The 72,089-nt window shown below is 42.7% G+C and overlaps 1 protein-coding gene and 1 pseudogene across 1 annotated transcript; one reads left to right on the top strand and one right to left on the bottom strand.

The window, feature by feature from the left end:
• Nucleotides 1-38,422: 38,422 nt before the first annotated feature.
• On the top strand, nucleotides 38,423-55,656 carry LOC119543301 (phytanoyl-CoA dioxygenase, peroxisomal-like). The gene is made up of 9 exons (XM_037848075.1): nucleotides 38,423-38,561; nucleotides 41,036-41,094; nucleotides 45,095-45,205; nucleotides 45,823-45,991; nucleotides 48,917-48,998; nucleotides 49,822-50,003; nucleotides 51,455-51,604; nucleotides 53,396-53,530; nucleotides 55,331-55,656. Exons 1-9 carry the CDS (start codon nucleotides 38,487-38,489, stop codon nucleotides 55,382-55,384), a joined length of 1,017 nt encoding a protein of 338 aa, XP_037704003.1. The 5' UTR covers nucleotides 38,423-38,486; the 3' UTR covers nucleotides 55,385-55,656.
• Nucleotides 55,657-65,129: 9,473 nt separating this feature from the next.
• On the bottom strand, nucleotides 65,130-65,934 carry LOC119542957 (annotated as a pseudogene).
• Between the last annotated feature and the right edge of the window lie 6,155 nt (nucleotides 65,935-72,089).

The raw sequence follows: 72,089 nt of genomic DNA, 5'->3' as shown, positions 1-72,089 counted from the left end.
TGCAGAATGCAAAACACCAGAGATGGATTGGCTTTTATAAAAAGGGCGTTTATTTGGCTACACAGTTATAGTCTTAAGGCCATAAAGTGTCCAAGGTAACACATCAGTAATTGGGTACCTTCACTGGAGGATGGTCAATGGCATTTGGAAAACCTCTGTTAGCTGGGAAGGCATGTGGTTGGTGTCTGCTCCAAAGTTCTGGTTGCAAAATGGCTTTCTCCCAGGACATTCCTCCCTAGCAAGCTTGCTCCTCTTCAAAACGTCACTCACAGCTGCACTGAGTCCCTTCTCTTTGAGTCAGCTCATTTATATGGCTCCACTGATCAAGGCCCACCCTGAATGGGTGGGGCCATGCCTCCACGGGAATATCTCTCATCAGAGTCATCACCCACAGCTGGGTGGGGCACATTCCAAGCAAATCAAATCAGCACCAAAACGTCTGCCCCACACAAGATTACATCAAAGATAATGGCATTTGGGGGGACATAATACATTCGAACTGACACAATTTGCAAGTATTGTGTTGAGAATTTTAGCATCTATATTAATTATGGAGTTTGGCCTGTAGTTTTCCTTTTTTGTGGCATCTTTGCCTGGTTTTGGTATTAGATTGATGTTAGCTTCATAAAATGTAGGTAGTGTTCCATTTTCTTTAATGTTTTGAAAGAGTTTAAGTAAGATTGGTGTCAGTTCTTTTTGGAAAGTTTAGTAGAATTCCCCTGTGAAGCCATTTGGCCCTGGGCATTTATTTGTGGGAATTTTTTGGATGGCCAATTGGATCTGTTTGCTTGTGATTGGTTGATTGAGGTCTTCTATTTCATCTCTGGACAGTCTAGGTTATTCATAGGTTTCCAGGATATTGCCCATTTCCTCTAAATTATCCAGTTTGTTGGCATACAGTTGTTCATAGTATCCTCTTATAATTTTAAAAATTTCTTCAGGATCCACAGTAGTGTCACCTTTCTCATTCATTATTTTGTTTATATGGATCTTCTCTGTTTTTGATTTTGTCAGTCTAGCTAGGGGCTTGTCAATCTTGTTGATCTTCTCAAAGAACCATCTTTTGGTATTATTTATTCTTTCTATTGTTTTTTTTTTTTTTGTTCTCTATGTCATTTATTTCTGCTTGAATCCATGTTCTTTCTTTTCTTCTACTTGGTTTAATATTAGTTTGCTGTTCATTTTCTAGATTTTTCAGTTGCTCCATGAGTTCTTTGATTTTAGTTCTTTCTTTCTTTTTGGTATATGCATTTAGTGCTATAAATTTTCCCCTCAGTACCACTTCTGCTGCATCCCATAGGTTTTGATATGTTGTGTTCTCATTTTCATTTGTCTATATATTTAGCAATTTCTCTTGCTATTTCTTGTTTAACCCACTGATTGTTTAGGAGTGTGTTGTTTAACCTCCAGTTATTTGTGAATTTTCTAAGTCTCTGATGGTTATTGACTTCTAATTGTATTCCATTGTGGTCAGAGAATGTGCTTTGAGTAATTTCAATCTTTTTAAATTTATTGAGCCTTGTTTTATGTCCCAGTATATGATCTATTCTGGAGAAAGTTCCGTGAGCACTAGAGAAGAATGTGTATCCTGGTGATTTGGGATGTAATGTTCTATATATGTCTGTTAAATCTAATTCATTTATCAGATTGTTTAGGTTTTCAATTTCCTTATTGGTCTTCTGTCTGGTTGATCTATCTAGGACAGAGTGATGTGTTAAAGTCTCCCACAATTACTGTGGAGACATCAGTTGCTTCCTTTAGTTTTGCCAGTGTTTCTCTCATGTATTTTGTGGCACCTTGATTGGGTGCATAGACATTTATGATTATTATTTCTTCTCATTGAATTGCCCCTTTTATTAGTATGTAGTGGCCTTCTTTGTCTCTCAAAACATCCCTGCATTTAACGTCTATTTTATTTGAGATTAATATTGCTACTCCTGCTCTCTCTTGGCTGTAGCTTACATGAAATATTTTTTTCCATCCATTCACTTTCAATTTCTTTTGTCCCTGTGTCTAAGATGAATCTCTTGTATGCAACATACTGATGGTTCATATTTTTTGATCCATTCTGCCAATCTATACCTTTTAATTGGGGAATTTAATCCATTCACATTCAATGTTAGTACTGTGAAGGCATTTCTTGAATCAGCCATCGTATCCTTTGGTTTATGTTTGTCAGATATATTTTTTCCCTCTCTCTCTTAATGTCCTTTAATGTACCCACACTGAATCTCTTTAGTACTGAAACTTTCTCCATGTCTCTCTCTCTCTTCTTTGTTTCTCTGGCAGTAGGTCTCTCTTTAGTATCTCAAATAGGGCAGGTCTCTTGTTAGCAAATTCTCTCATTTGCTTGTCTGTGAAAAATTTAAGCTCTCCCTCAAATTTGAAGGAATGCTTTGCTGGATAAAGAATTCTTGATTGGCAATTTTTCTCTCTCAGAATTTTAAATATATCATGCCACTGCCTTCTCGCCTCCATGGTGGCTGCTGAGTAGTCACTACTTAGTCTTATGATGTTTCTCTTGTATGTGGTGAATTGCTTTTCTCTTGCTACTTTCAGAACTTGCTCTTCTCTTCAGTATTTGACAGTCTGATCAGAATATGTCTTGGAGTGGATTTATTTGGATTTATTCTATTTGGAGTTTGCTGGACATTTATGCTTTGTGTATTTATATTGTGTAGAAGATTTGGGAAGTTTTCCCCAACAATTTATTTGAATACTCTTCTGAGACCTTTACCCTTCTCTTCCCCTTCTGGAGCACCAATGACTCATATTTGGGCATTTTATATCATCTATCATATCCCTGAGGTCAATTTCAATTTTTTTTATTCTTTCCCCATTCTTTGTTTCATTCTTTCATTTCTGTTTTGTCATCTTCAAGGTCACTGATTCACTGTTCAGCTTACTCTAGTCTTGTACTATGAGTATCCAGAATCTTTTTAATTTGGTTGACAGTTTCTTTTATTTCCATAAGATCATCTATTTTTTTATTTACTCTTGCAATTTCTACTCATGCTCTTCTAGGGTCTTCATGTCCTTTATATCCTGTGCCATGCCCTCATTGATTGTCTTTAGTTCTTTGATTAATTGCTCCAAGTAGTGTGTCTCCTCTGATCTTTTCATTTAGGGGTTTGGGTTTGGGTTATCTGTACTGTCTGGTTTCTTCATATGACTTAAATTTTTCTGTTATTTTTTGCCTCTTGGCATTTATTTAACTTGATAGTGTTTGTTTAGAATATGTAGACTTATTCAAACATTTATCTCTAATTTGTCAGATCTACAGCTCAGTGGTTGTGGGGAACTGAGTCTTCCATGTTGCCTGAGGCATATCTGGGGTGGTGGCTTAGAATGCTGAGCTGCAGGCCTGCATAGAATGCCATGCAGGCCCGCCCTGTAAAGATGTGTGTCTTGTGACTACCATTGTCTTAAACCTAGATTGTATGCACCTGATGTAAATACACCTGATGTAAACATATGTGTCTGGTGGGCTCTCCCCCACCTGAGCACCTTTAGCATATACACCTGATCTTCTGAAATAAATAGCTGGAGCAAGGCTGCATTGTCGTCCACTTAGCATGAGATGCAAGTGGGCCCCCTGCTCCCTTAATTCTTAGCTTTGTATCTGTGTCTCATTCCTGCATTGCCCTGTCAGCAATAAGTGGTGTTCACTTTCTCTAACTAACCAGCATGTGGCATCTGTGTGCCACCTATTCCCCTCAAGCCAGTTCTCCCCAACTTTGTCTTTATGGTGAGTGGGGGTCTGAATCTTGTGGGAGTCTAATTGGTGTACCAAGTTTGTGTGTGTAGTTGGTGCTGCCCACCCTGATTGTGGGGCATGTGTCTGAGGGGTTAGGGAGGGAAGGCAGCTTTAATAATCCATCCTCCCAGGTGTTCCTGGAGATTTAAAGCTGTTTCAAGAGTCTAAGCCTTCAGTTCAGTCTTGCCATGGTTTGTCTCTGCTGCTGATCCACAAGTCCTTGGTATTGACATATGGTCCCTGGGACTTCCAAGTGGGTCCCTCTTCCAAGCTGTGCCCTCCCAGGGCCTCTGCTGAGGGAAGACTGCGATGTCACAAGTGAGTGCAGTCCTGCAAGGGAACTTCAGGGCTACAGGGCCATGTATGGGCATTCCCAGCCTGCTGAAAGGATGGCTGTATGGGGCGTGTTAATTTCCCCTTTTTTCATACCCCTCCACCTTCCTAGCTTCAGGACAATTAGTTGCAGGTGTGCAAAAGGCTATCATCCCTGTCAGATATTGGGGTGTGTGTGTGTGTGTGTGTGTGTGTGTGTGTGTTGCTGGAAACACTTCCCTTTTCACTGGGTTGTTTGGCACAACTCTGGGCTGTGGTGCCAGCATGGGCAGGATCATTTCCAGTCCTCTGGGAAGATGGCTGTAGGGGGCATGGTTATTTTCCCCTTTTGGCTAACCTCTGCCTTACCAGCTCTGAGACAGTTACCAATGGGTACATAAAAGGCTATCATCCATGCCAGATATTGAGGCATGCCCACAGCTTGTGGAGACACAGCTGCACTTCACTGTGTGGTTCTTGCTGCCATATCTGCAGCTGCTTTTGGATTTTTTAAGCTAGTCCAACACCAAACACCAACCCACAGTTTCCCCAGACTGCAGCGTGGCTGCTGGTCATTCAGCAGGCTCACTCACTCATTTCAGAAAGAAGACTCCTGGTTTCACCAGATGCATGGTCCCTGTGGATTTAGCAGACCTTGTCCAGCTGGTGCATTGCTGGAACTGGAGTTCTGGGTCACTTTCTGTGGTTTATCTAGTGTTTTTCACAGAGATGTTTTTTTGCCCCATCTCTCCTAACTGCCATCTTCTGGAAGCCCTCAGTACTAATTCTTTCTTGAATGCTTAGTAGAATTCACATATGGAGACTGGGCTTTTCTTTGGGGGGAGCTTTTTGGTGACTGACTCAATCTCTTTACTTGTGACTGGTTTGTTGAGGTCATCTATTTCTTCTCAAGCCAATATTGGTTGTTTATGCTTTTCTAGGAAGTTGTCCATTTCATCTAATTTGTCTAGTTTATTAGCATATAGTTGCTTATAGTATTTTCTCATTATCTCCTTCCCATTTCTGATTGTATTTATTTGCATCCTCCCTCTCTCTCTCTCTCTCTCTCTCTCTCTCTCTGTCTCTTTGTTAGCCTAGCTAGGGGTTCATCAATTTTATTGATTTTATCAAAGAACCAACTTATGGTTTTGTTAAGTCTATTGTTTTCCTGCTCTCAATTTCATTTATTTCTGCTCTAATCTTTGTTATTTCTTTCCTTCTGTTTGCTTTGGGGTTGGTTTGCTGTTCTTTGTATAGTTCCTCAAGGTGAACAGTTAATTCCTCAATTTTTGCTCTCTCTTCTCTTTTAACATAGGTGTTTATGAAAATAAATTTCCCTCTCAGCACTGCCTTTGCTGCATCCCATAAGTTTTGATATGTTGTGTTTTCATTTTCATTTGCCTTAAGGTATTTACTAATTTCTCTTGTAATTTCTTCCTTTACCCACTGGTTTTCTAAGAGTGTGTTGTTTAGTTTCCATATATTTGTGAATTTTATGACCTTCTGCTTGTTATTTATTTCCAACTTCATTCCATTATGATCAGAGAAAGTGTTTTGTATGCTATCAGTATTTTTAAATTTGTTGAGACTTGCTTTGTGACTCCCCCCCCCCATGTGGTCTATCCTAGAGAATGTTCCATGAGCACTTGAGAAAAATGTGTATCTTGCTGTTGTGGGGTGTACTGTTCTATAGATGTCTGTCAAGTTTAGTTCATTCATCAACACCTCCGTTTCCATATGGATACTCTGTCTAGATGATTTATCCATTGATGGCAGCAGTGTATTGAAATCTCCAAGTGTTATTGTAGAGGTATCTACTTCTCTTTTCAGTGTTCTCATGAATTTTGGGGCACTATGGCTTGATGCATAAATATTTATGATTGTTTTGTTTTCTTGATGAATTGGCCCTTTTATTAGTATATAGTGTCCTTCTTTGTCTCTTCGAATTGTTTTACTTCTGAAGTCTAATTTGTCTGATATTAATATAGCTCCTCCTGCTTTTTTCTGGTTGCTGTTTGCATGAAATATCTTTTTCCAACCTTTCACTTTCAGCCTGTTTGTCCTTGTGTCTAAAGTGAGTTTCTTCTTGACAGCATATAGATGGGTCTTGTTTTTTTAATCCATTAGATTTCTTAGGGTTTTCCAAATATAATATCATATCTGCAAATAATGACAATTTCACTTTTTCCTTTCCAATTTGGATGCCTTTTATTTCTTTGTCTTGCTGGATTGCTCTGGCTAACACTTCTAGCACAATGTTGAATAACAGTGGTGACAGCGGGCATCCTTGTCTCATTCCTGATCTTAGAGGGAAGTCTTTCACTCTCTTGCCATTGAGTACTGTGCTGGCTGTAGGTTTTTCATATATGCCCTTTATCATATTGAGGAAGTTTCCTTGAATTCCTACCATTTGAATTGCTTTTATCAAAAAAGGATGTTGGGTTTTGTCAAATGCTTTTTCAGCATCTATTGAGAAGATCACTTGATTTTTCCCTTTTGGTTTGTTAATGTGTTGTATTACATTGATTGATTTTCTTATGTTGAACCATCCTTGCATGCCTGGAATGAGCCCCACTTGGTCATGGTGTATGATTTTTTAATGTTTCTTTGGATAAGATTTGCAAGTATTTTGTTGACAATTTTGGCATCTATATTCATTATGGAGATAGGCCTGTAGTTTTCCTTTCTTTTAGCATCTTTGCCTTGTTTTGGTATTAGAGTGATGTTAGCTTCATAAAAATGTGTTAGGTAGTGTTCCATTTTCTTCAGTGTTCTGAAAGAGTTTAAGTAAGATTGGTGTCAGTTCTTTTTTGGAAAGTTTGGTAGAATTCCCCTGTGAAGCCGTCTGACCCTGGGCATTTATTTATGGGAAGCTTTTTGATGACTGATTGGATTTCTTTGCTTGTGATGGGTTGGTTGAGGTCTTCTATTTCTTCTCTGGTCAGTCTAGGTTATTCATGTTTTTCCAGGAAATTGTCCATTTCCTCTACATTATCTAGTTTGCTGGCATACAGTTGATCACAGTATCCTCTTATAATTTTTTTTAAATGTCTTCGGGATCCACGGTAATGTTGCCTCTTTCATTCATTATTTTGTTTTTTTTTTTTGGGTCTTATCGCTTTTTTATTTTGTCAGTCTAGCTAGGGGTTTGTCAATCTTGTTGATCTTCTTAAAGAACCAATTTTTGGTGTTATTTATTCTCTCTATGGTTTTTTGCTCTCTATGTCACTTATTTCCATTTTAATCCTTGTTATTTCTTTTCTTCTGCATGGTTTAGGATTAGTTTGCTGTTCATTTTCTAGATTCTTCAGTTGCTCCATTAGTTCTTTGATTTTAGCTCTTTCTTCCTTTATGATGTATGCATTTAGAGCAAATTTCCATTCATCCCACAGCTCCGCTCACTGGCTGCTTTGCAAAGTTCCAGTCTCCCATCAGATGATGTCAGTACTTGGCTGGACAGTCACGGCCATCCAGATGGCATGTTGCCCAAGTGCCAATCCGTCAGTATACCATGCTCCCTTGTCCATCAACAGTGGGCATGGGAGGAGCCACCTCGGGAGGATCAACAGGAGGGAGGGCATGCTGCTCTTCCACATGGGAGACCAGTCCTAAAATTTCATGCATCTCTGCACTCACAGGTATATTGTTAAAAATTAAGCATTGTAGGAGGTAGGCTTTCCATTTTGTCAGTATGCTTAGCTGAGCACTCCCCGAATGGGGCTTATTTATAGTCCACCCCTGTAAGAGTGTGGCCCCTGGGCATGTTTGACTTAAACCTTCCTCTTGTAACAGAGCATTATAAGCTGCACACAATTGTTTTCCAATGGGCTATATCTGAGTTCTGTGCCCTTCCAAAGTTGGGACCAGAATCTAATGGTTACACATTTAGCCTGTTGCCTTTGCCACAAACCCCACCCAAAGCCCATATTGGCACTGGCCACATCCAGTTCACAGGATATACTGGAGTCCACCCCCCTTAAAGCCTGTAGTTGTACTTTTTTTAAATTCATTTTATTGAGATATATTCACATACCATGCATTCATACAAAACAAAGTGTACATTCAGTTGCTCACAGTACCACCACATAGTTGTGCATTCATCACCAAAATCAATCCCTGACACCTTCATTACCACACCCACAAAAATAACAAGAATAAAAATTAAAGTGAAAAAGAGCAATTAAATTAAAAAAGAACACTGGGTTCCTTTTTTTGTTGTTTTTGTTTTTTGGGTTTTTTGTTTGTTTGTTTGTTTCCTTCCCCCATTTTTCAACTCATCCATCCATAAACTAGACAAAGGGGAGTGTGGTCCATACGGCTTTCCCAATCACATTGTCACCCCTCATAAGCTACATTTTTATACAGTTGTCTTCAAGATTCATGGGTTCTGGGTTGTAGTTTGATAGTTTCAGGTATTTACTGCTGGCTACTCCAATTCACTAGAACCTAAAAAGGGTTGTCTATATTGTGCATAAGAGTGCCCACCAGAGTGATCTCTCGGCTCGTTTTGGAATCTCTCTGCCACTGAAGCTTATTTCATTTCCTTTCACATCCTCCTTTTGGTCAAGAAGATGTTCTCCATCCCATGATGCCAGGTCTAGATTCCTCCCCAGGAGTCATATTCCACGTTGCCAGGGAGATTCACTCCCCTGGGTGTCTGATCCCATGTAGGGGGGAGGGCAGTGATAAGATGGCTGTACAGGGCATGGTAAATTCCCCCTTTCAGTGGACCTCTGCCTTCTTAGCTCCAGGACAATTAGCTACAGATGTGCCAAAGGCTACTGTCCATGCCAGATACTGAGGTGGGTGCCCGGGCTGTGGAAGGCACCCCCCGCCATGTTCATTGTGTGGTGTAGCTCTAGGCCATGGCACCATGCATGCGCATTCCCAGCCCACTGAAAAGCTGGCTGTTTGGGGTGTGGTAATATCCCCATTTTGCTAATCTCCACCTTTCTAGCTCTGGGATAGTTATCTCTGGGTGTGAAAGACTATCGTCCATGCCAAATACTGAGGCAGGTGCCCAGGGCATAGAAGGCACTTTCCACCGCACTCAACTGTGTGGCTCTCACTGCTGGGTCTGCAGCCACTTTTGGGGTCTTTAAACTAATCCATCTCCAAATGCCAACCCCTGGTTTCTCCTGACCACAGCGTGGCTGCCGGTTCCCCAGCAGCCTCACTCACTCATTTCTGAACGCAGACTCTCAGTTTCACCAAGTGCACAGTCCCTGTGGATTTAGCAGACCTTGTCCAGCCAGTGCAACACTGGAACTGGTATTCTGGAGCACTTTCTGTCTTTTATCTAGCATTTTTCATGGAGACATTTTTTTGCCCTGTCTCTCCTAATCCACCATCTTTTCCCTGGTTGGGTTGAATTTTAACAATGGGAGTTTATTAGCTTTCAAGCTTACAGTTTTGAGGCTATTAAAAATGTCCAAATCTAGGCATCTATGTCTTTTTATTGGGGAGTTTAATCCATTAACCTTTACTGTTGTTACTGTAAGGGCAGTACTTTCTTTTACCATATTTGTCTTTTGGAATTTATATGTCATATCTTATTTTTTCTCTTTCCTTTTACCCTTCCTGATAGTCTTCATTTCTACACTCTTCTCCAAACCTCTCTCTCTTGTCTTTTCCTTTCAGCCTGTAGCACTCCCTTTAGTATTTCTTGTAGTGCCAGTCTCTTATTCACAAACTCTCTGTGTCTGTCTGAAAATATTTTAATCTCTCCCTCATTTTTGAAGGACAGTTTTTCTGGATATAGAATTCTTGGTTGACAGTTTTTCTCTTTCCGTATTTAAAATATATCATACCACTGTCTTCTCGCCTCCATGGTCTCTGCAGAGAAATGTGTACATAGTCTTATCGAGCTTCCCTTGTATGTGATTGATTGCTTTTCTCTTGCTGCTTTCAGAACTCTCTTTGTCTTTGACATTGGATAGTCTGATCAGTAAGTGTCTTGGAGTAGGTCTATTGGGATATATTCTGTTTGGGGTATGCTCTACTTCTTGAATCTGTAATTTTTTGTCTTTCATAAGAGTTGGGAAATTTTCAGTGATTATTTCTTCTATTATTCTTTCTGCCTCTTTTCCCTCCCTCTCTTCTCCCTCTGGGACACCCATAACACATATATTCCTGCATTTCATGTTGTCATCCAGTTCCCTAAGACCCTGCTCATATTTCTCCATTCTTTTTCCTATCTGTTCTTTTGTGTTTATGAATTCAAAAGTCTTGTCTTCCAGTGCATGGATTCTTTCTTCTGCCTGTTAAAATCTTACTGTTGTATCCCTCCATTGTGTTTTTCATCTCTTCTATTGTACTTTTCATTCCCATAAGTTCTACCACTTGTTTTTTCAAGCTTACGAATTCTTCTTTTTGGTCATCCATTGTCTTCTTTATATCCTTCATCTCTTTTGCCATATCTTACCACAGTTCATTGAATTAATTTTTGCATTGATTCAGGAGATTTGTTTGATCATCTTTAATTAGTTGTCTCAACGCCTGTATCTCAGTTTCCTTTGGCTGGTCCATATTTTCATGTTTCCTAGTATGGCTCTTTATCAAGCTGTCTAGGCTTCTGATTTTCTAGATTAATTTATTCTGCAGCTCATTTTCACTCTTTTACCTAGGTTTTCCTTGTTGGTTGGCTTTGTTCTCTATCCTTTGATGTTCAGTTCAACTTATTCTAGACCTTTCACTTAGCTTCTATTTAGTTGGTCAGGTTTTTTCACCTGTTGCTTTCTGTTTCTTGCTCTGACTGTATGTAACCTTTTTGTGAGGGTGTCTCCTCAGATATGGTCAACCCCAATCAGGTTTTCCCAGTCCAGAGAGGCCCAGGTCTCAAGAGAAGAATATGGAGTTTCCCTGAGAATGAGACCCTCCTGTGAGGTTCTAGACTTGGTGCTTTTCCTATCCTGTCCAGCAGGTGGTGCTTGTGAGCCTGCAGCCCCCCCCCCCCCCGCCCCCAGTGTAAAGAGGCATGGTGCCTTTAGTTTTCCTGCTGATTCTGTTTCTATTGGGGGCCTTGCTGACTGCAGCTGGTTTCTGTTTTCCAGCCCTGGGGTCTGAGTTCCTTGGAGGAGGGCTGCCACTTGTGCTGAAACACACCCCCCTTTTCTTGGGGAAGTTAGGGCCTTTAAGGAATTGTCTCCTCCACTAGGTTCATTGCTTTGTCTGTCAGACCTATCTCAGTTCTCTGTTGCCTGGGTCCAGAGGCCAGTTGCAAATATCTGAGGCTTTCTGTAAAGAGCTACTTATAATGGTTATTTTAAAAAGAAAAAGAAAAGGAAAAAAAGAAATCCCCTTTTTTAAAAAACTTCAGTTTTCTTGAGATATATTCATATACCATACAGTCATCCATGGTGTACAATCAACTGTTCACAGTACCATCTTATAGTTGTGCATTCATCACCCCAATCTATTTTTGAATATTTTCCTTACATGAGAAAGAATCAGAATCAGAATTTAAAAAATAAAATAAAAAAAGAACACCCAAATCATCTCCCCATTCCAGTTTGCTAATGCTGCCAGAATGCAAAACACCAGAAATGGGTTGGCTTTTATAAAGAGGGTTTATTTGGCTACAAAGTTACAGTCTTAAGGCCATAAAGTGTCCAAGGTAATGCATCAACAATCGGGTACTTTCACTGGAGGATGGCCAATGGTGTCTGGAAAACCTCTGTTAGCTGGGAAGGCACGTGGCTGGCGTCTGCTCCAAAGTTCTGGTTTCAAAATGGCTTTCTCCCAGGACGTTCCTCTCTAGGCTGCAGCTCCTCACAAATGTCACTCAGTTGCTCTTGGGGCATTCATCCTCTTAGCTTCTCCGGAGCAAAAGTCTGCTTTCAATGGCCATCTTCTAACTGTCTCTCATCTGCAGCTACTCTGTCTTCTCAGCTCCTATGCATTCTTCAAAGTGTCCCTCTTGGCTGTAGCTCCTCTTCAAAATGTCACTCTCAGCTGCACGGGGTTCCTTCTGTTTGTCAGCTCATTTATATGGCTCCAGTGATTTAATTTAGACCAACCATGAATCGGTGGAGTAACATCTCCATGGAAATTATCCAATCAGAGTCATCACCCACAGTTGGATGCGGCACATCTCCACAGAAACACTGAAAGAATTACAATCTAATCAACACTGATACATCTGCCCACACAAGATTACATCAAAGACAATGGCATTTTGGGTGACACCCCCCCATCCCACCCTATTTTTCATTTAGGTTTTGTCCCCATTTTTCTATTCATTCATCCATACACTGGATAAAGGGAGTGTGATCCACAGGGTTTTCACAATCACACCATCACCCCTTGTAATCTACATTGTTATACAATTGTCTTCAAGAGTCAAGGCTACTGGGTTGGAGTTTGGTAGTTTCAGGTATTTACTTCTAGCTATTCTAATTTATTAAAACCTAAAAAGTATTATCTGTATAGTGTGTAAGAATGTCCACCAGAGTGACTTCTCAACTCCATTTGAAATCTCTCAGTCACTGGAGCTTTAAGAAATCCCCTTTTAAGCCTTTCTGCAGCCACCAAGTTTTGTCAGTCTCAGTATAGAGTATTTAAAGATATGTGCTTTAGGCTATTAATTCTTTCATCTGGATAGTTGCTCTCCAACACCTTTAATTCCACCCTTGCCAGGAAGGCATTTCACTGCAATCTCAACTGTTCCACCCATTCCAGATTAGTATACAATGTGTTACTGGTCACTGGGGACCCTGAAAATGCTGTTTTATACAGTTCCTGGCAAATTACCAGCTGCCCTAGAGGAGTAACTAAATTCCACCCCTCACCACAACACCATCTTGCCCTGCCCCCTCCAGTGGTTCATTAGCCTTTCAGGAGCCTAAAAATTCTGATGAAAGATGTGGCTTTCTTTCCAGAAGATTCATTTACACTGCAGTTCATGTACAATTTCAAGGAAGGGACAGCCCCAGCCTAGATGGATGAGCTTGGGGATGTGGTTTACATTCTGTTCCTGCACTCCCCATCTACAGGGCAGCTCACACCTCAGCAGCCATTTAGAGCAAACAAGAGAAGCAGCCAGCTTGGGGGCTGCATGTCCTGGTTTGCCTGGGACATTCCCCCTTTGTGCCTGTGTCCCAGAGGTCAACCCTGGTGCTTCTTTCACTCTCCAAAGTGTCTCTTATGAAGCAGAGAGAACATGGGCTCTGCAAGCAGACAGACCTGTTATCTCAATCCTTGTCTTTCTGACTTTGGTCACTTGAGCAAGTAATTTCACCTCTGAGCTCATTTGCTCATTTGCAAAATGGAGATAATAATGTTTTCTTCATTCTGCTGTGAGGATTAGTGCTGAAGGCTTTAAGGGCTTGGATGGTGCCTGGACATTTCAAGCAAAATAAAAATGAGACAAAAAAAATAGTGGAGGAACCACCAATTTCTCTATGAAAAAAATGTTCCTCTAAACTGGGTACTAGGGGTAGGCACGTTTTGCCTTCCTCTTGCCTTCCCCCTTTCCCAAAATAGGGAGGGTCATTGGCCTTCCTAGCTCACTCCTTGGTGTAAGCCCAGGCCTGTGCCAGCAGCTCTCTGCCCCTGCACAGCCTCCCAGCCTCCTTCCTGCCTTTGCTCAGAGTCTGAGACTCACCACTGGGAGAGGAGTAGATGCCAGGACTTCCCAACTGAGCTTTGTGAGAACCCACTCACCTCTGCGTCCACCTCTCTAGTGGCAGGAACTGTGCAAACAGAGCTGGCAAGATCTGCTGCTGGAGCTGGCCTGAAGGTCCCGGTCCCTTCTGCTCCAGCGAGCCCACCTTCTGGCCCAAGGCGATTTACCTGGAGCAGCTGCTGCCTCTCAGCTCTGCAGGAAGTCAGCTGGCCCCAGGCCACCTTCCTTCTGATCACCCACAGCTGTGCTCTTCTTGGCTTCTCTTGCTTTGTCCGGCTTCATTTCTTTTTCTTCTCCTTCTATTCCTCCTCCTCCTCCTCCTGCTCCTTCTTCTTTTTTTCCAATTATACATTGCAATTGCAAAACAATTTTGAAAATAAAGGTATAGAAAAGCAAGACCCTATTCAATATTTTGGTTTATATTTTTCCAGAGTCGTCTTCTAAGTGTGTGTGTATCATTTATCTTATTACAGAAATGAAGTCACACTATATATATACTGCTTCATAACCTGCTCTTGTCACTGAATCATTATGGACAATTTTCCATGTTGATGAAGGGCTGCATCATACTGTTAGTAAACGCAGAGGGCTCCATTTTACAGATGTGCAATACTTTTCATAATGCATCGATTGGTATTTTCCTTATTTTATAAAATATTTCCATAAACATCCTTATACATACACGTATGCACAGTTCTCCAAATCTCCTATGATAAATTTCTATTTGAGGAACATCTGTGTCCAAAAGCACATTTTAAGGCTCTGGGTAGATATTGCCAAACTGCCTCCACTACTATGCCAGCCAGCATACAAGGCTGCTCCTTCTCACACACTCTCTCCAATGATCCTTCCATTCCTTCTCCAGGCAGATTGTTATTTCTTGCCTGTCTGTGATACTTTCTGTCACTGAATGGGCTCTGAAAACCAGACTTGCTTCCCACCATGGTGGACATGTGTACAGAAACATGACCCTCAGATCTATGGCCGACTGATCTTTGATAAGGCCCCCAAAGTCACTGAACTGAGTCATAATGGTCTTTTCAACAAATGGGGCTGGGAGAGTTGGATATCCATATCCAAAAGAATGAAAGAGGACCCCTACCTCACACCCTACACAAAAATTAACTCAAAATGGACCAAAGTCTTCACCTGCTGCCCTCCTACTTGATGGATAAAGGTATTGAGTCAAAAGTGAAGCATCTGTATTTCGTGTCAAAACTGAACATGGAATCCAGGCTTCTTTAGAGGAAGCCTCAGCAACAATCGCAAGGTGATTTTCATTCAGCAAACTTTGTTGGAAGTTGGAAGAAGCCCGCTAGGTAGGAAGGAAGCTGGAAATCTAGGTCGGGGTCTGATTTTGAAATGGTTTAGAGCCAAAACAGGAAGTACCTGCAGGGCTGTCTGCTCAGCTCCCCTGTTCTGGGTCTGGCATCTCCCCATGCCCACTTACACCCCAAAAAGAAAAGCGGGCCAAGGACACTGTGGAAGCTCATTGGAACTCGGAGCTACACCCTCCCCCCTCAGCCCTCCCTGGGCTGGAGAACAGACCCCCAGAGGGTTTGGATGGATGGAAGGAGGAGAAGTTGCTCTTCTCTGGTGACAGCAGATGGCAGGTGGGCTGTCTTGACTGGTCGGTCCACCCAAGAACCTTCCAGTTCATTGCTAAAGGCGCCAGCTTCCCTGCTATCCCTGTACAGGCAGATTTGTAAACACATCCCTCCTGGCCTTTGCTTCCTCTGCATTTCAACAACCGTGCAGGACTCTGAGTCCCTGGGTAAACCTCTTCCTGCTCTAACTACCTAGAGGGACTTACGTTCTCCTGACCAAGCCCAGACAGATAAAATATTTGGTGTTGGCCTTGGCGGTCTTCTGTAACCCCAAAAACCTCAACTAAAAGAGGTGGGGAAGCTGTCTAGCTCAGTAAGGCTTTGAGTAAGTAGGGTTTCGGTTCTAAAGAGACACTCAAGTTGAGACCACTTGGCCCATTAGCAGCTTGCAGCAAGACCACGGCTCTGAAATGTTCCACCCATGCTGCAAGTTTGCTCTTCTTCATGGAAAGACACTGCAGTTGCTCTGATTTCGCCATCGAAGGCTTCCGGCTTGGCTGATTCCTTGGCCTAAAGCATGTGTTCCTGTGAGATCGACCTGTTATCCTTTCTATTCAGGTAAAAGGACAGAGTATCTGCTTTCTTTAAACCGCTTCTTTCCCAATTGCCTCACCCTGTTCCCTGAATGATGTTTTATCCTTCGGAAAGAACAGCTGTGATATAGCAACTATTGTCTGTGTCGCTCATGTGTCTGTTCTTGTCACAAATGTATTTGGGGACATTGGATGCATTCATTTTCTGTAATAAAGTTAATCCATTTTCCCTAAAAGTAAAAACAACAACAACAACAAAAAACAAAAAACAACAACAAAAAAACCACAACCACAAAATAACTTGGCAGTGGCTTTCCAGTTGCACAATGGGTAACAAGGAAAAAGAGCAAATCAGAGTCCTGGCAGCATGGCCCAGAGAAAGCATTTGCTAAAGTGTAAACCACCGCCTGCTATAAATGGACAGAAAGGGGTGCGTTTGCTCCCATAGCTGCATTCGACAGGGCACTGTGAGAACCAGCCAGGAGAGACTGTGCCAGCTTATACGTGGAAATGAGAGAGAGCAGAGAGAGAATAGAAATGTGGGACCATGAAGGGTTAGAAAAGTCAAGGGCTTCCAAACTCAATTGGTTAGTGGTGAGATTAAAAGAGGCTTTGAGAGATAGAAGGTTGGGACAACTTGGCAGTTGAATAAAATACCTCACAGCCAAGATGGGTTCCAGGATCTGGCATCCCCCCTTCATATTGCCTCAAGATACCCACATTCAGTCTAAAAGAAGGAGTCATGGGGATGAGGAAACTGTCCGTTCAAGGAAGAGCTTGGGTGTGGTTGCTGGCAGGCTGGATCTAGTGGAACAAATAGAACAGATGCCTACTGAGTTTCTGAGGGACTTGCATTGCTCCAGCAGCCACAAGCATGGACTAAAAATTCTTTGTTCAAGCCATAAAAGAAACCTGGCACCCCAATTTCCCATGCCTTGGACTTCAAAGACTAGACGGCCCCAAGGAGGGGATGCTCAACAACATCCTTTTTTTTTTTAAATTCATTTTTATTGAGCTATATTCCCACACCATGCAGTCATACAAAGCGTGCATTCAATTGTTCACAGTACCATTACACAGTTGTGTGTTCATCACCAAAATTAATTTTTGAACGTTTTCATTGATGTGGTCCAGGAGGAGATGGAGAAGGATGAATCTTCCACAGTGTGGGTTAGAGACCCTGCAGGACAATGGATAGGAAGTTCCCTCTCACAAGGGCAAACTTGCTCAGGGAGTGCTTAGGGTGGTTCTGTTCCTCATTGTGCATTGTAGGGGACAGGTGGGCAGGAGGGTGGGTGGCTATAAGTTGTCTTTTGGTTCATAGACATGACATCCAGAGCTGAGAGAGAAGACTACACATCCCCCAGAGCTCCTGGGGGAGCTAGACGCAGGGCCTGGTTGTGTATATGACAACTATATACGATAGACAATGAATACACTGATTTTTTAATGCAGTTTTACTGAGATATATTCACATGCCTTACAACCCATCCAAGGTGTACAATCACTGGCTCACAGTATCATCACATAGTTGGGCATACATCCCATGATCAATTTTAGAACATTTTCATCACTCCAGAAAAGAAATAAAACTAAAAAAGAAAACCCAAATTCTCCCCTACTCCTTATCCACCACTATTATTGACACTTAGAATTGGTGTGGTACATTTGTTACTCTTGATGAAAGAATATTTTAATATTACTGTTAAACTATAGTCCATAGTTTGCAATGGGTACATTTTTCCCCATATACCCCCCTACTACGAACTGCTTGTAATAATGTTGTACTTTTGTTCTGGTTCATGAAAGAATGTTTTTATATTCAACAGTTAATCACGGATATTTTCCACCACCAGATTCACTGTGTTACACATTCCTGGGTTTTAACCTCAAACTTTCCTTCTGGTGACATATATGACTTTAAACTTCCCCTTTCCACCATACTCACTGTCTGCTTTGTTAATTACACTTACAATATTGTGCTACCAACACACAGCATTGTGCTATTCATTTCTAAACCTTTACAATGAACCTTACTGAACACTCTGTACTCCTTAAGAATGAATTGCCCAATCTCTGTCTACTTTATCTCCTGGTAATACATGTTCTTGAATGCAATTCTCAGAGTTTGCTCACTATAGTTTGTTGATATTAGCAAGACCAATATTTGTCCTTTTGTTTATGGCTTATTTTGCTCAACATAATGTCCTCAAGGTTCATTCACCTCATTGCATGCCTCATGACTTCATTCATTTCTGCAGCCACACAATATTCCATGAATGATACACCACAGCTCACCCTTCCACTCATCAGTGGACGTACACTTGGGTCACTGCCATCCATTGGCAAGTGTGAATAATGCCACCATAAACATTGGTGTGCAAATGTCTGTTCGGGTCCCTGCTTTCAGTTCCTCTGAGTGTATACCTAGCAACAGGATTACGGGATCATATGGCAACCCTATGCTTAGCTCCCTGAATATACTGAATATTAACAGTGGTTTGCTCAGGGCAGGGGGCAGAAGCAGGAGTGAATTTGGTGTTTTAAAATTCCTTTACCCAAAGGGCCATGGAAAGCACAGGACTTTTTTTTATTATTATTAAATTCAGTTTTATTGAGATATATTCACATACCATACAGTCATCCATGTTCACAGCACCATCATATAGTTGTGCATTCATCACCCCAATGTATTTTTGAATATTTTCCTTACACCAGAAAGAATAAGAATAAAACTTAAAAGTAAAAAGAACACCCAAATCATCCCCCCATCCCACCCTATTTTTCATTTAATTTTTGTCCCATTTTTCTACTCATCCATCCATACACTGGATAAAGGGAGTGTGATCCACAAGATTTTCACAATCACACTGTCACCCCTTGTAATCTACATTGTTATACAATCTTCTTCAAGAGTCAAGGCTACTGGGTTTCAATTTGATAGTTTCAGGTATTTACTTCTAGCTATTCCAATACATTAAAACCTAAAAGGTGTTATCTATATAGTGCATAAGAATGTCCACCAGAGTGACTTCTTGACTCCGTTTGAAATCTCTCAGCCACTGAAACTCTTTTTTGTTTCATTTCACGTCACCCTTTTGATCAAGATGTGAACATGGATGACTGTATGGTATGTGAATATATCAAGAAGATGTTCTCAATCCCACGATGCTGGGTCCAGATTCATCCCCAGGAGTCATATCCTGCATTTACACCCCTGGGAGTTGGGTCCCACATAGCGGGGAGGTCAGTGAGTTCACCTGCCAAGGTGGCTCAGTTAGAGAGAGAGAGGGCCACATCTGAGCAACAAAGAGGCACTCAGGGGGAGACTCTTAGGCACAATTACAAGCAGGTTTAGTCTCACCTTAAAGCACAGGACTTTTTACAGCTAGCACTCACAGGTACCTCTCTTTTCATCCTCAGCAATTCAGAATTACAACAGAACCTGCCCAAGGTCCCCAGGGAGCCTCAGTGATTCCAGTCTCCCCTTTCTCCCCATCCCTCACACACTCCCCCATTCAAATACCCCTCTAACATACTGCAATGCCTTGTCATTGACCAACTCCCTCCCCAAGTAGATTGCAAGGCTTTGCAACAGGGTCATTTCTGGTGCCCTGTTTGCCCTGTACTATGTAGGTGGCTCTGTACACACTAGGCACTCAATAAGTGTGCAAAGTTTCATTGGTTGATTTAGCTTCATTTCATGCTACATAATTTACCCTCTTCCTCTTATTGCTTTCAATCCCAACAATTTTATTCTTTCATCTTTTCCCAGATTCATATATATATTAGCTTCAACTTTATGCTGAAAGATTAGAAATCTCTGCCCCCTTATGTTGCCTCATTTCTTCAGCCTCATTTGAATTATGGCCGACATTGGAAACCAGTTTGGAGAAAATGAGCTTGCATCTCTTTGTCTGAATTTGACTTATGTGAACTTTGTCTCATAACTACAACATACAGCTTAATTATATCTATGCCCTAAGAAATATCTTTGTACTGTTTTCCTTAAATTATTATTATAAGAGAGGAACATGATCTTTATGGGACAGATTCTGAAATCATAATGCAAATCTAAAGGAATGGAAATGAGTGGGAAGTCTGCATGTATGCACGATTTTTTTTCTTATCTCTTCCACCTTGCTCCCCTTTCTCATAAAAATACCACATAGCAGAGATTCTCAATCAGAATGGGAATAATGGTGTATCGAAGTCATCTGGAGAGATTTTTCATACTGTATTGGACCCCCAGCCCCAGCCCCTCCACAAGAGGTGCCCAGTCTGGGTTGGGCCTGGGGGTCTGCCAGAATCTCCAGGTTTAAAAGTGCACCCCAGGCGGACTATTTCCACATTGTGCTCTGAACTGGCCACCATTCAGAGCAGCTCCTGAATCCATCTAGAGAAGCTCCTGATTTCAGAGCAATGTGACTCAACTTCCCCACCCTGTAGGTAAGCCCTATAATAAAAGCTCATATCTCGGGGGGGGGGGGGAGTGCAACCCACATGTTGCTGAAAGCAGCCCTGTCTATACCACATAAATTTTAACTGTCACCAATAACTTCCTAGACCAGAAACTAAGATAATTATCATAAGCACAATGGTTTTCTTATTGTTTTAAACAAGGTTTTCTTTTTAATCCAGACATGCATCATTTTAGGCATCGAGAGGTCGAATTATTGTTCAGGCATGTATCGTGTTATAACTAATACCTCTTGAAAGCCCCTGCTCTTTTGGGCCGAGGAAACAGAACCAGGTCTGCAGAAGGAGGAAGGCACTGGCCCCATCCACTCTTTGGTTAAGGCTGAGGTGATGTAGGATGCTGGCCTTGGGTCCCAGCAGCTCCCACTGGGCCCGAGGGACTGGTGCTGGTTGACCAGGTCAGCGGGAGTCTTTGCATTGACTGAACTTCTACTATGGAGTTTGCTTTGTCGGAAGAATGTGATGGCTTTTGTCGAAATGTAGTATTATCATTAACAGTATCACACTATTCCTAATCCCGAAGGTCAACTCATGGTCTTAAACAACATGACGCCAGGTGTATTTTGCAGTTGGGCCATCATCTGCAATGACACTGGGGCAGGGCTATGCTTTCCAGTCACTGGGACACCAGGTGCAAACTAGACTGGAAACTAGGCCCACTGTACCCCAAGGCTCCCATCTGGCAGCTAAGAGCTACTTAAAAGGAATCCCAGCTCCTTCTTGCATTTCTTAACTCCCAGCTACTCTCCTCAGAAGCCCTTTTCCCCACCCCACTGCTGCTCCAGGGCTTCCCAAACTGCAACCATTTATTCCCTGCCACCTCCTCCTGCTTCTCTCTCCAGGCCATCAAATACAGAGCTCCCTTTTGGGGTGGGGAGGATGTGGTAATGGGTAAGGGGAGGGGTAAACTGACACAACACTTACTTTAGTTGGGGGAGGAGTTGAGGGGCAGCTGGGGCATGCTGATCCATTATTACCTCTTGTCCCTGTCCTGGACGGACTCACAGAGAAGCAAAAACTCCTGGGAGCCCAGGTCTCTGGGGATGAGGATTTTGATGACATGTGTCAGTCACTGTGTCCTCCATCAGGATCTCGTCAGCCTGGAGCCCACTAAGCAGACTAAACTGGCGGCAGTGCAGGGTGGGTACGATGCGGGGTGGGCACCACCAAGGGGGCCTCTGAGTTGCCACCTCACCCTCCACATCTGATCCACTGGGCCCACTGGGTGGCGCTGGGACCTGAGGCCAGTGTCCTGTGTCACGTTAGCCTTAACTGAAGGGTGGGTGGGGCCAGTACCTTCCCCCTTCTGTAGTTCAGATCAGCAGGGTCTTTGGAGAGTTACTGATAATGTCATACGGCATTATACTAAGACTATTATTTCTTCTTGAGCATAGTATTAACTACAATTATGAAGCATTTTCCACTCAAGCTGTTCATAAGCTGCAGCTCTCTTTTCCTTTTTTACTGGCTAAGTGGATCCAATAAAAAGAATATCTGCAACATGCTGGGTAGTGTCTAAGTTACAGGCCCTTTGCAATCATTACGGCTAATATTTCTAGCATCACCGAGAAGATGGAATTGTTTCTTCCCTTTTGCAAATGAAGACAGGCAGCTGGGTAAGTTAATATGCCCAAGACTGGGCCTTGCAAGTATGGAGTGTGTGTGCACATTTGAGCATGCATACGTGCACGTTTGTGCTTCTGTGTTCATGTGTGTGTGTTCATATGTGCGTGCACGTGTGTGTGCATGCAGTGTGTGTGTATGTACGCACATGCACACTGAGAGTGGAGATGTGTGGGGGAGGGCAGAGATGAATGATATGTTCTCTGTGACATCACATCTTTCCAGAAGGGACCAAACTGTTATAAATGTCAAAAATGTGATAGATCTGAGAAAAGTACATAAAATCTGCTACACACATTGTGAAATAAGGGTACATTTCTGTTTATTCTCAGACAGTCTAAAAACAGCTATTTTCCCATTGAGATTTTCTCAAAAACATCAAACACTGTTACCACAGCCCAGCACCCCCAACCCCTCAGTCACTCCTGCCTAAACTTAGGTCAGGGGTCTCCATTTCTCAGGCTCCCTCCCCCAATTCACCCTGCCCACTACCAAATCTTCCATTCATCTCAGCTCCCTCGATTGCCACTTGGGCTTCTTTGCTGCCCCCAGAACCCAGCAGGTGCCTGGCAAGTTTTGGGGAGCAGCAAAGAGGCCAGTGTGTGAAATCGAGTGAGTCAGGTGGGGTAAGAAACAAGCCAGAGACGTCATGGGATGGGTGGATTGCGATGACCTTGGCTTTGCATTTTAACGGGGTCATCAGGGCTGCATGGCTGAGATCAGACTGAAAGGGGGCAGAGCTGGAAGACAGACCCTGGAAAGGAGGATATGACTGAGCAGGGAGGGAGCCATGGCCGTGGTGAGAAGATCCTGGATCTATCTGAAGGAGGGCCAATGGGATTTCCTGAAGGGCTGGTTGCATGCGGAGTGTGTGAAGGAAAGGCAGGGGGAGCAAGGACGGCTCCGAGGACATGGAGTTGGGTGAGGCAGGGGTTTGGAAGGCACAGTTGGGAGTTCTGTTTGGAGATGTCAGTCAGAAAGCCTAGTGAAGCTGAGTGGTGATGTTGACTGGATAGTTGCATATCTAGAGTCTGGAGTTCAGCGAAGACCCCGGCTGGAGATATATGAATTCAATCTCAAGTCATGAGACTGGATGAGACTCTTGAGGAAATTAGCCTTTACACAAAAGACATGTCAGAAACAGATTGCATGGAGGGCCAGGGGAACGAGGAAGAAGAAGCAGAGGAGGCTGGGAAGGAGCCAGGAGGAAGACATTTCACTGTGTCCCAGGCTGTGCGTGGGTGACTTGAGGATGCTCAACATGCTGGTTCCTGGTGGCCTCAAGGAGAGCAGTTTCGGTGACGTGATGAGGGCAAAAGATCAGTTGGGTTCCCAAAAAAAAATGGCGGGAGAGGGACAGGAGACAGTGAGTTTATACCATTCTTTCAAGTTTTCCTGCAAAAGGAAGGAGGAAACTGCGAGTGATAACTGGAAGGGAAAGTGGGATCAACAGAGGGCTTTTATAAGTAATAGGGTGTTCGATGTGGGTGGGAAAGAAGATCCAGTGAAGACAGAGAAGGAGGGGAGAATTTCTGGAATGCGGTTCTAGAACAGACAAGGGGGGTGGGAGTCAGTGCCCAAGGGGGGAGCTGGCTTTTGCTAGGAGCACCCAACAGTCGTTCTATTGTACCAGACCGTGCCGAGGACAGGTATAGTGGCCAGGGGATGCCACGTGAGCTTGCTTCTGTTTGGCGCCTGAATGAATTAAATTGACTTTAAACTTGTCCTCAGTTGCTCTTCGCCACAGTCTTCTCAGAAGGGAATGGACATTTTTTTAATCTGGACTTGATCACCTGCAATTTCCCATTCATATAATGAAATTTTAAGTTTGCACAACTCTCAAAAGATTTAATCCAGGATTGTTTTAATAAATTTAAGGGGACACAAGTTTTTCCTAGCTGTTCAAATAGGGCGATTATAAAGAAATTTTGTTTAACTTCTTATAAACTTGGGGCAAATATTCCTTTGATGATTTTGGAAATTGTGTTTCTAAAAATTTGTCTTCAGGGTGACTTTCAAAATTTGGGTCAACCAAGCACGTTGCTTGAGGAGAACAAAAAAGCTATTTTTGAAGTAATCTTCAAAAATTCATCTTTATGTGGCTCTTTTTCTCTAACTAAGCCACCTTGGCAGGTGAGCTCACTGCCCTCCCCACTACGTGGGACCTGACTCCCAGAGGTGTAAATCTCCCTGGCAATGCAGGATATGACTCCCTGGGATGAATTTGGACCCAGCATCATGAGATTGAGAACATCTTCTTGACCAAAAGGATGATGTGAAATGAAACGAAATAAAGCTTCAGTGGCTGAGAGATTTCAAATGGAGTTGAGAGGTCACTCTGGTGTACGTTCTTATGCACTATATAGATAACACTTTTTAGGTTTTAATGCACTGGAATAGCTAGAAGTAAATACCTGAAACTACCAAACTCCAACCCAGTAGCCTTGACTCTTGAAGACGATTGTATAATAATGTAGCTTACAAGGGGTGACAGTGTGATTGTGAAAACCTTGTGGATCACACTCCTTTTATCCAGTGTATGGATGGATGAGTAGAAAAATGGGGACAAAACCTAAATGGAAAGTGGGGTGGGATGGGGGGGGCTGTGATTTGGGTGTTCTTTTTTTTATTTTTATTTTTTATTCTTATTCTGATTCTTTCTGGTGTAAGGAAAATGTTCAAAAATAGATTGGAGGAGGCGGGGCAAGATGGCGGACTGGTGAGCTGTATGTTTTAGTTACTCCTCCAGGAAAGTAGGTAGAAAGCCAGGAACTGCGTGGACTGGACACCACAGAGCAATCTGACTTTGGGCATACTTCATACAACACTCATGAAAACGTGGAACTGCTGAGATCAGCGAAATCTGTAAGTTTTTGCGGCCAGGGGACCCGCGCCCCTCCCTGCCGGGCTCAGTCCCGTGGGAGGAGGGGCTGTCAGCTTCAGGAAGGAGAAGGGAGAACTGCAGTGGCAGCCCTTATCGGAAACTCATTCTATGGATCCAAACTCCAACCATAGATAGACTGAGACCAGACACCAGAGAATCTGAGAGCAGCCAGCCCAGCAGAGAGGAGACAGGTATAGAAAAAAACAACAAAAAAAACTCCAAAATAAAAGCGGAGGATTTTTGGAGTTCTGGTGAACATAGAAGGGGGAAAGGCAGAGCTCAGGCCCTGAGGCGCGTATGCAAATCCCGAAGAAAAGCTGATCTCTCTGCCCTGTGGACCTTTCCTTAATGGCCCTGGTTGCTTTGTCTCTTAGCATTTCAATAACCCATTAGATCTCTGAGGAGGGCCCCCCCCCTTTTTTTTTAATCCTTTTTTCTTTTTCTAAAACAATTACTCTAAGAAGCCCAATACAGAAAGCTTCAAAGACTTGCAATTTGGGCAGGTCAAGTCAAGAGCAGAACTAAGAGAGCTCTGAGACAAAAGGCAATAATCCAGTGGCTAAGAAAATTCACTAAACACCACAACTTCCCAAGAAAAGGGGGGTGTCCGCTCACAGCCATCATCCTGGTGGACAGGAAACACTCCTGCCCATCGCCAGCCCCATAGCCCAGAGCTGCCCCAGACAACCCAGTGTGACGGAAGTGCTTCAAATAACAGGCACACACCACAAAACTGGGCATGGACATTAGCCTTCCCTGCAACCTCAGCTGATTGTCCCAGAGTTGGGAAGGTAGAGCAGTGTGAATTAACAAAGCCCCATTCAGCCATCATTTCAGCAGACTGGGAGCCTCCCTACACAGCCCAGCAGCCCAGAACTGCCCTGGGGGGATGGCACTCACCTGTGACATAGCACAGTCATCCCTCAACAGAGGACCCGGGGTGCACAGCCTGGAAGAGGGGCCCACTTGCAAGTCTCAGGAGCCATACGCCAATACCAAGGACTTGTGGGTCAGTGGCAGAGACAAACTGTGGCAGGACTGAAATGAAGGATTAGACTATTGCAGCAGCTTTAAAACTCTAGGATCACCAGGGAGATTTGATTGTTAGGGCCACCCCCCCTCCCTGACTGTCCAGAAACATGCCCCATATACAGGGCGGGCAACACCAACTACACACGCAAGCTTGGTACACCAATTGGACCCCACAAGACTCACTCCCGCACTCACCAGAAAGGCTAAGCAGGGGAGAACTGGCTTGTGGAGAACAGGTGGCTCGTGGACGCCACCTGCTGGTTAGTTAGAGAAAGTGTACCCCACGAAGCTGTAGATATGATAAATTAGAGATAAGGACTTCAATTGGTCTACAAACCCTAAAAGAACCCTATCAAGTTCAGCAAATGCCATGAGGCCAAAAACAACAGAAAATTATAAAGCATATGAAAAACCCAGACGATATGGATAACCCAAGCCCAAGCACCCAAATCAAAAGACCAGAAGAGACACAGCACCTAGAGCAGCTACTCAAAGAACTAAAGATGAACCATGAGACCATAGTACGGGATACAAAGGAAATCAAGAAGACCCTAGAAGAGCATAAAGAAGACATTGCAAGACTAAATAAAAAAATGGATGATCTTATGGAAATTAAAGAAACTGTTGACCAAATTAAAAAGATCCTGGACACTCATAGTACAAGACTAGAGGAAGTTGAACAACGAATCAGTGACCTGGAAGATGACAGAATGGAAAATGAAAGTATAAAAGAAAGAATGGGGAAAAAAATTGAAAAAATCGAAATGGACCTCAGGGATATGATAGATAATATGAAACGTCCGAATATAAGACTCATTGGTGTCCCAGAAGGGGAAGAAAAGGGTAAAGGTCTAGGAAGAGTATTCAAAGAAATTGTTGGGGAAAACTTCCCAAATCTTCTAAACAACATAAATACACAAATCATAAATGCTCAGCGAACTCCAAATAGAATAAATCCAAATAAACCCACTCCGAGATATATACTGATCACGCTGTCAAACACAGAAGAGAAGGAGCAAGTTCTGAAAGCTGCAAGAGAAAAGCAATTCACCACATACAAAGGAAACAGCATAAGACTAAGTAGTGACTACTCAGCAGCCACCATGGAGGCAAGAAGGCAGTGGCACGATATATTTAAAATTCTGAGTGAGAAAAATTTCCAGCCAAGAATACTTTATCCAGCAAAGCTCTCCTTCAAATTTGAGGGAGAGCTTAAAATTTTCACAGACAAACAAATGCTGAGAGAATTTGCTAACAAGAGACCTGCCCTACTGGAGATACTAAAGAAGCCCTACAGACAGAGAAAGAAAGAAAGGACAGAGAGACTTGGAGAAACGTTCAGTACTAAAGAGATTCGGTATGGATACAATAAAGGATATTAATAGACAGAGGGGAAAAATATGACAAACATAAACCAAAGGATAAGATGGCTGATTCAAGAAATGCCTTCACTGTTATAATGTTGAATGTAAATGGATTAAACTCCCCAATTAAAAGATACAGATTCGCAGAATGGATCAAAAAAAATGAACCATCAGTATGTTGCATACAAGAGACTCATCTTAGACACAGGGACACAAAGAAACTGAAAGTGAAAGGATGGAAAAAAATATTTCATGCAAGCTACAGCCAAAAGAAAGCAGGTGTAGCAATATTAATCTCAGATAAAATAGACTTCAAATGCAGGGATGTTTTGAGAGACAAAGAAGGCCACTACATACTAATAAAAGGGGCAATTCAGCAAGAAGAAATAACAATCGTAAATGTCTATGCACCCAATCAAGGTGCCACAAAATACATGAGAGAAACACTGGCAAAACTAAAGGAAGCAATTGATGTTTCCACAATAATTGTGGGAGACTTCAACACATCACTCTCTCCTATAGATAGATCAACTAGACAGAAGACCAATAAGGAAATTGAAAACCTAAACAATCTGATAAATGAATTAGATTTAACAGACATATACAGGACATTACATCCCAAATCACCAGGATACACATACTTTTCTAGTGCTCACGGAACTTTCTCCAGAATAGATCATATGCTGGGACATAAAACAAGCCTCAATAAATTTAAAAAGATTGAAATTATTCAAAGCACATTCTCTGACCACAATGGAATACAATTAGAAGTCAATAACCATCAGAGACTTAGAAAATTCACAAATACCTGGAGGTTAAACAACACACTCCTAAACAATCAGTGGGTTAAAGAAGAAATAGCAAGAGAAATTGCTAAATATATAGAGACGAATGAAAATGAGAACACAACATACCAAAAACTATGGGATGCAGCAAAAGCAGTGCTAAGGGGGAAATTTATAGCACTAAACGCATATATTAAAAAGGAAGAAAGAGCCAAAATCAAAGAACTAATGGATCAACTGAAGAAGCTAGAAAATGAACAGCAAACCAATCCTAAACCAAGTAGAAGAAAAGAAATAACAAGGATTAAAGCAGAAATAAATGACATAGAGAACAAAAAAACAATAGAGAGGATAAATATCACCAAAAGTTGGTTCTTTGAGAAGATCAACAAGATTGACAAGCCCCTAGTTAGACTGACAAAATCAAAAAGAGAGAAGACCCATATAAACAAAATAATGAATGAAAAAGGTGACATAACTGCAGATCCTGAAGAAATTAAAAAAATTATAAGAGGATATTATGAACAACTGTATGGCAACAAACTGGATAACGTAGAAGAAATGGACAATTTCCTGGAAACATATGAACAACCTAGACTGACCAGAGAAGAAATAGAAGACCTCAACCAACCCATCACAAGCAAAGAGATCCAATCAGTCATCAAAAATCTACCCACAAATAAATGCCCAGGGCCAGATGGCTTCACAGGGGAATTCTACCTAACTTTCCAGAAAGAACTGACACCAATCTTACTCAAACTCTTTCAAAACATTGAAGAAAATGGAACACTACCTAACTCATTTTATGAAGCTAACATCAATCTAATAACAAAACCAGGCAAAGATGCTACAAAAAAGGAAAACTACTGGCCAATCTCCCTAATGAATATAGATGCAAAAATCCTCAACAAAATACTTACAAATCGAATCCAAAGACACATTAAAAAAATCATACACCATGACCAAGTGGGGTTCATTCCAGGCATGCAAGGATGGTTCAACATAAGAAAAACAATCAATGTATTACAACACATTAACAAGTCAAAAGGGAAAAATCAATTGATCATCTCAATAGATGCTGAAAAAGCATTTGACAAAACCCAACATCTGTTTTTGATAAAAACACTTCAAAAGGTAGGAATTGAAGGAAACTTCCTCAACATGATAAAGAGCATATATGAAAAACCCACAGCCAGCATAATACTCAATGGTGAGAGACTGAAAGCCTTCCCTCTAAGATCAGGAACAAGACAAGGATGCCCGCTGTCACCACTGTTATTCAACATTGTGCTGGAAGTGCTAGCCAGGGCAATCCGGCAAGACAAAGAAATAAAAGGCATCCAAATTGGAAAAGAAGAAGTAAAACTGTCATTGTTTGCAGATGATATGATCTTATATCTAAAAACCCTGAGAAATCGACGATACAGCTACTAGAGCTAATAAACAAATTTAGCAAAGTAGCGGGATACAAGATTAATGCACATAAGTCAGTAATGTTTCTATATGCTAGAAATGAACAAACTGAAGAGACACTCAAGAAAAAGATACCATTTTCAATAGCAACTAAAAAAATCAAGTACCTAGGAATCAACTTAACCAAAGATGTAAAAGACCTGTACAAAGAAAACTACATAACTCTACTAAAAGAAATAGAAGGGGACCTTAAAAGATGGAAAAATATTCCATGTTCATGGATAGGAAGGCTAAATGTCATGAAGATGTCAATTCTACCCAAACTCATCTACAGATTCAATGCAATCCCAATCAAAATTCCAACAACCTACTTTGCAGACTTGGAAAAGCTAGTTATCAAATTTATTTGGAAAGGGAAGATGCCTCAAATTGCTAAAGACACTCTAAAAAAGAAAAACGAAGTGGGAGGACTTACACTCCCTGACTTTGAAGCTTATTATAAAGCCACAGTTGCCAAAACAGCATGGTACTGGCACAAAGATAGACATATAGATCAATGGAATCGAATTGAGAATTCAGAGATAGACCCTCAGATCCATGGCTGACTGATCTTTGATAAGGCCCCCAAAGTCACTGAACTGAGTCATAATGGTCTTTTCAACAAATGGGGCTGAGAGAGTTGGATATGCATATCCAAAAGAATGAAAGAGGACCCCTACCTCACCCCCTACACAAAAATTAACTCAAAATGGACCAAAGATCTCAATATAAAAGAAAGTACCATAAAACTCCTAGAAGATAATGTAGGAAAACATCTTCAAGACCTTGTATTAGGCGGCCACTTCCTAGACTTTACACCCAAAGCACAAGCAACAAAAGAGAAAATAGATAAATGGGAACTCCTCAAGCTTAGAAGTTTCTGCACCTCAAAGGAATTTCTCAAAAAGGTAAAGAAGCAGCCAACTCAATGGGAAAAAATTTTGGGAAACCATGTATCTGACAAAAGACTGATATCTTGCATATATAAAGAAATCCTACAACTCAATGACAATAGTACAGACAGCCCAATTATAAAATGGGCAAAAGATATGAAAAGACAGTTCTCTGAAGAGGAAATACAAATGGCCAAGAAACACATGAAAAAATGTTCAGCTTCACTAGCTATTAGAGAGATGCAAATTAAGACCACAATGAGATACCATCTAACACCGGTTAGAATGGCTGCCATTAAACAAACAGGAAACTACAAATGCTGGAGGGGATGTGGAGAAATTGGAACTCTATTCATTGTTGGTGGGACTGTATAATGGTTCAGCCACTCTGGAAGTCAGTCTGGCAGTTCCTTAGAAAACTAGATATAGAGTTACCATTCGATCCAGCAATTGCACTTCTCGGTATATACCCGGAAGATCGGAAAGCAGTGACACGAACAGATATCTGCACGCCAATGTTCATAGCAGCATTATTCATAATTGCCAAGAGATGGAAACAACCCAAATGTCCTTCAACAGATGAGTGGATAAATAAAATGTGGTATATACACACGATGGAATACTACGCGGCAGTAAGAAGGAACGATCTCGTGAAACATATGACAACATGGATGAACCTTGAAGACATAATGCTGAGCGAAATAAGCCAGGCACAAAAAGAGAAATATTATATGCTACCACTAATGTGAACTTTGAAAAATGTAAAACAAATGGTTTATAATGTAGAATGTAGGGGAACTAGCAGTAGAGAGCAATTAAGGAAGGGGGAACAATAATCCAAGAAGAACAGATAAGCTATTTAACGTTCTGGGGATGCCCAGGAATGACTATGGTCTGTTAATTTCTGATGGATATAGTAGGAACAAGTTCACAGAAATGTTGCTATATTATGTAACTTTCTTGGGGTAAAGTAGGAACATGTTGGAAGTTAAGCAGTTATCTTAGGTTAGTTGTCTTTTTCTTACTCCCTTGTTATGGTCTCTTTGAAATGTTCTTTTATTGTATGTTTGTTTTCTTTTTAACTTTTTTTTCATACAGTTGATTTAAAAAAGAAGGGAAAGTTAAAAAAAAAAAAAAAGAAAACAAGGAAAAAAAAGGATGTAGTGCCCCCTTGAGGAGCCTGTGGAGAATGCAGGGATATTGGCCTACCCCACCTCGATGGTTGCTAACATGACCACAGACATAGGGGCCTGGTGGTTTGATGGGTTGAGCCCTCTACCATAAGTTTTACCCTTGGGAAGACGGTTGCTGCAAAGGAGAGGCTAGGCCTCCCTATGGTTGTGCCTAAGAGCCTCCTCTCCCAAATGCCTCTTTGTTGCTCAGATGTGGCCCTCTCTCTCTCTGGCTAAGCCAACTTGAAAGGTGAAATCACTGCCCTCCCCCCTACGTGGGATCAGACACCCAGGGGAGTGAATCTCCCTGGCAACGTGGAATATGACTCCCAGGGAGGAATGTAGACCCGGCATCGTGGGACGGAAAACATCTTCTTGACCAAAAGGGGGATGTGAAAGGAAATGAAATAAGCTTCAGTGGCAGAGAGATTCCAAAAGGAGCCGAGAGGTCACTCTGGTGGGCACTCTTACGCACACTTTAGACAACCCTTTTTAGGTTCTAAAGAATTGGGGTAGCTGGTGGTGGATACCTGAAACTATCAAACTACAACCTAGAACCCATGAATCTCGAAGACAGTTGTATAAAAATGTAGCTTATGAGGGGTGACAATGGGATTGGGAAAGCCATAAGGACCACACTCCACTTTGTCTAGTTTATGGATGGATGAGTAGAAAAATAGGGGAAGGAAACAAACAGACAAAGGTACCCAGTGTTCTTTTTTACTTCAATTGCTCTTTTTCACTCTAATTATTATTATTGTTATTTTTGTGTGTGTGCTAATGAAGGTGTTAGGGATTGATTTAGGTGATGAATGTACAACTATGTAATGGTACTGTAAACAATCGAAAGTACAAAAAAAAAAAAACAAACAACAACAACAAAAAAGTCATGTCAAACATTTGCTTCATGCTAGTATCAGTCTTCAGGTTATTTCAAACTAATAAGCATTCTTAATGACCTGAAGTACAGTTCCGAGTGGGGCATCCAGACGCCTTAGGAGAGCATAACTGCCCAAGTGGAAAATGTAGAAGCCCATTGGAACTGCAACTTCTGCCCAGCCATCCTGCATCTGCTGCAACCACTTATGTAACAGATAACCTATGGAGATGCCGAACTTGGAACCATTACAAGGCTAATATTTTCACAAGGAAGACTGTTATTGAACAATTTTCTAATGGATTCACCACATGCAAGTTTTGCTACATCAAGCAGGCATTTCAGTGTATTCTGGTTTTGTTTCTTCAGTAAGTAACCTCTATAAAGGATAGTGCAAAGGAAAAAAAAAATAAAAATAAAGGCACTTAGAGCTGGGTCAAAAAAAAAAAAAAAAAAAGAGACCCTTTAGCAGGGTTGACTCTTAAAGATAGAAGCAGCAAACGGTTGAAATGTTTATATATATAAAACATGGAATCTGTAGGAGAGGCCACATTACTCTCATCTTTGGTTGTGTTTGAGGGTTTGTACGCCATGTGGCTATTAGTGTTGCCCTAAATTTCTTTGTTTTCAGTCCCTTTGTGATTTTGGCTGAGTTCATACAGCTGCCTTGTATCCATAATTCTTTTTTTAACTTTTTATGATGGAAAATGTCAAAATACATAAAAGGCAGAGAAGGATAATGAACTGCCTTGTATTCAGCACCCAGCTTTAACAAGGATCAACTTATGGCTACTCTTGTTTTATTGATACCCCCACTCATTTCCTATTTGCCCCCACTGGAGTATTATGAAGCACATCCCAGGCATATGTATTTCATGGTAGTAGTGGTTCATCTACCTTTTATTGGGTACTACCCTTGGGCCAGCCACTGTACTAGGCAGTTTTTACTTACACTTTCTCATTTAATCTTCAGTCCAAAACAATTAAGGTAGGGTACTGTGTTGTACATGAGGAAACTGAGGCTTGGTGAGGGTTAAGCAAACACCCAAGGGTCACACAGCTACTGTGAATTAAGAAAATCTCATCATTTTATTCCTTTCTGCCTCTGGATTACAGTTGTGTTGTCCTGCTCTTTAAATCTAATGTGGTCTGCTGACAGTTGATTCCAGGGAGGCAATTTGAGTAATATGGTCATTAAGAAAAAAATTGCCAGCATGGCTAAGTAAAAACAGAGTCTGAAGGGGCAATCTGAGTTGGTTAATAGGACCGACTTCATACGTGATATGATATATGATAAAAATAAGGCAAGGTCTTGCCACTAAGTGAATGTAACACTCAAGGATATCTAATGGGCAAGAAAGAGAGATAAACAGATCATTTCAACAGTGTGTAAAATTCTGTGGTAGAGGTAAACCCTAAGTTCTGTTTTCAGGAATTGGTGAAAAATAAATTTCTGAATAGAAAGCCCTACCCTATCGATCCACCCAAAAGAAATGGTTGAGCAACTCAATTGAGTGATTTTCAGTTGCCAGCAATAGGACCAGAACATTGGCTGGCCTCTTTGAGACATTAATGTGATAATGTATCTTAAAGGGACTGATGAGAGCTGTAGCGTACCTTTCACAATACCCCAAGCATCTACCTGCAGGCTTCTCCCAGACCCAAACATCCCTTTAGTGCAATGGACTAAGACAACTTGTATGTCTCAGGACTGGAAACATCCCTAATGCAGAAGATATTCACCATCAAAAGTAAAGCCTCCTGGGACGTGCAGTGCAGGTTATTTTCTCTGTAAACCAGAATACAGAATGCTTTTCTCTTCTCAAAAAAAAAAAAACAAAAAAAAAAATAGATTGGAGTGATGAATGCACAACTGTAAGATAGTACCCTGAACAGTTGATTGTACACCATGGATGACTGTATGGTATGTGAATATATCTCAGTAAAACTGAATTTAAACAAAATTCATTTTTAAGAAGAAATGAGTAAGTTTCAAAGGCTCATGGAGAAAGAAATGGTCATTGTGATAAATGTCTGCATTCCATTAATATTCCATTATAATAGTACTAAAATATTTTTATTTTAATAACACAGTTACCATAGATGCCTACCTTAGGGAATATCCAAATAATCCATATAACTCTTTTTAAAAAAAAACTAGCCACATTCATATTCGTCAAATCCCCTCTTCATCTAAGCAGAAATTATGGTTCTAAATTCCCTGTGTGCTCTTACGTGAAAAAAAAAAATTTAGCTTAGCTTCCCCCTAATCCTAAAGGGGCAAACAGCAGTTGAAAGCATTCCAGGGTTTCCGGAAGTATGTCCTCTCAACGAAAACCTTCTGTCGGGGGTACACTAACTGCTGCACACTTGCAGTGGTGAAAGGAGGCCATTTGAAGGGGGCAATAAAAGGACAGCATAGCCAGCTGCTTCTCACCGGTATTTCTCCATAGTCAGGAAAACTGCTCACTTTCAGGGCCCTGGAGTGAGAAGGCCCGATGCTGAAATAATTGGGGTGGTTGGAACCGGGGGGAGATATTTGTTAGGCAGAACTCCTCACCCCCAACATAACCCCCTGATGTCAACACCTTATCTTACCCTGAGCAAACCAATCCTCTGATGCCAACTCCTTACTTCTCTATCTTACCCATCAACGATTATTCCTCCACCCCTTCCCACCAATCTATAAAATTATACTCGCACCTTCGTTCAGGGCTGTCGCCCTTTTTTGGCTTCAGCCTGCCTGCACATAAATAAAACTTTCTCCAATGGAACTTTGGCCTCTTCTCTTCCCACTCAAAAAAAACCCTAACATTTTGGGGCCAAAACCCAGGACTGGGAAAGGAGACAAAATCTCCATCAGATGGGTCGAATCCCACTTGCCGACTTTAGCCCCAACATCAGCAAATCACCTCAGGGTAAGGAGAACATGTCCCCTCTTTCCCATCCAGCGCTCTCTGTCTCCGTTGTCCGGGACAAGATTCCTCACTGAGGGCGAGTTGCCTCTGCCAGGCGCTGGACACTAGGAGCAAGTGAGACAGTAAAATGCCTCCACTCCTCACCCTACGTAACTGAAGCTTCTCCTTACCTTTCCACCCTCATTTTACCACCTGGTTGCAATACAATTACTATGTTGTCTTGGCAAGTGGAGTGAAGTCCCATGTGTGCCAAACTTGTTCCACTCATCAAATCCTTCTTCTCCATTCCCCTCTCCCAAAACAGCCTATCTCCAAACCCAGCACTCCATCTCCTTCTCACAACTCTTCCTTCAATCCCTGCGAGAACCTTCTCCTCAATTCTCCCATCCCTCCTCTTTATGCAGCCCTTAACATCCGCCCAAAACTTCAAAACCTTTGAGGTCTTTAACAACAGAAATGTAAAAAAAAAAAAAAACCCAGCAGGAAAAACTTAAAGAGAAAGCCAAAATCAAATCTTGCACTCACCAGCTTCTTGCTTCAGCACTGAAAGAAACCTGAGACACCACTAAACTGAACCTAAAAACTCCGCGAGGAGCCTGCTCTGCAAGCAAGAGGGTCATTGGAAGTCCAATTGCCCCTGAGCCTCTCAAAGCACAGGGACATTAGTTACCCACCCAACTGAAACCCCCAGCTTCAGCCTCATGGAGCTCCTGAAACTAGCAGCAGAAAACTGAAAGTGCCCAGGAACCGCACAAAGCCCTGCGATAATCTCTCACACAAAACCTCAGGTAACTCTCGCAGTAGTAGGTAAGCCATTTGAAAAAGAAAAAGGAAAAAATATATAATATTTAAAAACCCCACCACCTAAAACTTTTCTCTCTCTGAATGAAAACTCAGCTTATATATTATTTAACCACTCAGCCATCCAGTTTATACCTACAAGTGCTGTTAATTCAGGTTAAAAATTATGTACTACTGTTTCAATAATGCATTAACTAAAGTGTTTTAAATATTTAGCATTATTCTAACAAGTTTAATTTTAATGAATAATAGTATGTTGTAAAATGTTTCCAAAATTATTTTGTTAACAAGTATAAAAGGTTTAGTTTTGTCCTAAATGACTGGTTGTTTTGGAAAAATGTGGGACAAAACCCGAATGGATACAGAACGTTGCAGAAAGTCTGCAGAAGTTGCAGAAAGTTTGCAGAAAGGGAAATTTATTTCTCTGGTCAAAGTTAAAAAAACGGTAAAAGCTAGCAATGTCACTGCTTAATGACAAAATCTCACAACTTAAAAAAAAGGGGTTTTGCAAAACAGAATAGCATTAAATATTCTAACCGCCACCCAAAGCAGTACTTGTGCTCTAATTAATATTCAGTGTTGTGTGTATGTGCCTAATAATTCACAAAATGTAAACATTCTTCACTCTACTGCAAGCTATCACGTTACTATCTCCTGCGGTTTTGCTGTCGACCCTGCCACTCTCCTTCCGCTTCTCCTATCCTATTTCCCATCTCCTCTACGTTCATTCTACGACCTTGTTTCTTACAACTTCTAACCATTTATTTGCAGAACTGTACAAGCCATGACCAACCAAGCCGACAGCAAAATGTTATTCCTCCAAGGAAAGCACCCTTACCAGGCACTACCAGCCACGCACTCTAGCGACAACTCTATGCCGCCCATCAGCCGGAAGCAAATACAGCAGCACAGATCTATGCCCCCCAGAACCCCTAGAAAACAAAAGAAAAAGCCTGGAATGTTAGGCAGAACTCCCCACCCGCAACATAAACCCGCCGAAGTTAACTCCTTATCTTACCCTAAACACACCAATCCCCTGATGTCAACTCCTTACTTCTCTATCCTACCCACCAACAACTATATGATTATACTCCCCACTTTGTTCAGGGCTGTCGCCATTCTTTGGCTTCAGCCCGCCTGCGCATAAACAAAACTTTCTCCGACTGAGCTTTGGTCTCCTTTCTTCCAGGTAAAAAACCTAACAGTACTGAATTCACCTTTGTTTATAATTTTCATTTCTTCTGCTCGCAGCACCCCCACTTTGCACCAGGCGAGGGCAGCCAGGAGAACCTACTGCTCCTTTCTCCGCCAGGCAGAGTTTTTCTCAGACCCGGAAAGATGCGGGCCCTTTGCTGTACCCCCAGGAAGCCCAGGGCGGAGAGGGGGAAGGGGTGATACGGGAGGCGGCGACCCCCGGCCTGGGCTAACCCCAAAGGGCCGGGGGCGCGAAAAGGCGGACTGATGGGGAAAGAAGGCGGCACCCAAGGCGAGGCCGGGCCACTTCCTGCCGCCGCCAGGGGGGTACGCAGCCAGCCGCAGCGATTCTGGTTCCTCCTGGCCCCCAATGATACCAGGACATCGTTTAAGAAACGAAAGCATGAGGATGGGGGGTGTGACGCCCTGAAAGCAATTCTTTACACTAAAGAAACCATGAGCAAAAAAGCGCCCAACGAGATGCAATGTCCACAATCTGCTGTTACTGCTCAGAGAAGAGAGCTTGCAGGAAGGAGTCCTAGGCAGGGTGGATCATGGTTTTCCAGGCGTCACTGTTTATTTTGCAGACTTTTAAAAATGACCAGCCAAGCTGTTTCTAACGTTTGGGAGTGGACTCCCGCAAAATGAACACCTCTTTTGAACAGCACAGCTTTCTCCAGACTTCCGGGGATGGGTACGTGTGTTTTATGCGGGAAGCACATTAGGGAAGGCCCGGCCATGTGGAATGAAAAGGACTTAGGTGCTGAAGGAAAGGGTGGGAGCCAAACCCCAAATCAGCCGTTTCGCGCTGGGGGAGTTGGCCCCCCAAACCCCAGCTCCCTTCTCAGCGTGGCAGGGAGGATACCTGAGCTTCTAAACCACCCGAGTGCGGGGAGGGAAAGGCGAGCGATGCGCCTCGGACTGCCCGCCCCGTCGGGGGCGAGGGGCGTCTCTGTGCACCGCCAGGAGGGGCCTTCGGGGCCAGGCGCCGCTTCCCGGAGTGCCTGCGCCCCGCGCCCCGCGCCCCGCCCGACCCAGCCCTGCGTCCCAACCCACCCCTCGCTCCGCCCCTCCCGCCCCTCCCGCCCCCTCGTATCCACCCCGCCCGCCCTGGAGGCGGGGCGCCCGGGACCTTAAGGGTCGTGGCCGCTGGCCTCTAGCCTTGTCCCTGCGCTGCCATGGCCGAGGCCCGCGCCGCCGTCCGCCTGCGCACCGTGCTCGGGCACCTGGGCCTGCCCGCGCCCGGGGCCGCGGTATCCTTCCGGGGCTTGCTGGAGGGGCGCAGGGCGAGCGCTCTGGGGCTCCGCGCGGGGCGGGGCCCTGGTGGCCTGGCCGGGATGGTGGCCCTTAGAGCGCACGGCATGGCCGGCTGCCCCTGCTCTGGCCACTCGGGTCCCCGCTTTCGTAAGGAGGGCGAGGGGGAGGTGGTTAGGGCACCTGCTCTCGGCCTAATCTCCTCTGCCCTTGGCTCCAGAAAGGCCCCTGCACGGCCGCCCTGTGAGGACTGCCCGGCGCCTCGCAGAGGGCGAAGGCGACAGCGGCCCTTGGGGGATTGGCCGGGACCGCCTGGAGCCACGCCCGGGCCCCCTTCCCCCAGGAGCGGGCGCGAGGCCTCTCCAGGAGCCGTCACCGGGCGGCGCCCTAAGCTGCTGCTGGGCTCGAGTGCCCGCGAATCCCAGGGGACTGCAGTCAGCTTTCTGGAAAAGGACTTGGGGCGGGATGGACCTTGTGGTTGGTATCCGGTGCGTCCCGGGAGAGTTGTGATGTTGCAGATGGTGCTGGTCCCAAAACATGTCACTACAGGATGCAAAAAGTCACTTTGTGTTAGAGAACTCTCCTGGCCAGCTCAGATTCAGTGTTTCCATTCAGGACATACTTTTAGGAGCTCTGTGGAATCTCTGGCTGGGTTGATTTTATTTTTTTTCCCTTCAGGCACCTGATTAGCTTTTATTGTACTGTTGTATATTTGGATCCTGACATCTCTCCTAAAGACTGAGAGCAGCCATTTCTTTATTTTCATCACTGCTCTGTGCTGCCTTTGGAGGCAGTAATATATTGTAACTACTGTAATGTGAAATTTTGATCATAGAATGATAGGGGAACCCAGTTGATTATGTAATCTCATGAGAAAACTGAGGAACTGAGGCCGGGAGAGTCTGAACCAAGAGGGTTTAACTGGAGCAGTGATTGTCAAAGTGGGGTTCCATGGTTGCACCTGTCAACATCACTCAGGAACTTAGGTCTCACCTCGGACCAGCTGAATCAGAACCTCTCGGAGAGAGGACCAGCAGTCTGCAGTCTAACTTGGTGATTCTGATGCAGGATAAATTTTGAGCACCCCTGACAATACCCGAGGACTAGAATTGAGGCTTTCCTGCCCAGCACCTTCCTGCCTTGTAAGAGAGCATGCTCTGAACCTGCTGGGTTCTGTGGTAGGGCTGAGGTTAGAGCTTAGGATTTTCACCCATATTTCTCACAGCATCACTGTCCAACACAACTTCCTGAGCTGATGGAATCGTTCGGTTCATTCCCTGTCCAGCACGGCAGCCACCAGCCAGATGTAGATTTGAGCACTTGAAATGTGGCCAAGGTGGCTGGAAATTTTTAAATTTTATTTGATTTATTTCATTTAAATCTAAGTAGCCAGATGTGCCCAGTGGCTTCCCTATTAGGTCAGGCCCAGCTCTCACTGGATGTGGGGTTTTAGGTAAACTATAGAGAATTCGGTGGCATCCTTTCTACCCAGTGTCATCTGTGTTGAAAGAAAGTGGGTTATGGGATAAGGAATAATCGTTTTTGAAGTTTAAAACAGAATGCAGGAGTGGTAGAGAGGCGAAAAAATGTCAGACTGGAAGGCAGAATTCTTGGCTGTCCTGGCAGCTACGTTTTGCTCAAAATAGTTGTCTTAGGGCCTTTAGCCTTTGTGCCTTGGGGAAAACAACTCAGCAGCCCTGATTCTGACTCCTGGCCACCTCTCTCTTTGATGATTGGGTCACCAGCTTATGTAAGGATATCATTTATGAAACCCAAAGCACACAGATGAGCAGTGACATTCCAAAAGCAACTCTTGAAGCCAAAGAAACAATCACGGGGGAAAAAAACCTAAGAAGATGTGTTGTCAATAATCTATGGTTTCTGAATAGAAAAGAGAGTTTATAGAAAGAAGTTCTAGTTCCTTGGGAAATTTAAAATGATCCCAGATAATTTCTGGTAGTCCTTGTTTATTTTATAGACCATTTTAAAATGACTAGCCAAAGTGTTTCTAATGTTTGAGACTGTGCCTGCATTAAATTTAACACCTCTTTTGAGTAGCACAGCTTTCTGCAGACTTCTGGGGATGAGCACTTGAATTTTTATTTGGGAAGCAGTTTAGGGGGAGGAACGGTCATTTGGAATAAAAAGGACTTAGGCGATGAAAGAAAGACAGGTTATCAAACCCCAGCGTGGCTGTTTTGTGCTGGGTGACCTTGACTGAGCTGTTCACTGGACCATAAAGAGCTCCCGTCCCTCCTACTGCCTCCTCAGGGTATTGGGAAAATGAAACGAAGGGATACCAGGAAGAGGTCCTGACACTGCAGCCCCCATGTCAGCGGTGGCGTGTGAACCACTCTGGCTGACGGGTGTCTAGAACCGTCCTTCGCCATGTGAGCCAGTCCAGGGCTCGCTGCTCCTTCTCGAAAAGGCTGGCTCCTAAATTTCCCTCTATTCACCTTAATTCATTTACCAGGTAGCTCACCCCACTTCAGGGGCTCTTTCCCCTGCCCGTGTCCATCCTCAACAATTCCAGTAAGTAGATACAATTTTTTTCACTTTTATCTGTTCTATGTACATAAGAGTTTTTCTGGTGATAGCTAGGACAGAAAATGCAAAAGAATCTATTGCCTGATTAGAATTCAAATACAAGTCCTCAGTTTCCAGGACTTGTTCTAATTAGCACTATCCTGGATAGTTTTGAAGATCCAGAGGTTAATTTTCTATTCGTATTATTAAACCGGTAAAAATACCAAAAAGTAATACTCTGATTTTTAAAAGTCAGGAATATCCTGTCACATTTTAAATTAATTTGTGGCTAGGTTATATGGACATATTAGCTAGTGACTTTGATCTTAACTTACCTTTAAGGGGAAGATGTTGATCTCCACAGAATATTCTCATAGAGCCACAATTCAAATCTAAAGGAATGGATTGGGGAGATTTGAGTTTTGGGGTCTGTTGTACACTTATTTGGGTTTTGTTACTTTGATTACTTCTGAGAATGCATCAACTAAGCAGTTTTAGAAATAAAGTATATCAGTAATATCATGGGATTGTACACAGATAAGAGGATAACATGGGGAAATTTTTTGTTGTGTGTATGTTATCACAAAAAAATGAAAAATAAAATAAAAATAAATAAATTTTATTGGATCCGTTTCCATTAGAAACCAAACCATATTATAGAAAATTTTAAAAAATCAGGGAAATAGAAGGAATTTTTAAAAACCACTCATCATTCCATTGTTGATAGGCTATCACTGTTTAAAAATTTGGGTCTATCTCTTTGCAGTCATTTATCTACAAATACTGGATTCATTTTATATCATTGTAATCCTACTGTATTACAAAAAGCATTGTCTATGTTAATCTATGTGCTTTATTTTTTTATTTTTACTAAGCCTCCTTCCTTTATTAGATGTTATGTAAAAATGTTTTCTTTGTAAACAAGAAGTATATTCTTGGTCCACCATTTGTATGATAAAATGCTATGAATGTGGTTGGTGGCAGGAACGAGGCATGTTAGCTAAATCATAGAGATTTTAAACAGCCATAAAACAGAGCAAAGAGTGATCATGCTTAGATTTGCATAAGATTAATACTTACAAGATAGTAGAGCATGGTTATGTTTATGTTGTGCATGAAAGGGACTAAATAGTCATAATTACTTAAACTAAAAATATGGTACTCATTGGATTTATTTTTTGCAACAAAAGGAAACATAGAATTAAACTGAAGTACAATAAAAGAGTCAGAGAACATCACCAATGCCAAGAGTCCTATACCACTCCCTTATGTCCCCATTATAGGCATTTAGCTTTGGTATATTGCCTTTGTTACATTAAAGGAAGCATAATGCAATGTTTCTGTTAACTATAGTCTCTAGTTTGCATTGATTTATTTTTTCGCCAATACAACCCCATTTTTAACACCTTGCAAGGTTGACATTCATTTGTTCTCCCTCACATAAAAATATATTTGTACATTTTATCACAATTGTTGAGCACTCTAGGTTTCACTGAGTTCTACAGTCCCAATCTTTATCTTTCCTCTTTCCTTCTGGTGTCCCACATGCTCCTAACCTTTCTCTTTCAACCATAATCACAGTCATCTTTGTTCCGTGTACTTACATTATTGTGCTACCATCACCCAAAATTGTGTTCCAGACCTCTCACTCCTGTCTTTTCCTATGTGTCTGTAGTGCTCCCTTTAGTATTTCAGGTAGAGCAGGTATCTTGTTCACAAACTCTCTCATTGTCTATTGGTCAGAGGATATTTTAAACTCTCCCCTATATTTGAAGGACAGTTTTGCTGGATATAGGATTCTTGGTGGTTTTTCTCTTTTAATATCTTCAATATATCACACCATACCCTTCTTGCGTCTATGGTTTCTACTGAGAAATCCACACATAGTCTTATCAAGCTTCCTCTGTATGTGATACATTGCTTTTCTCTTGCTGCTTTCAGGATGCACTCTTTGTCTTTGATGTTTGATAATCGAATTATTAAGTGTCTTGGCATAGGTCTATTCAGATCTATTCTGTTTGAGGTACACTGTGCTTCTTGGATCTGTAATTTTATTTCTTTCATAAGAGATGGGAAATTTTCATTGATTACTCCCTCTATTTTTGCTTCTGCCCCTTTTCCCTTCTCTTCTTCTTCAGGGACACCTATGACACGTACATTCCTGCATTTCTTGTTGTTATTCAGTTCCCTGAGATGTTGCTCATATTTTTTTTATTCTTTTCCCTCTCTGTTCTTTTGTGTGTAGGATTTCAGGTGTCCTGTTCTCCAGTTCCTGAGTGTTTTCTTCTGCCCCTTGAAATGTGCTGTTGTATGTCTCCATTGTGGTTTTCATCTCTTATGTTGTGCCTTTCATTACCATAAATTCTACCACTTGTTTTTTCAAACATTTGATTTCAACATTGTTCACCCAGTGTTTTCTTTATATCCTTTATCTCTTTACCATATCTTCCCTGAACTTGTTGATTTGGTATTTGAATTGATTTAGCATATTTCTTTGAAAATCTTTGAGTTTTTCATTAAAGTGAAACAATATCTCAACTGTATCTTAACTGAGGTGTAAGTTTTTTACTTTGACTGGGCAATATCTTCATTTTTCCTAGTGTATGTTGTAGTTTTCTGGTGTGTAGGCATCTGGTTTCCTTGGTTACCCCAATCAGATTTCCCCAGCACAGAATAGGTTGTGGTCTCAGAATGGGGTTATATTCAGTTTCAGGTTTTCCTGAGGGTGTGTCATAGAAGATTCACAGACTTTCCTGTGAGGCCTCTAGCCTCAGTGATTTTCCTAACCTAGCCAGAAGGTGACGCCTGTCAGCCTGCCACTCCCCACTGGTGTTAGGAGGTGTGGCCCCTTTAATTCTCAGCTTAGGTTGTTTCTGTTTTGACTGTTTTCCCCCAGGCACTGCGGTCTGAGTTCTGAAGGGAAGGCTGGCACTAGAGCTGGGCCCCACCTCCATTCTCTTAGGGAAGATACACCACGTAGGGAACGATCTTCTGCATTTGAATTATGCCTTTTTCTCTCTGACTCTGATAACTCCACCCCTGTCTGGGTCAGAGCACTGTGAACTGAAAATGGATGAGGCTTTTTCCACTGAACCACTCAGGATGAGAGAGAGAAAAGGGAAAGCCCCTTTTCAGAGCTAGTCCATGGCCCCCCAGTTTTGCTCATGGGTCCGAGAAAGCACCTGATCTTCTGGGCCCTCTTTCCCAGAGCACAGGCGTTTTCTGGCTCTTTAAGATTGTCTCTAAAAGCCTCTAAATTTTTCCTTATTTTTTAATTAAAAAATTTTCCCTCGTCAGCCCACCTCCTCTCCACTGGGAGAGAGCTCAGGGTGCTTTGCTGCTTAAGGGTTTGTCTATGTTTGTAGCTTGTATTCAGCAGTCCACATTTGTTAATTAAAGCCCAATTGGAGCTGGGCTGAGCTGTATTTGCTCAATCTGGGAATGCTGCTTTCTCCCACAGCAAGGTCCTGCAGCTTGGCCTGCCATGGGGGGAGAGAGCTCTCAGGATGATCTGCAGTTTTTACATGCAGACTTTATGCTGTGATCTCAGCCATTCCACTGAATCCAGGAGGGTGTATGACATGTGGACAGTCACGGTTGTCCCCCAGCAGTTGTTCCAGATTATTTACTAGTTGTTCCTCATTGTTTATTAGTTGCTCCAGGGGACTAACTGAATTCTACAACTCTCTATGCCACCATCTTGCCCCACCTACTATGTGCTTCATTTTTAATGCCTGAGTCATATTCCACTGAATGGATATAATATAATATAGTCATTATTAGTTAATTAACTAATATAGTTAGTTCTGCCACTAATGCACATCTTTTTGGTGATCATAGTTAATGCTTTGAGCACAGAGTTCTTTTCAGTTTTTCAGATTCTTTCCTCAAAGTCTTAGAAGCTCTGAGATGAAGACTTTCAACATTTCACACGTTCATAATACACATTGTTAAGCTGGAATTTTCTAATTGGAATTATTTAGCCTTTTTTTTTTTTCTCTCTTAGATATACTCTGGATAACAATGTTCTAACCCTGGAACAGAGACAGTTTTATGAAGAAAATGGGTTTCTTATCATTAAAAATCTGGTGTCCGATGCTGACATTCAACGCTTTAGGTACAGTAACACGATGAGCTATTTTACAAAAGTATGTAGTAAGTGTATGTAATGGGAAAGCGAGTTAGATTCGCTTGTGTGTGTTCAGGTTTTTATAGAAGGATTTCGTTTGTTGGGAATGGTTAGACCGTGGGCTTGGAGCCAGACTGCCTGGTTTTAATCTTAGCTCGACCACTTAGCCCTGTGGGCCCCGGGCAAGTGGTTTAAGTGCTCCCTGCCTCTGTTTCCTCATCTATAAGATGGGGATAGAATAGGACTTACCTCCCAGCATCATTGTCAAGACTGAATGAGGTAACATACGTAGTGATCTCAGATGAGGACATGGGGAGGCACGTGGTAAGGTTAGAGAAAGCGTTTGGTATTGGTACTATGCTACAGCCAAGTCACAGATGCTCCCCCTGGTGCCCCACACTAAGGGGTATTTTAATTCTGGGCAGTGGGTTCCGGCCTGACGGGTAGGAGGCCAGACTTCAAAGTTGGCCACATCCCATTCCCTTGTATCTGATGTAATTCTACCCAGATGGAAACAGCCCCCGAAGTCCGTGGATCCTTCCACAGAGCAGGGCCAGGCAGGTGCTTGGAGCAAGCAGATGATATGTTCCAATTTAATCTTCTAGGAATGAATTTGAGAAAATCTGCAGAAAGGAGGTGGAGCCAATAGGATTAATGATCATGAGAGATGTGACCATTGCAAAATCAGAATATATTCCAAGTGAAGAAGTGGTTTCAAAAGTCCAGAATTTCCAGGAAGATGAGGAGCTCTTCAGATACTGCTCTCTCCCTGAGGTTAAAGAACTTCCTGTGTTTATTTCTCCTTAAGTTAATAACCAAGTCTGCCTGCCTCTAAAACCTGCTGATTTTGCTCTAAACCCTTTCTGCACATGGCCCTAGAGCGCTGGTTCTCAACCAAGGGCAATTCCACACACACACACACACACACACACACACTCTGCAGGGGACATTTGACATCTGGAGACATTTTTAGCTGTCACCATTGGGGGTGCTACTTGCATTTACTGCATCAAGGTCAGAGGTGCTGCAAAACCTCCTACAGTGCACAGGTCAGCCACCTACTCCCCGCCATCAGCAATGAAGAATTATCCAGTCCACAGTATCAGTAATGCCAAGGTTGAGAAACCCTGCATGGAGTGAGTTGCTATATGGTGCGTCATGGGAACACAGGCTTGGGCACAACACAGGCTTGCAACAAATGACTGCTTTATTGTTTGCACAGCACAAAGGATCCAAAAAAGCAGGGGAAAAGATTACACCTTGGCTGGTCCCCTGGGAAGGCCAACTCCTCAGATCAGGGTCAGTGGATGGCAGCTCTGCACACCTCACTTCACCTTGGAGATGAGGGACCCCTGCACTGCCTGAGTGCTGAGCTTTTATGCACTCCAGGCAGAAGGGCTTTGCCAAAGAACAACCTTTGTGCTGTGGCATGCAGCAGGGGCTGACTAAGGATTTAAAAGCTACTGGGGCTGCCTATAATCTCATGTGAAATAGAAACATACCAAACACCTGCACACAGACAAGCACAAATGAAAACATACCAAACACCTCCATGCAAACAAGCAAGAGGGGACAAGTTGGGGCATAGGTGAGGGCTGGGAGAAGTATGTCCTAAACTTCCCCAACACTTGCCTCACAGTTAAGAAAGATGGAGAATTCTGTGTTAAACAAAAGAAGCTCCCCAAAATCTCAATAGAGGCATTTCTACAGAGGTGATGTTGCTGAGGCTGTATCTTTGTCAATCTATTTGTAGTTTTTCTCCTTCATGAATCTGGTCAATAGAGACGTGCATTTGTTTTTCAACTCCAATTAGATTAAAAAAAAAAACATTATTCATATTTATGAAAAATTCAACCTGTACAGAAGGGCATGAAGTGAAACACGATGTCTCCATCCACCCCAGCCCTGGAACCTGCTAAGCTTTTTGTAGTCACCTAGAAAGATTTCATGTATATGCAGGCATAATTTGTCTCCTCCACAGAAACATACCGATCATCACTTTGTTTTTTCCATTGCACTGGATTTTAGACATCTTTCCATATCAGTATTCATGATCTCTTTCATTCCTTTTAAACAACTCTTTAAGCAACCCATTGTATAAACGTACCATAGTTTATTAACCATTTTTTAGAGTGGTTTTGAACAGGACTTTACATATGGTACTTATTAGAAAGGATAACCAGGTAGAACATTTGACTCGATGAAGCACTGTTGTACAGATGAGCCAGCTGCCTGTGATGTCCAGTCCCTTCCAGAGGGAAGTAACCCCTGTGAGGAAGCACCATGCTTTCCCACCTCAAGTCCTGGGGGGGGAAGTGGAAGGTTTGCGGTGGGTCGTGAATGAAAAGCTTGAACTCAAGGGCAGCTTGGTGATGTCCACATTTCTAATGTGTGGACTGTGTATCTGGTGCTGCATGCGAGGGTTTTAGGAGGTACATGTTGTTTCAGTACTTAGGTGTTTATTTTAGTTTGGGAAAAAACCCCACCAGCACTACACACCCAGAACTTCAAGAATATTAGTAATCAGGGTAAGACTAAGTAAAAAGAGTGAGTGAGTTGGCTAAGGGAAATCACTGATGAAATAACTATCCAGAGTATGGCCCCGATTGTGAAGATGGCTCTCGAATGGGTAAGCTTTGGGAAACGCTGGTCTAGGTGAATCCCAGAAAATGATGGGCTTTTCCAAAGAACATACTTATGGGGCCTCACTACTCCTAGAGTTTTCGTAACACTTTACGAGTTCCATACGCAAACGGCCAGCGTTCCTTATCACAAGAGACCCTGTCACATAGTCAGGAAGCTCTAGAACGAGCCTCATTTTTTGGAGTCGGGGAGGTCCGACTTTGAATACCTTCTTTTTCACTTGACTGGCTTTGCTAACTTGGGCAACTTGCTGGCCTCAGGTTTCCACCTGCTGGGGCAGTACTGGTAAGGGGCTCTTGTGAGGCTGAAGGACCAAGCCCCTGGAACGAGTAGGTGTTCGATGTTGAATCCTCTCTGCTTCTTGCCTCTTGCTTGGCTGATTAAGTCGTGGGAGGTAGCACCCAGCCCCCAGGCCCGTGACTAACCCGCATTCTCCTTCATAGCACGGGTCTCCACCACAGGTTTCCCTGGCATCATTTGTTTCACATCATTCCTCCCACCAGCCTCTAAACTGCAAGAGGGCAGGGCCCAGCTTTTCTGGTTGACTTGCTTCCCCATTCCCTTCACTCTGCCTGGTTCACAGACCTCAGGAAAGATGTGTTGTGTGAGTGACCCCCTGGCTGGCAGTTTGCACAGGACCACAGTTCCACTTTCTCCTGGGCTGTCCGGGCAGCCTCCGAGAGCATGGCATCCTTTTGTGGACCTTTTACGAGAAGCCTGCACGAGGAAGGAGGAAACAGCTTCTCCCTGGGCAACCCTCTGTGTCCTTGGCTGCAGACCCCATCCTCAAAGTTGGTATCTCAGAGATAAATCATCTCTTGAAGGAAAAAAAAAAAAAAAAGGTTAGGTCTCCAGCTGACTCCCCAAAACCTGTTTAAATGAGAGTGCCGTCAAAGTCCTACCAGATTTAGGATGATTTCCCTTGGCCAGATCTGGCCTGGTCCATTTCCAAGGGTGTGATTTGCCAGCTGGATTTGAGCCCTCGCTGGGCTTTGTCTGTGCCTCCCTCCTCTTTGCTTCTGATTTCCCCTGAGTTTTTTTTTCCTTTTCTCTTAGATTCTGAAATATGTGGAGTGCTTCACTGGACCCGATATTATGGCCATGCATGCCATGCTGATAAACAAGCCTCCAGATTCAGGTAAAGGGCTCTCATTTGTTAGGGAGAGATGAGAAGAAACTGTTGAAAGTATGTAAGGCTGATGTTCTAACCTCAGCCAGGTGCATGGCTGTCAAGCTTTGGATGATTGTCTTAAAATAGTTTATAACCCCATTGACATTAAATGGTCATCTAAGATGTTATCTGTAGTGTTGTTGCTAAATTCTTAGATGGTTGGCTCCCCCAAAATGCATTAAAATATATGTAACAGTTCCTCTAGGCTCCTGTTATACAACACCTCCGAGCTAAGGCCGTCATTCTTACCTGGGAGAGTGTGAATTCTGCATTCCGGATCCAAGGCCTTCTTGCTAGCAAAATAAAACTATTGTTATAAATCGCACACTACTATAGTTGTCAAAACTTCTAGTCTTTGCTAAAATGTGGACTCCAAAGCTTCATCATCCTTGAGACTGATCCAGAAGGTAGAACCCGGGAATGTACATTTTAACAGCCTTCCCAAGCGTGCTTTCGGCTCACATTTTGGAAAATTCTGCTGTCCCGGTCTTAATAAATACACCATTAGAGAGTCCCTTGTCTCTTTCTACTTATCCTTCCTCCCGACGGCTGGGCAAGGTTTGTGTGCTGTTCCCGCAGCTTGGAATTGCGGAGCCTCCCTCCCCGGATGGCGGACTGGGGAGACGAGGTGTCCCCTAGGGACCGAGTTCAGGGGATTCCGCGGCAGGCCAAGTTCCTGGACTGTTGCATCATTTGCTCGGGGTTTGCCTGTTAGGTCGCTGTTCTGGTTTGGCGGGAAGAGGATGAGAATTCCGGGCCCCGGATCTTTTAACAGCAGGTTCCCTTGCAGGCAAGAAGACATCGCGCCACCCCTTGCACCAGGACCTGCACTACTTCCCCTTCAGGCCCAGCAACCACATCGTGTGCGCGTGGACGGCCATGGAGCACATCGACCGCAGCAACGGCTGCCTGGTGGTGCTCCCCGGCACGCACAAGGGGCCCCTGAAGCCGCACGGCTACCCCGCCTGGGAGGTAGGCCCGCCCCACGGCCCCGCTGGGGCAGAGTCTCGCCTCCCGTTTTTGTGTTGCGTTGGGGACACACAGTGATTTATGAATGACGTGGAATTTCTTTACCACGATTTGGAATGAAGATTGGGGCAAGTTCAAGGACGCCAGATAAAATAATCAGCATTGTGTTCTTTCAACAACCATGAAAGCCATCCAGTGTGGGGTGTTTGGGATACGGGATTGTAAAGCCTCATGGCAGAGGTGAGACATAAACATGTCAACACAGATGAGAGTGATGAGTGCCGAGTGGGTTGCACGCATGGAAGGTTCTGGAATAAAGGAGGGGCAGGGATCCCCTCCTGCTAGTAGGGGGATGGGTGAAGGCTCTGCAGAGGGCTGGTTTTGTAGCCGGGTAGGAGGTCCCATAGCAAAGGCTGTGGGGAGGCCGTGGGGGCAGGGGTGACCCAGCCTGGCTGGGGAGTGGGGAGGACCCCGGGGTGCTCATGTCTGGGTGGGCCAGGGCTGGGATCCCTTCTGGGGGGTGGCAGCAGAGATGAGGCTGAAAAGATGCATTAGGACCAGATCGGAGAGGACCTTACTTGTTAGGCGAATGATTCTGCACTTTATTTGGGGGAACTGGGGAATTTATTTTCCAGGAAGCTGGAATAGCTTCTGTCTATTGAACAGTCAGGCTCAGTTGCCCAGGCCCAGTGCCTCCTTGACTGTCCAATGTCAATGTCATTGATACTATGCGCAGATCAAAGTGGCAGCAGTAGGAGGTGCAGTTGACTGGCCAGGAGAGAGAGGCACTGCTCAAATCCCAACAGAGGATCCAGTTCGGATGTGTGATTCCCTAAAAGGAATGTGTCAGACTCAGGAGGGGGAATACACCCCGCCACACACACACACATACAACAAATGCTTGTAAATTTTAATCATTTCTTCTTTAGTTTCTTTAAAGCAATAACTGGCTTTGGAAAGAGTTGTACAAAAACCAATGTTTTAATTAACTATTCATCTTTCTTTACTCTGGATGTGACATCAGTGTGTTTTGAGCATTTTCTCTCCCCTGTTTTGGGAGAATGGTTAGCGTCTCACAGATATACTGAGTCACAGGAGCATGATTTGCACGAAAGACTAGGTGAGGAAACTCTCATGCTGAGAAGGAATTATTAATTAGCCACAATATGTAAAACTGAGAGACAGCTTCACTTGTATTTCAGTGAGGAAGGGTAGGTGGAAATTCCAAAATTTTCATTTGGCCCCAAAGAATCAACGACTTTGAGGTCAACATGTGGCTTTCTGAAACCAGATGTCCAGGAAGCTTTTGTATATGTTTTTAAAGAGGATCTAATTTAGATCTCTCTCCTGGAAGAACTAGAGAACCCTCATTTCTTGTTTTCCCTGATGAGTCACGATAAAGTTTTTAAGGATTGTGCTTCCTCTAATGGTGACCTGGCTTCTGTGTGTTGCAGGGAGGTGTTAATGCCATGTACCATGGGATACAGGACTATGACAGAAACAACGCCCGTGTGCACCTGATGATGGGGAAGGGGGACACCGTCTTCTTCCACCCGCTGCTCATCCATGGGTCGGGCCGGAACAAAAGCCAAGGGTTCCGGAAGGTACGCATTACCATTGCTGAGGCTTGTGAAGTGAATGGAATTGGAAACTGAATTTAGGATTTATTAAAATGTGAAAAATGTGTGAATTTTATCTCAAGTGGCCGTTAGTCCACTTCATTTACCAGGAAAGAATTTTGCCTACCCCATGCTTGTTTGTCTCATCAGTAATAGCCTATTACCAATCTCATATTATAATATCTTAACATCAAGATACCGAGGCAATATCCAGATTACCTAAAGCAATATCCTAATACCAGTAGGATCAGCAGGATCCTATTGCTAAACTGAATCATGAACATTTATGGAATTGCTCCAGAAAAATAGCTTGCTTTTTCTGTAGCTCAAGGCAAAAGCAGTGGCTGAAATACTGAAACAATAAAATTTGGAATCCACGTAACTCATAGGAACCATTATAAGAAGAAAGATGATAATACCTTTGCCTCTGTGAAAAAGGATTATTGGTCCAAATCAAAGCAGCCCAGAAATGAGATTTAACATGTAGCCGTGTTTCTTCACTGCTTAGCCTCAGAGTGTTTTAGATTTAATGATTTTGTTGCTTGCATTTAAAAATTGCCAAGATGCCTCACAAATACACAGATTTTTTTGCCTCTCCTGAATTCAGGCAGTCTGACAGAATTGAGGGCTCACACAGCCCCGTGATTGCTGATGTGAAACAGTGGGATCCTTTGGGGCTCACTGAGGCTCTCAGGTTTCCCACACTTGCTGCTCATCTGTGGGGCTCCCCGAGGCTGAGGGTCCCCTGGTTCATCTTCCGTTCATTCATGTTTCCTCTGGGCTCCCCAGGAACGGGGCTGGGGTAGGCAAGCGAGGAGCTCGAATAGAACGGGGTGCCACCAACATCAAAATTAACGCAAAAAATGCAGAGTGTGCAAAATACCAACATTTTTATTAAAAATGGGATCCGACCTCTGAGTCGGGCAAGTGGGGGCAGGTGCAATGACGTAAAACAATGCCAAGTTTAAAGTCACTGATTTATCAATTTTTCAATATTTTTTTCCACCATTTTAATGTTCTGGAAAAATAATCACTATTTAAAAAATACATAAAAACCTGTACAAAGAGGTACATATTTGTCCTTTTGCCTCAAGCTTCAAAGTGGCTAAGCACTGAGACTCTCGTGGAATATGGAGTTCGTGACTCACAATGCTCTGGGAATTTGATTTTTGGCAAAGGACAAAGTCCAGGAGGAGGTGTGAGCACTTTCAGATAGCAAACCTGGGAGTAGGAAGGTGAGTTCTCAGTGCTGCATTGCGGCTTAGGTCTGTTTAGATCCACCCACCTTCGATGGAAACAATGTGTGTACTTTGTGTCAGTTTGGACTTTAAATGTCCTCAGGAGGTGAGAAGAGTGTATGTTATTTTCCTTCTCAAGATATTGTTCAGTATTTTGCACAATCTGTTGCCACCGAAATAACCTCCTGTTGCAAATTGAACCAGGTGACTAACTTTTACAATGAAGAAGATTGGGATTACCGTGGTGCACATTTCTTTTTAGGACTTTGGGATAATTCACTCATTAGAAAAATCAAATGCGAAAGAAATCAAAGACGTCTTAGCTACATAATGACTCTCCCTGCCCTGTGTATACCTTTTGGAGGTAATTATCCCAGCTCTTGTCATTTGTCTGTGAGCTTTCGGGCTGGGCTACCCAGAAACTGATTTAGGATCAACGGAACAGGCTTCCATTTTAGAGACCAAATGTTGGCTCCTTGCTCGGCTGCCGGAATCAACGAGATGCTGCCTCAGATATTAACTGGTTCCCTTCACGCAGGCCATCTCCTGCCACTTCGCCGGAGCCGGTTGCCACTACATTGACGTGAGGGGCACCAGCCAAGAAAACATCGGGAAGGAAATTATGGCAGCCACAGATCGACATTTGGGGATTAAATCTCACGCCAGCCTGCAGGTACGTTTGTATGAAATGACAAGGTAAAGATCTTAGTTTTTTTTTCTTTTCTCCAGATGCTCAATAATTCTCACACTGAATCTCATTTGAAAGTTTAAAGTGCTTATTCCCTTGGGTTCAGGGGTTCCCGCTCATTCCAGAAGTATGGCTGAGACCCTCTAGTCATGCCAGTGAGATCTCGGTTTGCGTTTTCCACCCCCATCGCGGGGACTTGGGAACCCTGTGTCCCTATAAAGGGCCCTGGCTGCCCTGTGGTGTGCAGGAAATCCCGGTCCACAAGGGACAGGTTAGAAAATAAACGGAAACCAGAGTAAGATGAGGGGTAACGGAGGAGCCAGAAGCCCACCTGAAGTCCCAGAAGGAGATGTGTATAGAATAGAGTATTTCTGCACTGGGGAATCTGGTAAGACTTCCCAGAAAGCAAATGTCAAGCCAGTTTTTGTTTTAGTAAGTTTGCATCTGGAGCTTTCTAAGACAGATCTATGTAACAGAGGTGAAGATTGCTGACGTTTACATGGGGGAGGAGGCATCATTTCATCTGCTTTGCCAATCAATGCATATCACTTGTAAATAATTTTTATCTAGGGCATATTCTGTTCTGCTGATGATCCATAGACAAATTATTAAGCGAGGCAAATAAATGAGCATCTTCGCTGGCAGAATGTGTACATTTTAGCCTCTGAACCAAGACGCTGATCCCTCTTTCTTTTGACTTATCTGAGATTGTCTTGAACACTTGTCTTTCCCGTGGGGGTGCTGGAACCCAGAGTACACGGCGTGTGGTGATGACCCTGAGCTTCTCTGTACTTTGTAGGGTGAGGCACATGATGGCACGTCATGCCCTGCCATGGGGGCATCTCCCTAAACACCTCCCAGCTCAGGCATCTTGCCTCTCCCCTTACCCTTCTCCTTCTAGGACCCATGACCTTATCCTGTGTCTGAAAATACAGCTCTGATTTCACATTTGCAGAAACGTTGTGCGTTTCTTCTCGCTTCATCTGGTAATTGAAATGCCTTCCATAACCAACATACTTTTGTCAGCTGGGGCCTCCTACCAACATAATGAATTTTCAGGTAGAGAAAAAATGTGTACATTCATTATGTTTGAGTTTTGTCAAGATTTGTGCTAAATGAGTTGCCTCCCATATTTACGTTAGTTTGTCTGTAAGTTATAGTTTATCACGTTTACTCAGAATAACAATATAGTTATTTTTTTATGCTTTATATAGTTCTTTGTATGGTACAAAATCCTTTTTACATCTATTTTCTTAGTTTCTTCACCAAAAAGCATTGCATGTACCTCCATCTCAGTGGTGAGAAAACGAAGTGTCCGAGAAGTTGGGCAAAGTTTCATAATTAGTAGGGCCGTACCTCAGAGCCAGGTCTAATTCCAGAATCATTCTTTCCACCACACCAGCATTTGGCTCAAAAATAATTTTCCCTGTTACGGTCTAACGGGACTTAAACCCTCAGAATGGCCCAGGCAGGTGGCATAAAGGAAAGCAGGAAAGTGGGTGTTCACCTGTTTGTGTGGGACCCAACCTGTCAGATGGTCACATCACCTGTGAAAGCAAAGGAAGAGGCCCCACCACTCAGGAAGATCCGACTCAGTTGAACTAATGCTATTTTGGATGTTGGTAAGTGAATCTATTGGAGTCTATTCACTAACCAATATGACTCTTAGGGAGACCTTTCCCCTGTTTTACCGTTTTGTGGATTCTAGAAATCTATCGTGCCCCCCGGTGAATAAGCACATGGAAGTGTTCCATAACCTCATTCTGTTTGGTATTATACTTTCAGGATATCTGGAGGTTTCAAGCTCGGCTTGTGAAAGGAAGAAGAATCAACCTTTGAAGTAGCCCTTTTCTGGAACGCTTTTAAAAAGAAACCAGGAGAAAACAAGCTGTCTAAGAAGAATGTTTGCCTAATAAGAAGATGTGATTCTTTTCTTTTGCTTGCTAACAAAACCAAAAAACATGTAGCAGGGACTTAATTGCAAACGATGAATTCATTTTGCTGTTCAGTGATTTGGCTTTGACTGACATAAAAATAGTAAAAGTGAGATATAATTGATTTAAAGGGAACTGACTTAGGGTTACAACTAATAAAAGGTGACTGGTGCAGAACTTAAGTGTGTTGAGTCTGTTTCTTCCGTTCCATTAGCTCCTTACCCAAGCGGTAACGAACACTTTCATTGCCCGGGGTAGGTGCGGTTTTGCATCCCTTTTCTTGTCAACCTGCCACCTTCCAGTTGCAAGCCATGAGGGATTTCTCTTCAAGTCGAGAACAACGTATAATTCAGGCACATTTAATGACGGATAAAACCAGGGCCGGATGGTGGGCTTATATAAAGCTTCCTTCCGTACCTTCTCCCGCCAACCAGCCTTCTGAAAAACAGACCAGGTCTCTCAAAGTCTCACTCTCTGTTCCTGAAGAACGAAGAAAAGGGTAACTTCTTCCAATACTTGATCTTCCCATGACTTCAGCCTTTTCCATTATTGTAAAATATGACATACGTACAGAAAGGTGTCATCTCTCGACGGCCAGCTCAACAAGTAGTCATATAGGTAATTTCAAAAATTGTTATGGGTTACAATTCCACAGTTTTAGTTCTTTCCTTGCTATGCAATACGAGGTACATACAGAAAGGTGTAGACTTTCAAGGCAGAATTCAACAAGCAGCTATAGAGAAAATCCCAAGGGATGCTATTGTCATTTACCTCCTTCCAGCCATTCCAACACCCCAGCATCTAAATATATATATATAATTATATGAAGTTTCAATACTCATAGACCTTTGTTCAATCTTATCTTGTTTGTTGCTACTCCTTCCTGTCACTTAATCTCGTTCTCCATCTTCAGGGGTGCCTATGAATGTTTTTTTAAAAACTTATTCATCAAAAAAAAGACAAACAAAAAAACATTTAAACAAAACAAAACAAGGGAATAAGGAAAACAAATCACTTAAAATAACTACATTACTTCCAACATGTTCCTACCATACTCCAAGAAAATTAACAAACCGTAGTCATTCCTGAGCATTTCCATATCATTAAGATTACCCTCAATATCTTATCTGTTATTATTAGATTATTGTTCCCCCTTCACTAGTTGCTCTCTATCTCTAGGTACCCTACATTCTACAGCAGAAGATACTTATTTTACATTTTTCACAGAGTTCACATTAGTGGTAATATACAATGTCTCTCTTTTTATGTCTGGCTTATTTCACTCAGCATTATGTCTTCAAGGTTCATCCATATTGTCATATGCTTCATGACCTCATTCCTTCTTTTTTATTTTGATTTTTTTTATTTTGAAATAAATTCAAAGTTATAGGAACAGTTGCAAAAACAATACTAACCCCATACACAGAATTCCATCATACCCTGACCCCACTACCCCGATAGCCCAATCCACCAATTTTAACATGCTGTCACATCACTATTTCTTTCCCTCCCTCCCTCCCTATCTATCATCCGTCATCTATTGCTCTGTCTTCTGAACATATGACAGCTAGCTGCACACATCCTTGAACATACACTATAATTCACGTATACACTTCCCATGAACAAGAACCTTCTTTTATGCAATCCCATTGAGCGCAGCTAGGAAGTACAAGAGATTCAACAATGATACAAAGCTTACATTCTATATTTCCTTTTCCTTACGTCTCAGCTGTGTCCCTTTGAGCCTCCTGTCCTCCATCCTCCGATCCCATCCAGGTTCATCCTTGGCATTCAATTGTCATCTATTTAGACTTTTTTTTTCAATTGTGGAAACATATATACAGTCTAAATCTTCCCATTCCACCCCCTGCCTGGCCTTCCATTAGTGGGATTAATCACATTTAGAATGTTGTAATGCTCTTTCCCACCATCCATTACTAGAAATTTCCCTTCACCTCAAACAGCAACCCTACACTCATTTCGTAACTCCCCATTGCCCCTTTCCCCATTTCTCTTTACCCATACTCTACTTTTCATCTCTATGGTCATATTCTCTGATAATTTCTTTGTGTTTACTGTGGGGCTTAAAATTAACCTCTTAAATCCATAACAATCTTGTTTTTCTTTGATACCACCTTCATTTTAATAGGACACATAAACTGTGTTCCTATAATCCTCCATTCCCCCACCTTTATATAGTTGTCTAAAATTACATATTTTACGAGTTCAAAACCACTGATTTGCCATTCGAGTTGTGTATTTTATATCATGTAGGAAGTAAATAGTGGAGTTACAGTTCAAAAATTATTGACTTCTGTTTGTATTCCATTGTGGTTTGGAGAATGTGCTTTGAGTATGTTCAATTTTTTTTTTTTTTAATTTATTGAGGCTTGTTTTATGTCCCAGCTTATGGTCCCTTCTGGAGAAAGATCTGTGATCACTAGAGAAAAATGAGTGCCCTGGTGATTTGGGATGTAAGGTACTATATATGTCTGTTAAAATTCTCTGTATCTCTTTCTCCTTTCTTTGTTTCTCTGTTGGTAGGGCTCCCTTTAGAATCTGAAGTAGGGCAGGTCTTTTATTGGCAAAGTCTCTCAGCATTTGTTTGTCTGTGAAAAATTTAAGCTCTCTCTCAAATTTGAAGGAGACTTTTGCTGGATAAAGTATTCTTGGTCAGAAATTTTTCTCTCTCAGAATTTTAAATATGTCATGCCACTGCCTTCTCGCCTCCATGGTGGCCGCTGAGTAGTCACAACTTAGTCTCATGTTGTTTCCTTTGTATGTGGTGAATTGCTTTTCTCTTGCTGCTTTCAGAACTTGCTACTTCTCTTCAGTATTTGAGAGTCTGATCAGAATATGTCTCGGAGTTGGTTTATTTGGATTTATTCTATTTGGAGTTCGCTGGGCATTTATGCTTTGTGTATTTATATTGTGTAGAAGGTTGGGGAAGTTTTCCCCAACAATTTCTTTGAATAATCTTTCTAGACCTTTACCCTTCTCTTCCCCTTCTGGGACACCAATGAGTCTTAAGTTTGGACGTTTTATTTTATCTATCATATCCCTGAGTTCCATTTTGATTTTTTCGATTTTTTTCTCCATTCTTTCTTTTGTTGTTTCATTTTCTGTTCTGTGGACTTCTAGGACACTGAGACGTTGTTCAACTTCCTCTAATCTTGTATTGTGAATATCCAGAGTCTTTTTAATTTGTCCAACAGTTTCTTTTATTTCTGTAAGATCTTCTATTTTTTTATTTACTCTTGTAATGTCTTCTTTATGCTCTTCTAGGGTCTTCTTTATGTTGCTTATATCCTGGGCCATGGTCTTCTTGATGTCCTTTAAATCCTTTGCCATGTTTTTATTCCTTGATTGTAGTTCTTTGATTAATTCTGCCAAGTACTGAGTCTCTTCTCAAATATCTTGATTTGTGTGTTTGGAGTTGGATTCTCCATATCGTCTGGTTTTACCATATGCTTTAAAATTTTCTGTTGTTTTTGGCCTCTTGGCATTTGCTTTGCTTGATAGGGTTCTTTTAAGTTGTAAAAAAAAAAAGATATCAATCTAATTTTTCAGAAACACAGTTTGGTGATGTACACTTTCTCTAACTAACCAGCAGATGGCGTCTGTGAGTCACCTATACCCCTCAAGTCAGTTCTCAACCTTGTCCCCACGGTGTGTGAGGAAATGATTCTTGTGGAGTTTAGTTGGAGAACTCAATTTGGGTGTGTTGCTGGAGCCGTCCACCCTGAATGTGGGGCAAGTGTATGGGTGGCCAGGGAGGAAGGGCAGCTTTAATATTCAAATCCCCCAGGTTCCCGGAGATTCAAGGCCGCCACAAGAGTCTAAGCCTTCATTTCAGTTCAGCCCCAGACCCTCTCTCTTGCTGATCCATAAACCACCGGACTTGGCGTAGAGTCCCTGGGTTCTCTGAGTGGGTCCCCCCTCCCAGCCTCGATCTGCCAGGAGTTCAGGTGAGGAAATGCCATGCTACATCACAAGTGCGTGCCGTCCCTCAAGGGAAGCCCTGGGCCGCTGGGCCGTGCAGGGGTGCTCTCAGCCTGATGAGAAGATGGTCAAATGGGGCATCTCACCACCCCCCTCCTTGCACAGTTCCTCCTTCCCAGCTCCGGGACAACTGGTGGGGCTCTGGGCTGTGGGCATGGCCCCGGGCAGGAGTTTATCCAGCCCTCCGGGGGGCCAGCAGCGAGCCGCGGGGTTTCTTTCAGCTTCCGGCTCTCCCCTCCATTCCCCCAGCCCCGAGGGTATCTGCAGCGGGCTATCCTCCAGGCCAGACACAAGAGGCCAGCCCAGCCCCCACTTGCTATGTTTTACTGCATGGTTCCCACTCCCGCAACTGCAGCCGCTCCTGGGTTTTTCCCTTTTTTTTAAAAAAAAAGAGCCAGTTGGTCTCCAAACGCCAAGCCCTGGCTTCCCCACAATGCCGCGTGGCTGTGGGTCTTCCAGCCAGCTCACTCACTCCTTTCAGAATGCGGACTCCCAGTTTCACCAAGTATACAGCCCCTGTGGTACTAGCAGTCCTCGTCCAGCTGGTGCATCGCTGTAACCCGTATTCTGGGTCACTTTCTGGTTTTCATCTAGTGTTTTTCACGGAGGTGTTTTTTTGCCCTGTCTCACCTAGCCACTGTCTTAGTTTCCCGACCTCAATCCTTTTTACTGCCACATAGTATTCCATCATGTGTATATCCACTCATCTGTTTGATGCAACATTGTGGAAACATCTATTGCTTCCCTCAGATTTTTTTTAAACAAAATGTGCTAATATTTATTCAATGGAAAACTCAACAGTGGTTATAAGTAACTAACTAGATCTATACACAGCAACAAAGACAGAGCCCCAAAATATAATAAGTGAAAATAAAGAATCCATTCATCTCAATGACATTTATGTACATTTTACAAACAATAAAACAATAGTTTCCTTATGGATAGTAGGTGAAATGTAAAAAATAGATGAAAGTATAATAAACTCAATACAAGAACTGGTTAAGGGGAATTACTTTACCTCTTAAAATTCTCTGTCTTCATAGAAAAAGAAGAAAAGCAAATGCAATAAAATGTTAACAGTTGTTACTTCTGAATGGTGGGAATGTAAATATTTACTGTGGTCTGTTCTTTTCTGTTATTCTTTCAAGTTTTCACTCACTTCCTCTGGTGCTCAACCACAGGCTGTGTTTCAATACTGGCAGGAAATCCTGGTGGTACTGGACACATTGAGAAACCATTCAATCGTGTACTTCACATGTGATTTAAATGATGCTCAAAATAAATGCTGACTATATGTGACTTTAGCCTTAACTGACAACTTTAGTATTAATCCTCATTTAAGACTAGACTCCCAGCTTTCATTAACATGATAACTTAGAAGCAAACTCCATTTATTTATACATAAGGATTTTTGAGGGACCAATCTTTTGGGCAAAATTAAGTTAATCAAAATCTCTTTTCTCAGGGGAAGATGACAAAGTGATGAGGTGTGGGTTTTAGTTACTTTCCTGGGGCAGCTGGTAGATAACCAGGAACTGTGTGGAACAGACACTGCAGAGGAATCTGAGTTTGGACACACGTCATACAACAGTCACGAGCATGTGGAACAGCTGAGACTAGTGAAATCTGTAGGTTCTTGCAGCCAGGGTGCCTGCACCCCTCCCTGCCAGGCACAACAGACTGTTTTATGGCTGGTTCCCTGAGGAAGGAGGAACCGTTGGTTCTGGGAACCAGGAGGGAGAACTGCAGTTGCAGCACTGATTAACAAACTCAGACTGATGAACAAAAACTCCAACCATAGATAAACTGAGACCAGACACTGGAGAATCTGGGAGCAGTTAGAGATAAGGCTAGCAAAAAACAGCGAACAAAAACAAAAATAAAAACAGAGACTTTTGGAGTTGGGGGTGAAGATAATACGGAGCTGGGCTCAATCAAAATCAGGCACATATGCAAACCCAGGAGGCCAGGACCCTTCTCTGAAAAGCCAGTTTTTCTGGTTTCTTATTTGTGCCTCAACTGGTCTCCTCAATTGCTCTCCAACTCTTTGTCTTTTTGCTCTTCAGTAGCCCATCAGAACTGCAAGGACTGAATTAAAGCGCTTTTCTTTAAATAGTCTGTACTGGGCCTTTCTTTTTCTTTTTTCTTTTTTATCTTTTTCTCTTTTTGTTTTAAATAACTATTTTAAGTAGCCCATTACAGAAAGACTCAAAGACTTGTGATTTGGGCCCTGGCAAGAGCAGAGCTAAGATAGATCTGAGAGACAAGAGGATTTGATAAAGACCATAACTTCCCCAAGAAAAGGGGGGCATGGCCCAGCTCCAGTGGCAGGCATCCTTTGGGGAACTGAGACCCGAGGGGCTGGAATTCAGAAACCAACTTCAGTCAGCCATGCCCCCAACAGTGCAGGGTCACCTGAAGAACTAAATTCTCCACACCTCCTTACACTAGTGGGGGATCTGCAGGCTGGCAAGGCCACCTGCTGGACAGGATAAGAAAATCACCAAGTCTAGAGGCCTCACAGGAGGGTCTCATTCTCAAGGAAGCTCCATACCCTCCTTCTGAGACCTGGGCCTCTCTGGACTGGGAACACCTAACTGGGTTTGACAACTCAACAACAGAAAGACAAAAAACCCAATTAAAAAATGGGCAAAACACATGGACAGACCCTTTTCTGAAGAGGAAATACAAATGGCTCAGAAACATATGAAAAAATGTTCAACTTCACTGGCTTTTAGGGAAATGCAAATCAAAACCACAATGAGATATCACCTCAAACTTACCAGAAAAGCCATTATCCAAAAAACAGAAAATTACAAGTGCTAGAGAGGATGTGGAGAAAGAGGCACAACTTTTTATGTAGAATGGTGCAACCACTCTGGAAGATGGTGTGGCAGTTCCTCAGGAAGCTAAGTATAGATTTGCTATATGACCCAGCTATTCCATTACTAGGTATATAATCAGAGGATCTGAAAGTTAAGACACGAACGGAATCTGCAAACCGATGTTTATTGTGGCATTATTCACAATAGCCAAGAGATGGAAACAGCCCAAATGTCCATCAGCAAATGAGTGGATAAACAAACTGTACTACATACACATAATGGAATATTGTAATATGCTTCCATTAAATGCAACAAAGGCAATATACCAAAGCTAAATGTGTATGAGAGGGGTATATAAGGGGGGGATGTGGGATTCTTGGTAGTGGTGTTATTGTCTGATCCTACTATTATATTGTATTGTATGATATTTTATTTTTCTTTTTATTATCTCTTCTATTATTCATTTAAAGAAACTTTTTTTTCCTAGTAATCAGTCAGTATTAGCACATATAGCAACTGTTCAAAAACCTGAAAATGAGTCCAGACTTCAACTAGAGATATAAATGAAGGAGATGTGGTTAGGACTAGGGCAAATCAGGCCAAAGTGTAAAGGACAATATTGACTTTGTTTTAAAACTTCAGATTCCATCTGAGACCAAGGGAAGAGATGTTTAGTTGCTGCAAGATCTATATTTCCTAAACAACTTAACTCATACCATTTGTTCAAATACCATAATTACATGGAACTTTTAATAGGAAGTAAGACCTGGTAGGTTTGCATAGGTTAGTGTGAAATAGCAACACATCCCAAAGTAATTTGGGCAGAGAATAAAAATATATATGCAGGGCCCCCCTGAGGAGCTGGGGGAAAATGCAGAGGTGTTGGGCTTCCTCACCTGTTTTGTTGCTGATGTTCTCACAAACATTGAGGACCGGCAGTTTGATGTGCTGAGCCTTCTATCATGGAACTTGCCCTTATGAAGCTCGTTACTGCAAAGGAGAGGCTAAACCTGCTTATAATTGTGCCTAAGAGTCTCCCCCGGGTACCTCTTTGTTGCTCAGATGTGGTCCTTTGTCTCTAGCTAAGCCATCTCAGCAGGTGAACTCACTGCCCTCCCCTCTATGTGGGACCTGACTCCTAGGGGTGTAAATCTCCCTGGCAATGCAGGATATGGCTCCCGGGGATGAATCTGGACCTGGCATCATGGGATTGAGAACATCTTCTTGACCAAAAGGGGGATGTGAAATGAAAGGAAATAAAGCTTCAGTGGCTAAGAGATTTCAAGTGGAGTTGAGAGGTCACTCTGGTGGACATTCTTGCACACTATATAGATAATCCTTTTTAGGTTTTAATGCATTGGAATAGCTAGAAGTAAATACCTGAAACTATAAATTGCAACCCAGTAGCCTTGACTCTCGAAGACAACTGTATAGCAATGTAGCTTACAAGGGGTGACAGTGTGATTGTGAAAGCCTTGTGGACCACACTCGCTTTATCAGTGTATGTATGGATGAGTAGAAAAATGGGGACAAAAACTAAATGAAAAATAGGGTGGGAGGGAGGGGATGATTTGGGTCTTCTTTTTTACTTTTATTTTTTATTCTTATTTTCATTTTTTCTGGTATAAGGAAAATGTTCAAAAAATAGATTGGGGTGATGAATGCACAACTATATGATGGTGCTGTGAACAACTGATTGTACACTTTGGATGATTGTATGGTATGTGAATATATCTCAAGAAAATTGAATTAAAAAAAATCACTTTTCTCCAGTGCCATCTGGTGGAGAGAAACAGCAAACCCATCTGTCCCTTCCACAATTTAACCACAGTTGGATTATCACAGCACTAGTCTTTTCACCGTGCCTCCTCTTTTATTCTGAAGTTACTGTGTATGTGCTGTTAACTGTTCACTTTCTATAAAGCCTTCCTTAAACTCTAAATTCATCAGCTGATAGGTTAGATAAGAAGCAAATGGATATTTCACTTTTATTCTCTTAGCTAAACTTATTTGCTTTCTTGGCTTCCACTACCTTGTCTTCTGTAAAATAGACTAATTTAGACTAATCATTTAGAAGAGATGCTCTCTATCTTCTCCTGCTCAGAGACTCCTTCTTTAATTTTTTTAAATCAAATAAGGCCCTAACTTCTGTTCCACACCAGACCATCCTGAAATCATAACGTCCATTCAGCCACATTCCAAACCCACTACAAAAAAACTCCAAAAGTTGATCCCTATTCAAAAAAAAAAAAAACCTTTAGTGTCATTTTACTTTACATAAACTTATGACAGTACAAAAATTTTCATTTAAAGGACCGAGTTTTTTTAAATAACATTGTCACTATAAATATGCAGTAGGAATTACAGAATAAACCTTTTCTCCTCTCAAACACTGGCCAAGATAGTGAAAAGCATATAATATCTTACCAAGAGCCAATAAAATAGGCTAGATTTTCAGACAGTAAAGAAAAAGATCAACATAAGAAAAAAAGGAAAGAAACAACACAGTAACAAGGTTATTAATTCCCCATCTTACAACAGTGAGTTCCTTCATCCATTTATAATCCAGAGATGGAACTGGGCAGGGTGGGAAAATTACTCTGGATTATGCCAACTGTACTCAATCAAATAAGTCATTTCTAAATGGTTTTACATTAGTGTCTTATGTGGCTATGATTGCATTTGAACTTTATAAACTGCTATAACAGAAAACTGATTTAACTGTTTGCAAATCACCACTAGCATAGGACAGAAATAAATAAGGCCAAAGGCATTCTCTCCCTCAGAGGCTCAAAATGGTTAGATGTTGATGTAGGTCTAAATTTAGTGGGTTTCAGTCACTCCGTTTAGATGCTCCTTTAGTTTCACACAAACACACTGTGCATTTACCTTCTTTTCCTTCCTCCAGAATTATGATAAAGAGACTAATCCCTGTATTGGGACCGACTGATACAATCTCAGCGTTGCTCACAGTTGCCGGTAGGTAACACATAAGATCAGTCAGAAAATAATCAAACAGTTTTATCATATAAGCTCCATGATTCACAACTAAGACACTAGCTGCTAATCCTGGAGTACTGACATTTAAATTAAATTTGGATCTAAGGTTTTTTACTAAAGGAAGTGTTTCTGCTACAGAAGTTTCCAGAGAGTTGCCTGGTGCACTTTCTGAGAACTGTTCTTTTTGACCTGCTTCTTCCAGGATCAGTTGACAAAGATTTTCAAAAAAGTCTTTTCTACGCATTTTCACCTGGTCCAGCACCTCTCCTCTGGGTGGGGTAAAGGTATAGTATTCCTCCCCAGCTACTTTCACCAATGCCCTTAGCCAGTCAGCGCCTTCCTTCTGCAACCCCGTATTTCCTTCCTCGAAGTCTCGAATCGTACTTTACTGTCATATTATTACAAAACTTTCTTTTCTTCAAAATGCCATGCTTGGTCTGCTCAGCCCTTGTGAGATCACTGGAGAAAGCATGAGTAAACTTGACATTTTTAAGATCTATGCCAACAGCAGCTGCTTGTTTAAATCCAGTTTCTGAAAGAGGCTCATCTATTCCTTGTCTTGAAGTACTTTCTCCTTGTTAAGTCTTGTTTGTCCATGTTGGATAAACATCAGAGCAGAGCGGGCCATCTTCATTGGGTCCGGAGGCAGGCAGGGCAAGGACCACAGCTTGGCATCCCATCGTACACCATACCATGCTACCCTCTGCACTGCCTCCTTCTTTCAGTTTTGCCAGTGGTTCTCTCATGTACGTTGGGGCAACTTGATTGGGTGCATAGACATTTATGATAATTATTTCCTCTTATTTAATTGTCCCTTTTATTAGCATATAGTATCCTTCTTTGTCTCTTAAGACATCCTTCCATTTAAAATCTATTTTATCTGAGATCAATATTGCTACCCCTGCTTTCTTTTGGCTGTAGCTTGAGTGGAATATATTTTTCCATCCTTTCATTTTCAATTTCTTTGTGTCTCTGGGTCTAAGATGAGTCTCTTGTAAGCAACATATTGATGGTTCATATTTTAAATCCATTCTGCCAATCTATATCTTTTAATTGGGGAATTTAATCCATGCACGTTCAATGTTATTACTGAGAAGGCAGTTCTTGAATCAGCAATCTTATCATTTTGTTTTTATTTGTCAGATGTATTTTTTTGCTCTCTCTCTCTTTCTTTCCTTAAAGTTACCCTTAGTAAAACTCTTCAGTTCTGTGCCCTTCTCCAGGCCTCTCTGCCCCACTTTTTTTTTCTCAGTTGGCAGAGGTCCATTTAGTATTTCTTATAGGGCAGGTCTCTTGTTAGTGAATTGTCTCAGAATTTGTTTGTCTGTGAAGATTTTAAACTCTCCCTCAAATGTGAAGGAGAGCTTTGTGGGATAAAGAATTCTTGGTTGGCAATTTTTCCCTCTCGGAATTTTAAATATGTCACATCACTGCCTTCTCGTCTCCATGGTGCCCGCGGAGTAGTCACTACTTAGTCTTATGCTGTTTCCCTCGTATGTGGTGAATTGCTTCTCTCTTGCTGCTTTCAGAATGTTCTCCTTCTCTTCAGCATTTGACAATCTGATCAGAATATGTCTCCGAGTGGGTTTATTTGGATTTATTCTATTTGGAGTTCATTGGGCATCTATTGTTTGCGTATTTATGTCATTTGTAACGGTTGGGAAGTTTTCCCCAACAATGTCTTTGAATACTCTTCCTAGCCCTTTACTCTTCCCCTTCTGGAATTCTGATGGTTCTTATATTTGTGTGCTTCGTGTTGTCCATCATTTCCCTGAGATCTACTTCAAATGTTTTTTATTTTTTTCACCATTCGCTCTTTTGTGCTTTCACTTTCCAACACGCTATCTTTGAGTTCGCTAATTCTTTCCTTTACCTCTTCAAATCTGATCTTATGTGTCTCAAGAATCTTTTTAATTTGATCAACAGAATCTTTTACTTCCATAAGAGCTGCTGTTTTTTTATTTACTCATGCGAATTCTTCTTTATGCTCTTCTAGGGTCTTCTTCATATCCTTTATATCCTGAGCCACAAAACTGATGTCTGTGAGTACTTCTTTGATTAATTGCTCCAAGTTCTGTGTCTCCTCTGGCTTTTTAACTTAGGCATTTGGATTATCCATATCTTCTGGTTTCTTCATATGCATTTTAATTTCTGTTATTTTGGCCTCTTGGCATTTTCTCGTCTTGATAGTGTTCTTTTAGGATATGCAGACTTATTTGAACACTTATCTATCATTTAACAGAGCAACAGCTTGGGGGAGTCACTTACCCTGAGCTATCAGCAGATGGTGCTCCTAAGCCACCTCTTATCCTCAAGCCAGTTCTCCCCAACTTCTTCTATGCATTAAGTGGGGCCCACACCATGTGGAAGTTCTATCAGCACACCAATTTTCTGTGTGCAGTGGGGACTGCCAGCCCTGTGGGTAGGGGGCATGCCCAATGCAGTTTGGCAATGAGACCGCTTCAGGACACAATGATGCCAGCCTTTCCCAGGGATGCAGGTAGTGTACCCTGGGGCTGCAGCCCTGCACATCTCCCCCTCCAGTTCAAATGTCCTGAAGTCCCCCTCTGCAGGGTGCCCATGGGTCCCTGGGATTGGGGGAGGGTTCCTGGCACTTCCATGCAGCACCCCTGCCTCTAGGCTGTGCACACCACAGGCTTCCATGGAGGAAGGGTGGATGCCATTGTAAGACTGCCAAATCCCGTATTCCCTCAGGGAGGCTTTCGGCCACAGCACTGTGCAGGGGTGTCTCCCAGCCAGCTCCAAAGATGGCTGGTCGGGCTGCAGACTGCTCCCCCCTTCCACTATCATCTGCCTGCTGCAATGTCCTGTCCCAGGATTGGGCGTTCTTGGCCACAGATACACCCGTCTCCAGCACCAGCTACCCTTTCCCTGGCAGCTTTCTGGGCCGGACACTCACCTGTTCATCTGCTGCTCAGCCGCTCGTTCCCTGGCCGCTTTCCAGGTTGGGCACTCACACGTCCCCGAACACAGCTCGCAGTTTCTCCAAGTACACAGTCACTATGGGTGTAGGAGTCCCTGCCCAGCTGGTGCAACACTGGAGCCGCTGTTCTGGAACTCTTTCTGTCCTTTATATAGTGTTTTTCATGGAGGAGAATTTTGCTCTCTCTCCTTATCTGCCACCTTGGATCCCTCCCCCCTCAATATGTTTTATAACGCGCTGACTGTTTTTTTCCTTATTTTATAAAATATTTCCATGAACATCCTAATACATACACATTTGCACAGTTCTCCAAAATTTATCCCAGGAAATACTAATCTATACTCAGGGATATACCATTCTTTCAAGTTTTCCTGGGATAAATTTCTAATTGAGGAACATCTGTGCCAAAAAGCACATTTTCAAGGCTCTGGGTAAATATTGCCAAACTGCCTCCACTACTAAGCCAGCCAGCATACGAGGCTGCTCCTTCTCACACACTCTCTCCAATGATCCTGCCATTCCTTCTACAGGCAGATTGTTGTTTCTTGCCTCTCCCTGATACCTTCTGTCACTGAATGGGCTCCAAAACCCAGACTTGCATCCCACCAGTGGTGGACATGCATACAGAAACATGACTCTGTGGCAGATATATGCAACCACTCTCAACACCCGTTTCATCAATTCACCTCCAGGAGATTCCCTTCCTATCTGCAGCCTGGGTTTTCAGTCCTTGCACAAGAACCCCAAAGGATCTGGTAGAAGCAGCCATACTTATTTCAGAGATTTGGAGGCAAATTTCTTCAAATGGAGTTTGATCTCATGCCCTAAATTTATTAGTTAAACAAACAAACAAACACACAATCCATTTTGAAAGAAGTTCTAAAATTAGATGAAAACAAGGAGATCATACCCGTCAGTAGCAGAAAGAACATGGAGTCCAGAAGCAGTCAGACCTGAGTCATCATTCCAGGTCTTAACCTGCTGCCCCCCTACATCACTCAGTATTGTGCTATTCATTTCCAGACCTTTACAGTGAACCTTATTGAACATTTTGTACTCCTTAAGAATGAATTGCCCAGCCTCTGCCCACTTTATATCTCCTGGTAACCTATTCTTGTGAATGCAATTCTCAGAGTTTGCTCACTATAGTTTGTTCCTATTAGTGAGACCATACAATATTTGTCCTTTTGTGTCTGGCTTATTTTGCTCAACACAAGATCCTCAAGGTTCATTCATCTCGTTGCATGCCTCGAAACTTCATTCTTTTCTGCAGCCACACAATATTCCATGTATGTACACACCACAGCTTGCCCTTCCGCTCATCAGTCAGCAGACACTTGGGTCACCGGCATCCATGGGTAATCATGAATAATCCTGCCATAAACATCAGTGTACAAATGTCTGTTCTGGGGTCCCTGCTTTCAGTAATGGGATTGTGGGATCATATGGTAAACCTATCCTTAGCTCCCGGAATACACTGAATTTTAATAGTGCTTTGCTCAGGGTAGGGTTCAGGAGCAGGAGTGAATTTGATGTTTTAAAATTCCTTTACACAAAGGGACATGGAAAGCACAGGACTTTTTACAGCTAACACTCACAGGGTCCATCTCTTTTCATCCTTGGCAATTCAGAATTACAACAGAACCTGCCCAAGGTCCCCAGGGAGCCTCAGTGGGTCCAGCCTCCCCCTTCTCCCCATCCTGCACACACTCCCCCATTCAAATACCCTCTAGCATATTGCAAGGCCGCGTCATTGACCAATTCCCTCCCCAAGTAGATTGCAAGGCTTTGCAAAAGGGTCATTTCTTGTGCCCTGTTTGCCCTGTACTTTGTGGGTGGCCCTGTACACACTAGGCACTCAATAAGTGTGCAAAGTTTCATTGGGTGATTTAGCTTCATTTCATGCTACATAATTTACCCACTTCCTCTTGTTGTTTTTCAATCCCAACAATTTTATTCTTTCATCTTTTCCAAGATTCATATATATATATATGTTAGTTTCAATTTATGCTGAAACATTAAAAATTTCTTTGCCCCAAACAGTGCCCCACTTCTATGACCTTGTATGAATTATGGCCAACATCGGAAACCTGTTTGGAGACAATGTGCTCGCATCTCTTTGTCTGGAAATGACCTACGTGAACTTTGTCTCATAACTACAACGAACAGCTGAGGACTAAGGACTTCGGACTGAGGCCAGCGACCTATGCCCCATCGGCTTAACCAGAGCAGTGGGCGGGGCCAGTGCCTTCCCCCTCCTGTTGAGGACCCTAACATGCTGGTCCCTGGTGCCCTTGATGAGAGCAGTTTTGGTGGTGTGATGTGGGTAAAAGATCGATCGGGTTCCCCCACAAAACGAAGGGCGAGTGACTGGAGACAGTGAGTTTATACCATTCTTTCAAGTTTTCCTGCAAAAAGAAGGAGGAAACTGCGAGTGATAACTGGAAGGGAAAGTGGGATCAACAGAGGGCTTTTATAAGTAATAGGGTATTTGGATGTGGGTGAGAAAAAAGATCCAGTGAAGATGGAGGAGGAGGGGAGAATTTCTGGAACCGGGTTCTAGAACAGACAAGGGGGGTGGGAGTCAGTGCCCAAGGGGAGAGCTGGCTTTTGCTAGGGGCACCCAACAGTCGTTCTATTGTACCAGACCGTGCCGAGGACAGGTGTAGTGGCCAGGGGATGCCCCGTGAGCTTGCTTCTGTTTGGTGCCTGAATGAATTAAATTGACTTTAAACTTGTCCCCAGATGCTCTTTGCCACAGTCTTCTCAGAAGGGAATGGACATTTTTTAATCTGCAGTTGATCACCTGCAATTTCCCATTCGTATAATGAAATTTTAAGTTTGCACAACACTCAAAAAATTTAATCCAGGTTTGTCTTAGGTCATACAATTTTTTCCTAACTGTTCAAATAGGGCGATTAGAAAGAAATCATTTTGTTTAATTTCTTGTACACTTGGGGTAAAGTCTTCCTTAGATAATTTTGGAAATTGTTGTGTTTCCAAAAAATTTGTCTTCAGGGTGACTTTCAATATTTGGGTCAACCGAGCACATTTCTTGAGGAGAACAAAAAAGCTAATTTTGAAGTAATCTTCAAAAATTCATCTTGAAGAAGAAATGAGTAAGTATCAAATGCTGACGGAGAAAGAAATGGTCATTGTTGTGATAAATGTTTGCATTCCATTACTGTTCCATTTCAATAGTTCTAAAATGTTTTTATTTTAATAACACTATTTCGATAGATGCCTACCTGAGGGAATTTCTAAATAATCCACATAGCTGTTTAATAAAACGAGCCACTTTCACATTCATCAAATCACCTCTTTAAGCAGAAACGATGGTTCTAAATTCCCCGCGTGATCTTAAATGAAAAACAAATTTTAACCTAGCTTCCCCCTAATCCTGAAGAGGCGGATAGCAGTTGAAAGCGTTCCAGGGTTTCCGGGAAGCAGGCCATTGGAACAAAATCCTTCCGTCAGGAGGACAGCGACTGCCGCAGACTCGCAGTGGTGAAAGGAGGCCATTTGAAAGGGACAATAAAAGGACAGCACAGCCAGCTGCTTCTCACCGGTATTTTTCATAGTCAGGGCACTGGAGCGAGACGCCTGATGTTGAAATAATTTGCTCGGCTGGGGGGTGGGGGTTCGGGTTCGGGTTCGGGTTCGGGTTCGGGTATTCACCTTTGTTCATAGTTGCATTTTTTCTGCTCGCAGCACTCCCACTTTGCACCAGGCGAGGGCAGCCAGGAGAACCTACTGCTCCTTTCTCCGCCAGGCAGAGTTTTTCTCAGACCCGGAAAGATGCGGGCCCTTTGCTGTAGCCCCAGGAAGCCCAGGGCGGA

The sequence above is a fragment of the Choloepus didactylus genome, chromosome 8, assembly GCF_015220235.1.
Source record: "Choloepus didactylus isolate mChoDid1 chromosome 8, mChoDid1.pri, whole genome shotgun sequence".
Classification (NCBI taxonomy): Eukaryota; Metazoa; Chordata; class Mammalia; order Pilosa; family Megalonychidae; genus Choloepus; species Choloepus didactylus.
Note: the sequence above shows the minus strand (reverse complement) of the source record. Positions and strands in the feature narration are given on the sequence as shown.

What these genes read in the sequence shown, in the direction of transcription:
- LOC119543301 (XM_037848075.1), top strand. Translation starts at nt 38,487, where the DNA reads ATGGCCGAGGCCCGCGCCGCCGTCCGCCTGCGCACCGTGCTCGGGCAC. An exon ending in AAACAAGCCTCCAGATTCAG is followed by an intron (nt 48,999 to 49,821) that starts GTAAAGGGCTCT and finishes GTTCCCTTGCAG; the next exon opens with GCAAGAAGACATCGCGCCAC. An exon ending in AATCTCACGCCAGCCTGCAG is followed by an intron (nt 53,531 to 55,330) that starts GTACGTTTGTAT and finishes TTATACTTTCAG; the next exon opens with GATATCTGGAGGTTTCAAGC.